The sequence below is a fragment of the Globicephala melas genome, chromosome 11 (genome assembly GCF_963455315.2).
Source record: "Globicephala melas chromosome 11, mGloMel1.2, whole genome shotgun sequence".
Classification (NCBI taxonomy): Eukaryota; Metazoa; Chordata; class Mammalia; order Artiodactyla; family Delphinidae; genus Globicephala; species Globicephala melas.
In genome coordinates this window covers 58,155,092-58,227,180 of record NC_083324.2, presented here as the reverse complement: position 1 = coordinate 58,227,180, position 72,089 = coordinate 58,155,092, and positions in this window count along the sequence as shown.

Sequence of the window (72,089 nt, the reverse complement as noted above, 5' to 3'; positions counted from 1 at the left end):
TGCTACATGTGGCTTGTTGTTACCATGTTGAACAGCTTGGGTTTGGCCAACTTTGATCAATACAACCTATAATTTTATTTTCTTTCCTGGCTTAGTCCAGTGTCAAGTGTAGTATCAAGTTTTTACTAGCCTCACAAACTAAGTTTGCTTGCTTTGTTCCTTAGCTTTACTCTGAATGTTTGTATAAATAAAGATAATATGTTACTTGAGGGAGTGATATAACCAGCTGGGCATGGTGCCTTTGGCTTGAGAGGGGGAGCGGAGGGAGGAAATTGTTATTATCAATTCAATTAAATTACAGATTGCTGATTTATTCAGACATTCTCCTTATTTAATAAAATTTGATCATTCATAATCTTATAGGGTCTATCAGTTTTTTATTTTCAATTTTTAAAAATGTCTATGAATCTATAGATTTATTCTTTTTTCCATCTGATTTTGTTTATCACTAACAATACCCTTTGCATCAACTTTATAAAGTTATAGACCATGTAAAATAAAACACACCATTTTCAGTGTATCGTTCATTAAATTTTTACAAATGTGTTTAATCAGTATAATCAATGCCATATCAGCATATAGAGCATTTTCATCGTTCCAAAACATTTTCTTACGCCTCATTGCAGTTAATTCTTTCTCCTTTCCTCAGCCTCTGGAAACCACTCTTCTGCTTTCAATCACCAAAGAATCATTTTGTAATAGAATTTCATGTAAATTGAATCAGACAATATATTACCTTTTGCATCCAACTGAGTACCTTCAGCATCACTCTTTTGAAATCTATACATTGTAATGGATGTATCAATAACTCCGTCTTTCTGCTGCAGAGTTGTATTCCATTGCATGGATATGCCACAATTTGTTTACCTATCTACTTTCAGAGTTGCAAATATTTTCATGTATTTTCTTCTATCAATTGTATAATTTTAGTTTTTTTATTTAGTATTTGGTTCATTTTAAATTGATTTTTCTGTATGGTGTATGGGTCATGTTAATTTTTCTAAATGTACATTTAGTTGTTATTTCAAACTTGATTAAAAAGATATCTTTACAGTTTGAAAAATTTGCTCTTTAGACTCACTGGATCTTTTAAAATCACATAGTGTCAGTCAAGTAAACTTGTTTTTCTCTTTCAAATTTATGTTGTCTATTTTTTTGCCCTTACCTCATGAAGTTTTATCTTCACAATGCAGGTTAGTATACGTAGAACCACACAGTGTATAATCTTTTAACACTAGCTATTTTCATTCAAAATAATATTATTGTGACCCAACCAAACTGTTGCACGTATCTATAGTTTGTTCCTTTTTATTGTTCAATAGTATTCCTTTGTATATATGTGGCATAGCTTTCTGTTTTGTTTTAAATACATTAACTTGTTGAAAGACATTTGGGTCATTTACATTTTTGGAGACTTTAATAGAGTCTCTACAAGTATTTGTGGTCAGGTTTTGTGTAAACATAATTCTTCCTTTTTCTAGAGTATATACTCATGAGTGGTTTTGCTAGGTCATATAGTAGTATATGTTTACCTTTATAAGAAACTACCAAAATACTTTTTTAGAGAGGTTATACTATTTTGCGTTGCTATCAACAATAAGCTTACTGTGTATGTATGTACATATGTATGTATGTATTGTCAGTATATGTGAGTATCATCAATATTTTTTATTTTACCTATTATAATCAATTTGCACTGATATCTTATAGTGGTTTTAATCTGCATTGTCATTTTAAAATAATGTTATGATGTTACATATTATCTCTGAGTCATATAAACGTGCTTATTTTTAAATCATTGTCAGTTCTCCTCTATTCATATGTGGATGGAATAAATTCATAATTGACTTGTACATTTTGGTAGCTGTCTTTCATTGCAGTAAATATTTTCATATGTTTTAGAATTTTGTTTTGCATTTGAAAATTGAATGAGAATTATTTTGCTTTTCTGTTTATATTATATTAGTAATTGTTACTTTTCTCTTCTTAAGTGGAAGCTTTAACCTTGGTTTCTAATAGTGAGTCTGGCTTTCTGCTTTATAGTATTTTTTGAGTCTGGGTTACTCCACAGAATTTTATTCCCTGGCTTCTGTTCCCTGTTCCCATTGGAGTACAGCCATTCCACAACCTCTGTCCATTCAGGGTTTTGCACTTTCTGCTCAGATTATAAACTTTTGACATAGTCATCTTTTTATATACCCCAATCATACCTTTTAGTTAGCTCTTTTGATTTATTTTCTCTTTTAATATATTTTTGGGCAGAAGTGTTTTTCAACTTCTTGAGCCATCTAGAATTTTTCCAAGTGGTCTTTATATTCTATGCTAGCTTTATAATTATATGTAATTATAAAGTTTAGTGAAAGCATCAACTTACTGCATGTAATATCTGTGGATATGCATCTCCTTCTATGATGCTAGAGTTCACCTGCATTCACACAATATTTAAGTTCAATAGAAATTAATTTCATATTTAATTATTTTATAATTGCTGTAATATTTCTTTTTCAGAGCAAAGAAAACATTGGTATAAAGAAGTCATAAACAGTATCCTAAATTAAGGAGGCTGAATAGGTTTTTCCATATACAGAACTGCAGCTACATACTACTCAATTTCACCTCCCTAACTGATAGGAAAGATGACAGCTTTCCAATTCCTAGAGATTCAAGTTCAAATTAAGTTTGAGGAGTTAAATTTAGGTAAATTGCTAGAGAAAGTATTTTTCTTCACATCTGAAAAAATCTGCTTAGTGTGGAGATTTGAGAAGAGAATAAAAGTACTCAGGTTGGTGCCCCAGAATGACTCCAGAAAAATTATGTGTACATAGGATCTTGTGCCCAAAGTAGTCAAGGTATGAAAGCTGAATATATCTACTTCACTGTACTTGCATTTGATACCTTGAAAATGTGTTGTCTGTGTAAAAAATGGGCTTCCAAGAAATGTATGATAAAGTAACTTCACACCATCTTTAGGAGCCTAGCCATTATAAAGGAAGTATCATGTAATAGAAGAATTACTCACCTTATCATCAGACACAAACACATTATACTGAAAGCTTATGATTCAGGTTTTCATTTAAAAAATGCTAAGACCAAATCAAACTCTTATAATAAAGAATTATCAATGAGTCCCTTAATATGATTTTTTTCTAATTGTATTTTATCATGACTTTTTAGTCCATAAAGCTCTGATTAAAGTTGGGATTTTTATTCTAAACATATTGTGATTAGCAGCAATCTTATCTGGGAGTAATCAGTATTTAAGCTCTTTCTAATTGTTAACACTTTTTTGTTGATGGGTACTAGAAAGCATACTTGGTACTTTTTCTCACTATAAAATATTCAATGCTTATGTTATATCTTAATAGTAAGGATATAGGAATCACTTTATGAAAATTTTTATCAATAGATATTACTGAATTCTTCAAAACAGCCCAGGATAAATAGAGTTATATAACTTAAGGAAAATTAAAACTGATAATATGAGCAAATATGAGCATATGTAACACTGAAGTTACAGCTAAATTTCTAAGAATCAAAGTTAATAGCTCTCTCCTATTTGAACTTTAGCACAAAAAATAATTTTCATCCTATAACCTCTTTATTGCATTCTTAGATTTCAAACACACAACTTAAGAAACTTGCAGCAATGATTTCTACTAAGGCAGTTTAGGCTAGCTTGTATATTCTTACTGATTTTCTGTCTACTTGCTTTATCAATTACTGAGAGAGGTGTTGAAGTCTTCAACTATAATGGATCTATTTTGTCCTAGTTCTATCAGTTGCTGCTTCATTTATCTTGAAGCTATTTTTATTAGAGACATAAACCTTTAGGGTTATTGTGTCTTCTTGATAAATTGAACCCTTTTATCATTAAGAAATTACTCGCTTTATCCTGGATAAAATTCTTTGCTCTGAAACTTATTTAGTCTGATATATTAATATAGCCACCACAGCTTTTTTTGACTAATGTTAACATGATTTTTTTTTCTATCCTTTTATTATAAAATGATTTGGTTGTTATTTAAAGTGCATTTCTTGTAAGCAGCATAAAATTCATTACTTTTTATTCATCCAATCTGACAATCTCTGTCTTTTAATTGGAGTGTTTAAACATTTACATTTAATGTGTTATAAATATGTTTGAGTTTCATTCTACCATCATGCTCTTTTATCCATTTGTCCTAAATTTTCTTTGCCCTTTTCCTCTCTTTTTGTTTTTTTTTTTTTTTTTTTTTTTTTTTGCTTTCTTGGGAATTAATTAGATACTATTTTATGACTTCTTTTAATTTTATTTGTTGCCTTATTAGCCATGACTCTCTTTTGTTCATTTAATGGTTGATTTGTGTTTTATATTATATGTCTTTGATATTACTTTGATTTCCCATTTTATTTTATTTGCTTTATTTCTCTCTCTCAGTATGTATGTATATATATTTGAATTTAGAAATATATTTATTTTACATTTACATATATATTTTACATAAATATATTATATTTATATATTATATATACTATTATCTGGGTTTTTATTAAGGAATATTTGATTTACAATATTATATTAGTTTCAAGTGTACAATATAGTGATTCAAAATTTTTATAGATTATACTCTGTTTCCAGTTATTACAAAATATTGAATATATTATCTGTGTTGTACAATATATCCTTGTAGCTTATTATTTTATACATAGCAGTTTGTACCACTTAATCCCCTACTCCTATTATGCCCCTCCCCACTTCTGTCTTCACACTGGTAATCCCTAGTTTATTCTTTATATCTGTGAGTCTGTTTAATTTTGTTATATTCATTAGTTTATTTTTCAGATTGCACATATAAGTGATAACATACAGTATTTGTCTTTCTCTAACTTATTTCACTAAGCATAATACCCTCCAGGTTCATCCATGTGTTTCAAGTGGCAAAATTTCATTCTTTTTTATGGCTGGATATAATCCATTTTAAAAATATACCACTCCTTCTTATCCATTCATCTGTTGATGGACTCTTGGGTTGTTTCCATATGTTGGCTATTGTAAATAATGCTGCTATGAACATTGGGGTGCATGTATCTTTTCAAATTAGTATTTTTGTGGGTTTTTTAAAATTTATACCCAGGAGTGGAATTGCTGGATCATTTGGTAGTTTTATTTTTAATTTTTTGAGAAACCCCCACACTGTTTTCCATAGTGACTGTACCAATTTACATTACCACCAACAGTGTATGACAGTTCCCTTTTCTCCACATCTTCATTGACATCTGTTATTTGTGTTCTTTTGATGATAGCTGTTCTGACATGTGTGAGGTGGTATCTCATTGTGGTTTTGACTTGCATTTCTCTGATGTTTAGTGATGGAGCATCTTTTCATGTGCCTATTGGCCATCTGTAATGTCTTCTTTGGAAAATGTCTATTCAGGTCTTCTGCCCATTTTTAATCAGGTTGTTAGTTGGGGATTTTTTTTTTTTGATGTTGAGTTATTTTCATTTTGTTGATGGCTTCCTTTTCTTTGCAGAAGATTTTAAGTTTAATTAGGTCCCACTTATTTATTTTTGCTTTTGTGTCCTTTGCCTGAGGAGACAGATTCAAAAATATATTGCTACAATTTATGTCAAAGAGTGTTCTGCCTATGTTTTCTTCTAAGAGTTTTATGGTTTCTGGTTTTACATTTAGGTTTTAATCCATTTTGAATTTGTTTTTTCTATATGGTGTGAGGAATGTTCTAATATCATTCTTTTACATGTAGCTGTCCAGTTTTTCCAGCACCACTTATTAAAAAGACTGTCTTTTCTCCATTGTATATTATTGCCTCCCTTGTCATAGACTAATTGATCATAAGTGTGTGAGTTTATTCCTGGACTCTCTATTCTCTTCCATTAATATATGTGTCTGTTTTTGTGCCAGTACCATACTGTTTTGATTTCTATAGCTCTGTAGTACTGTCTGAGGTAAGGGAGTGTGATACTTCCAGCTCTGTTCTTCTTTCTCAAGATTGTTTGGCTATTTGGGGTCTTTTGTGCTCCATACAAATTTTATTTATTCTAGTTCTATGCCATTGGTATTTTGATAGGGATTGAAGTGAATCTGTAAATTGCCTTTGGTAGCATGGTCATTTTAACCTTATTAATCCTTCCAATCTATGAACAGGATATACCTTTCATATGTTTTTGTCATCTTCAATTTCTTTCATCAGTGTCTTATAGTTTTCTGAGTATAGGTCTTTTACCTCCTTAGATAGGTTTATTCCTAGGTATTTTAATCTTTTTGAAGGAATTTTAAATAGAATTGTTTCCTTAATTTCTCTACCTGAAAATGTGTTGTTAGTGTATCAAAATGTAACAGTATTCTCCTAATTAATTTTGTATCCTGCAACTTTACTGAATTCATTGATGAGCTCTAGTAATATTTTGGTTGCATCTTTAGGATTTTCTATGTATATTATCATGTCATCTGCAGTGACAGATTTAATTTTTCCTTTCCAATTTGGATGTCTTTTATTTCTTTTTCTTGTCTGAATTCTGTGGCTAAGATTTACAACGGTATGCTGAATAAAAGTGAGGAGAAAGGGCACCCTTGTCTTATTCCTGATCTTAGAGGAAATGCTTTCAGCTTTTCACTATTGAGTATGATGCTAGCTTTGAGCCTATCATAATATGGTCTTCATTATGTTGAGATTTGTTCCCTCTATACTCACTTTCTTGAGAGGTTTTTATCATAAATTGATGTTGAAGTTTATCAAAAGCCTTTTCTGCATCTATTGAGATGATCATATGGTTTTATTCTTCAATTTGTTAATATGGTGAAGCCAGGTCCTGAGACTAATCCTGGCCCACTTGTGGGTAAAGCCAGGTCCTGGGGTCTGGCTGCAGGGTCCAGGGATCCTAGAGCTGATGCTGGACGGCTGGTGGTGTCAGTTCCTGATGTGGCTGGCTGTGGGGTCCAGGGTATTGAAGCTTGTGTTGGTCTACTGCTGGGCAGGGCTGAGGCCCTTCTAATATCAGCGCTGTGTCTGGCCTAATGGTGGGTAGGCTGGATCCTGTCATGGGAAGCTGCAGGGCTGCTGTTGTCCTGGGGCTATTGTCTGCCTTCTGGTGGGTGAGGCTGGCCTTAGGGCTAGAGCAGGATAGCTGGTGAGTAGGGTCAGGGCCCATGGGATTCTGGGGCTTGTGCCTGCCCACTGGTGGGTGAAGGTGGATCCTGGGGTCTGTGGCTACAGGGCCATGAAGGTCTCAGTTCTAGTGCCTGCACACTGGTGTGTGTGGTTGGCTCCTGATTCCTCTGTTGGGCAAGGTTGAGTCCAGGGGTGGCTGTGTGCTCAGGAGATCTTAAAGCAGCCTGTCTCTTGGTGGGTGGGGCTGTGTTCCCACTCAGTTAGTTTCTTGACCTGAGTTGTCCCAATGCTGGTGGCTTCAAGCTGGTGGACAGGGCAGGGCTGTGTCCTGAGTCTAATAAGCTAGAGGGAGGACTCCAAAGTGGTGGTTGCCAGTAGCAATGTCCATGTGGTAGGATGAGCTCCCAGAAATGGCTTTCTACAATGTCTATGTCCCCAGGGTGAGCTGCAGTTGCCTCCTGCCTCTCCAGGAAACTTTCCAGATCAGCAGGTAGGTCTGACTCAGGCTCCTTTCAAGTTGCTCCTTCTGCCCTGGGTCCCAGAGTGTGTGAGATTTTGTGTGTGCCCTTTAATAATGGAGTCTATTTCTGATAGCCCTCTGGGTCTCCTGTAAGTAAGCCCCACTGCCCTTCAAAGCCAAACACTCTGGGTGCTCATCTTTCCGGCATAGGATCCCTGGGCTGGGAACCCCAATGTGGGGTTTGGACCCATTGCTTCTTGGTGAGAAACTCTGTAGTTGTAGTTATTCTCCTGTTTTGGGTCACCCACTGAGGGCTACGGGTCTTGACTATATCGAGACTCTGCCCCTTCTACCTGTCTCTTTGTGGTTCCTTCTTTATAACTTTAATTGTAAAAGACCTTTTCCATTAGGTTCCAGTCTTTTTCATCAATAGTTGTTCTGTAAAAAAATGTAGTTTTGGTGTGCCCATGGAAGTGAGCTCAGGGTCCTTCTATTCTGCCATCTTAGGAACTTCAACTCATATATAATTATTTTTGAACCAGTTGAGATTTAGATGTAGACATGGGGTCTATTATAACTAAAAGCCAAGTATACTTTGTGCATAAATACTCCTAGTCCCATAAGTGGGCACTGCAACTAGTGTGAATGGACTTGAAGACCTAAATGTGCACATCTCTTTCCAATTCTCCATGATTTCACATTAGTAGTTTGAAATCAGCTGTTGGGAGTATTTACAACCTGGAAATCAGTAAATGTTACCAATCTGGGCTCTTTACTACAACCTCAGGAGGGTCAGTTTATCCATACACCACTGAAACAATCATTGCTTTTAGAAAATTAAAGTTTCTACAGTACTGCCATAACCCAGAGATCCCATCCAAATATTGAAATTCAGCAATATCCTTTATAGCAAAAAGCTAAATGAAACAAAAAGTGACACATTTTAGGTTCCATGTCTGTTTAATATTCTTCAATCTCGAATAGTTCCACAGATTTTCTTTGTCTTTTGTGACCCTGACATGTTTGTTGAGTATATGACAAGTAATATGTAGATTTTCTCACAGCTTGGATGTATATGATATTTCTTCATGGTTAGAAAATTCTGGTTACACATTTTTGTCAGGAACCCACAGAAGTAATACTGTGTTCTTCTCAAGAGGCTCACATGATGTTAAGTTGTCTGTAAATGGTGACAGTAACCTTGATTGCATAGTTAAGTTGTTGTACCCCAGGTTTCTAATCCTGTAGATGAAGCCTGAGCGTAGGTGACATGTGCAACTCCAGGCTGGGACTCTAACTGCTGATCTAAGACCCTCCAGAGTTCAGTCTTTCCTTCTGGCCCAGTGACTAGCAGAGTCATCCTTTTAAAAATGTAAGTCAAATTATTTTATTTTTCTATTCAAAATTTTCAGTGGTTTTTCTTCTCTTTCACAGTAAAAGCCAAAACTCTACATGAGATGTCCTTCCACTCCACTCCCCCACACTCTGCCACAGGCTTACCCCATCTTGTTCTTTTAACATGGTGAGCACAAGCACACCTCAAAAGCTTTCGAATTGTTATTCCTTCTTCTGGAGACTTTTCTCCTAGAAATCCACCCCAAAAAGTTGATCACTCATTCCTTTTAGCCTCAAATGTCATCTTTATAATAAGGCCTGCCTTCACCCCTTATATGAAAGCATCCTCACCCAACCCTCATTCTCTGGTTTCCCCACCAACCTCACCCTTACCCTGTGGTATTTATCCCCTATTGACTTACTTTATGTTATCTTTGTATATTTCCATTGTGTGTCTTTCATGGGAAACTGTGCTTGGAGCATATTCTGTGCTTAATGAACATTTGTCTAGTGGGTGAATTTCCTTTGGATATGCTGTTAAAGCCCTCTGATAAGCAAGGAAAAGAGTGCATTTTATCTGAATATATTTTCTTAAAATTCTGATACATAATTTGATATGTTAAAGTCACAGAAATGATTCTCAAAAAGCATGTTCAATTTTATCATATGTAAACAAAATCTAATTTACTTTGTAAGTGATTTAATTTTCTGAAAATTTATACTTAAAATATTTAGCACTATAATATTTTTTTAATATGATGTTTCAAAATCACTAGAAGTGTCCATTGTATCCTTTGTTTATTTGCTTACTTAATTAAGTACTCTCTCTGTGTATATTAACACAACAAAATAGTATTTGTAGAATCTGGCAAAGTAATCAATTTTGCTTGTTTTGCTTTTCCCAGTTCCCTGTATCCCTAGATTTCAAAAAAAAAAAAAAAATTAGTGTCATAAAGCTTTGCACGGGTTACTTAAACCACATGATTGATTTTAAGGCATATTATCAGAGCTCTATAACACTTATTTCCTGTTTATTAATGGACATTACTGAATGGCAAATATCAATTATGGTATGTGCATATTTATCACTTAGAGCATAAGTAAATAGAATTAATCTGATTTAAATTGTCATTTTTTCATAATTTTCCATTACCAATATCTTCTAAAACAGTTAAAACTTTTGAAAAGTCTTTCTAATCTAGCCATACTCCCTTTATCAATTTATGTTTAACCTTAAAGTCTTGGCAGCTTTACTTTCTAATTCCCCAAATTCCGATGTATTATCTCACCTGCCCCTTCCTTTTTACTAACAAATACAGTATATTGCTTATATTTCTCCTTGCTCCAGAAATGTTCATTTTTATCTCTGAAGATCACCTGTGGATGCCGATCACTTTTAGATTCTTTCTGGATGGACCAACACCACTGTCAGGAAAACGCTAGTGCTTTGAGTTGTGGCCCAGGGCTCAGTCCTTGGACCTCTCCTCTGTCCTTTGGTGATCTTGCCCAGTCTTAAAGTATTAAATATTATCTGTATGTTCAGAACTCCCAAATGATGGATCCAGCCCAGAACTCTCTCTTGAACCATCAGGAATTGTTTATCCAACTGACATTTGAATACCTCTACTTTGATAAAGTAGAAACATCACAAACTTAACATGTCTAAAGCTGAACTACTGTTTTCCCTCCAAAACCTGCTCTATAATCTTCCCCATTTCAATTGATGATAATATTTGCCTTTCATTTGTTAAAACTTGTTTCCTTTTCTCTCACTCTTTCTCTATACTCTGCATCCAAAAAATTACCACAAACTAATGACTTAAACAGCATAGTACTGGGGGTGACAAGTCTGAAATGGTTTTCACCGGACAAAAACAAAAAACATGTTGGGAGGGCTTTATTTCTTCTGGGAACTCTAGGGGCCAGACTTTTCTAGCTTCTAAAGGTCGCTTGCATTCTTTGGCTCATGGCACATAGTCAAAGTGTGTCTTCAAGTCTCTCTTTTTCTAACCTCTGCTACAATTGGCACGTCTTCATCTGGACTCTGACCCTCCTGCCTCCCTCTTATAAGAACATTTTGATTACATTGGGCCCATCAGTATAATACAGATCATCTCTCCATATCAAGATCCTTAATTAATCATATCTAGAAGGTCTCTTTGCCATATAACTAATCTTAACAGCTGTGTAGCTATTTGACTTTTTATGTTCATTCCTATTTTTAAAATTTAGGGGGTTGGGATCAAGATGGCGGAGGAGTAGGAAGCATAGTTCAACTAGAAACATTGAAAATACATCTACAGGTGGAACAATTCACACAAAACAGCTACTAAGTGCTGAAAGAAGACCTCAGATTTCCGAAAATACAAGAAAATCTCCATGTAACTGGGTAGGACAAAAGCAAAAAGAAAAAGAAGGAATCAGGATGAGGCCTGCACCCCAGGGAGGGAGCTATGAAGGAGGAAAGTTTCCCACACCTTAGGAAGTCTGCTCACCAGTGGGGAAATCAGCCTGGACAGAGGGGAAAGGGAGCTTTGGAACCTAAGAGGGGAGAACAGCAACTAGTTTATGGAAGGCAGAGCAGAGAGTAACCTGCACAGAGGGTTGGCAATGCCACCCTGCACTCCCCAACCTAAGACACTCCTCTGTCTGTGGGGGTAGGGGTCAGGTGCTGAAGCTCAGACTCCAGAGCTCAGTCCCAGGGAGAGGACCAGGGTTGGGTGCAGAAACAGCCTGAAGAGGTCAGGCTGTGGCAACTGAGGGAGGCTGGGCCCACAAGAGAAACAAGGCATCTTTGGTGGGAGGTGCACAAGGAGAGGGGTGGGACCACCATAAGAGCTTCTTTCCCTGTGAGAGCTCCCAGGACACTGCCTACAGGAGCCCTGAGTGGGAGGGCATGAGTCACCACCGTCATCTTGGGCTCCAGAGGCAGGTACTGACCACCTCTTCCAGACCAACAGGCAGACACCAGGCCCCACCTCCTCTCACCTGGAAGGGTGTGGAGAGATTCTGAAACTAGGAATTATGCTAGTGGGTCATAGGACCCACCCCAGATGACCTGGAATGGTATGGACAGATCCAGTCACTAGGAATTCTGCAAGCAGGCCCCAGGACCCACCCATGCTGCCCTGGGAGGGCACAGATAGCTTCCATGACTGGGAAATCCATCAGTGGATGCCAGAACCTGCCCTGCTGTCCCAGGAGCAAGTGGATAACTCCCCTGACTAGGAAATCCACCAGTGAGTGGTGGGACCTGCCCTGCTGTCCTGGGAGGGTGCGGAAACATCTTGATACTAGGACATCTGCCAGTGAGTACCAGAACTCACCCCACTCACCACAGCTGAGCCCCAGGTGCCATGTGACTAAGGAAAAAGAGATGAAATCTCTCCTCATAGCTGCATGAACTACGGAGTTACACATCTGCTGACAGCTTCCGAAATTCATCACCTGTGAAACGTGAAAGGACAAATGCTCTTGGGCTGGAACAGGTCTGGCTTTAGAAGCTGTGGGTTTTGTGGTCATGTACATGTGTCGGTTGGGCCAAGCCAGAGCGTGAGCTGCCTCCATAGCTCCCACAGTGGGTCCAGTTACATGACTACTACAGTCCTGGGACCTGACCTCAGTGTATCTGCACTTGTGTCTGGGTGAAAACAACACCGGAGAATCACCAGGGCCAATTGCCAGCATACCCACAGTTAATGTGAGACTGAGAGCAGTGCCAACAGCAGTATACTATGTGAGCCTGCACAACAGGTGAAAAGGGACACAACAGAGCACATTCACAGGTGAACAACTCCATAGGAAGAATTATCAGTGACTTCTCTCACAGTGGGAGTGTTCCAATCCCACCTACCTCACACTGCAAATCAGAATCACAGTAAAGAAACAGATTTGGGGACCTCTACTCCAACAACTAGGGAGCAGAACCTACACCTGACAGGGTAGTGACAAGCACAGAGCAAAGGGAAGGCCCCGTTCAATATCTAGGGCAGGTTCTGATATGTACACCAATCAAACCCCCTATCAAGAGAAAAATGAAACAAGCCTCTGGACCAACCTCATCCACCAGGGTACCAGGTAAGCAGAAGCAAGAGGAACTACGATCCTGCAGCCTGCAGAAAGGAGACCACAAATACAGTAAGTTTGACAAAATGAGATGACAAAGAAGTATGTTGCAGATGAAGGAGCAAGATAAAAACCTACAGGAACAAGTAAGTGAAGAGGAGGTAGGTAATCCATCTGAAAAAAAGAATTTAGAGTAATGATAGTGAAGATGATCCAAGATCTCAGAAAAAGAATGGAAGCACAGATTGAGAAGATACAAAAAATGTTTAACAAGAAATAGAAGAACTAAAGAAGAAACAAACAGAGATGAACAAGACAATAACTGAAATGAAAAATACACTAGAAGGAATCAATAACAGAATGACTGAGGCAGAAGAATGGATAAGTGAGTTGGAAGAGAGAGAGGTGGAAATCTCTGCCATGGAACAGAATAAAGAAAAAAGAATGAAAAGAAATGAGGACAGTCTCAGAGACCTCTGGGACAACATTAAACACACCAACATTCAAATAAAGGGGTCCCAGAAGAAGATGAAAAAGAGAAAGGGCCTGAGAAAACATTTGAAAATATTATAGTCCAAAACTTCCCTAACATGAGAAAGGAAATAGTCACCCAAGTCCAGCAAGTGCAGAGAGTCCCATACAGATAAACCCAGGAGGAAGAAGCTAAGACACATATTAATCAAACTAACAAAAATTAAATACAAAAAAATATTAAAAGCAACAAAAGAAAAACAACAAATAACATAAAAGGGAATGCTCATAAGCTTATCAGCTGATTTTTCACCAGAAACTCTGCAGGCAAGAAGGAAGTGGCACAATATATTTAAAGTGATGAAAGGGAAAAACCTACATCCAAGAATACTCTACCCAGCAAGGCTCTCATTCAGACTCAAGAGAGAAATCAAAACATTTACAGACAAGCAAAAGCTAAGAGAATTCAGCACCACAAACCAGCTTTACAACAAATACTAAAGGAACTTCTCTAAGCAAGAAACAGAAGACAAGAGAACAAAACAGGAAGGGAAGTAAAAAGACCTACAGAAACAAACCACAAAACAATTAAGAAAATGTCAACAGGAACATATATATCAATAATTAACTTAAATGTAGATGGATTAAATGCTCCAACCAAAAGACGGACTGGCTGAATAGATACAAAACCAAGACCCATATAAATGCTGTCTACAAGAGACCCACTTCAGACCTTTGGACACATATAGACTAAGAGTGAGGGGATGGGAAAAGGTATTCCATGTGAATGGAAATCAAAAGAAAGATGGGGTAGCAATACTCATATCAGACATAATAGACTTTAAAATAAAAACTGTTACAGGAGACAAGGAATGACACTACATAATGATCAAGGGATCAATCCAAGAAGAAGATAAAACAGTTGTAAATATTTATGGACTCAACACAGGAGCACATCAATACATAAGGCAAATGCTAAGAGCTGTAAAAGAGGAAATTGACAGTAACACAATAGTAGTGGGGGACTTTAATACCTCACTTACACCAATGGACAGACCATCCAAACAGAAAATCAATAAGGAAACACAAGCTTTAAATGATACAATAAAACAGATAGATTTAATTAATATTTATAGGACATTCCATCCAAAAACAGCAGATTACACTTTCTTCTCAAGTGTGCACGGAACATTCTCCAGGATAGGTCACATCTTTGGTCACAAATTAAGCCTCAGTAAATTTAAGAAAATTTGAAATCATATCAAGCATCTTTTCCAACCACAGCACTATGAGATTAGAAATCAGTTATAGGGTAAAAAATGTAAAAAACAAAAATGCAGGGAAGATAAACAATATGTTACTAATTAACCAAGAGATCACTGAAGAAATCAAAGAGGAAATCAAAAAATACCTAGAAACAAATGACAATGAAAACATGATGATCCAAAACCTATGGGATACAGCAAAAGCAGTTCTAAGAGGGAAGTTTATAGCAATACAAGCCTACCTCAAGAAACAAGAAAAATCTCAGATAAACAATCTAACCTTACACCTAAAGGAACTAGAGAAAGAAGCAGAAGAAAAACCTAAAGTTAGTAGAAGGAAAGAGATCATAAATATCAGAGCAGAAATAAACAAAATAGACAAAACAATAGCAAAGATCAATAAAAATAAAAGCAGGTTCTTTCAGAAGATAAACAAAATTGATAAACCTTTAGCCAGACTCATCAAGAAAAAGAAGGTGAGAACTCAAATCAATAAAATTAGAAATGAAAATGTGGAAGTTACAACAGACACTACAGAAATTCAAAGCATCCTAAGAGACTACTACAAGTAACTCTATGCCAATAAAATGGACCACCAGGAAGAAATGGACAAATTCTTAGAAAGGTATAACCATCCAAGACTGAACCAGGAAGAAATAGAAAATATGAACAGACCAACCACAAGTAATGAAATTGAGACTGTGATTAAAAATATTCCAACAAACAAAAGTCCAAGACCAGATGGCTTCAGAGTTGAGTTCTATGAAACATTTAGAGAAGAGCTAATACCCATTCTTCTCAAACTCTTCCAAAAAATTGCAGGGGAAGAAACACTCCCAAACTCATTCTATGAGGTCACCATCACCCTGATACCAAAACCAGACAAAGAAGTTACAAAAGAAGAATACTACAGGCCAATATCACTGCTGAATATAGCTGCAAAAATCAACAAAATACCAGCAAATAGAATCCAACAACACATTAAAAGGATCATATACCATGATCAAGTGGGATTTACTCCAGGGATGCAAGTATTCTTCAATATATGCAAATCAATCAATGTGATACACCATATGAACAAGTTGAAGAATAAAAATATGATCACCTCAATAGATGCATAAAAAGCTTTTGACAAAATTCAACACCAATTTATGATAAAAACTCTCCAGAAATTGGGCATAGAAGGAACCTACATCAACATAATAAAGGCCATATTTGACAAACCCACAGCAAACTTCCTTCTCAGTGGTGAAAAACTGAAAGCATTTTCTCTAAGATCAGGAAAAAGACAAGGATGTCCACTCTCACCACTATTATTCAACATAGTTTTGGAAGTCCTAGCCACAGCAATCAGAGAATAAAAAGAAATAAAAAGAATACAAATAGGAAAAGAAGTAAAGCTGTCAATGTTTTCAGATGACATGATACTATACATAGAGATTCCTAAAGATGCCACCAGAAAACTACTAGAGCTAATCAAGGACTTTGGTAAAGTTGCAGGATACAAAATTAATGCATAGACATTGCTTGCATTCCTAAACACTAGCAATAAAATATCAGAAAGAGAAATTAAGGAAATACTCCTATTCACCACTGCAACAAGAAGAATAAAATACCTAAAAATAAACCTACCTAAGGAGACAAAAGACCTGTATGCAGAAAACTATAAGACACTGAAGAAAGAAATCAAAGATGACACAAACAGATGGAGAGATATACCATGTTCTTGGATTGGAAGAATCAATATTGAGAAAATGACTATACTATCCAAAGCAATCTACAGATTCAATGCAATCCCTATCAAATTATGAGTGGCATTTTTTACAGAACTAGAACAAAAAATCGTAAAATTTGTGTGGAGACAAAAAAGACCCCGAATAGCCAAAGCAGTCTTGAGGGAAAAAAACGGAGCTGGAGGAATCAGACTCCCTGACTTCAGACTATGCTACAAAACTACAGTAATCAAGACAATATGGTACTGGCACAAAAACAGAAACATAGATCAATGGAATAGGATAGAAAGCCCAGAGATAAACACACACACCTATGGTCAACTAATCTATGACAAAGGTGGCAAGGATATACAATGGAGAAAAGGCAGTCTATTCAATATGTGGTGTTGGGAAAACTGGACAACTACCTGTAAAAGAATGAAATTAGAACACTCCTTAACACCATACACAAAAATAAACTCAAAACAGATTAGAGACCTAAATGTAAGACCGAACACTATAAAAGTCTTAGAGGAAAACATAGGAAGAACACTGTTTGACATAAATCATGGCAAGATGTATTTTGATCCACCTCCTAGAGTAATGGCAATAAAAACAAAAATAAACAAATGGGACCTAATGAAACTTAAAAGCTTTTGCAAGCAAAGGAAACTACAAACAAGACAAAAGGACAATCCTCAGAACGGGAGAAAATATTTGCAAATGAATCAACGGACAAAGGATTAACCTCTAAAATATCTAAACAGCTCATGCAGCTCAATATTAAAATAACAAACAGCCCAATCAAAAAATGAGCAGAAGACCTAAATAGACATTTCTCCAAAGAAGACATACAGATGAGCAAGAAGCGCATGAAAAGCTGCTCAACATCACTAATTATTAGAGAAATGCAAATCAAAAGTACAATGAGGTATCACCTCACGCCAGTTAGAATGGGCATCATCAGAAAATCTACAAACAACAAATGCTGGAGAGGGTGTGGACAAAAGGGAACCCTCTTGCACTGTTGGTGGGAATGTAAATTGATAAAGCCACTATGGAGAACAGTATGGAGGTTCCTAAAAAAACTAAAAATAGAATTACCATATGACCCAGTAATCCCACTACGGGGCATATACCCAAAGAAAACCATAATTCAAAAAGACACATGCACCCCAATATTCATTGCAACACTATTTCCAATAGCCATGTATTGAAGCGACCTAAATGCCCATCCACAGCCGAATGGATAAAGAAGATGTAGGAGGAGGTAGGGAAGATGGCGGAAGAGTAAGACGCGGAGATCACCTTCCTCCCCACAGATACACCAGAAATACATCTACACGTGGAACAACTCCTACAGAACACCTACTGAAGGCTGGCAGAAGACCTCAGACCTCCCAAAAGGCAAGAAACTCCCCACGTACCTGGGTAGGGCAAAAGAAAAAAAGAAAAAACAGAGACAAAAGAATAAGGACGGCACCTGCACCAGTGGGAGGGAGCTGTGAAGGAGGAAAAGTTTTCACACACTAGGAAGCCCCTTCCCGTTCAGAGACTGCGGGAGGCGGAGCGGGGAGCTTTGGGGCCGCGGAGGAGTGCACAGCAACAGGGGTTGCGGAGGGCAAAACGGGGAGATTCCCTAACAGAGGATCGGTGCCGACCGGCACTCACCAGCCCTAGAGGCTTGTCTGCTCACCCGCAGGGGCGGGCGGGGCTGCGAGCTGAGGCTCTGAGGCTCGGGTTTCGGTTTCGGACGGAGCGCAGGGAGAGGACTGGGGTTGGCGGCTTGAACATAGCCTGAAGGGGTTAGTGCACCACAGCTAGCCTGGAGGGAGTCCGGGGAAAAGTCTGCACCTGCCGAAGAGGCAGGAGACTTTTCCTTCCCTCTGTTTCCTGGGGCGTGAGGAGAGGGGTTTAAGAACGCTGCTTAAAGAAACTCCAGAGACGGGCGCGAGCCGCGGCTGAAAGCGCGAACCCCAGAGACGGGCGCGAGCCGCGGCTGAAAGCGCGGACCCCAGAGACGGGCACGAGCCGCGGCTGAGAGCGCGGAACCCAGAGACGGGCGCAAACCGCGGCTAAAAGCGCGGACCCCAGAGGCGGGCGGGAGACGTTAAGGCTGCTGCTGCCACCACCAAGGGGCCTGTGTGCGAGCACAGGTCACTCTCCACACCCCTCTTCCGCGGAGCCTGTGCAGCCCGCCACTGCCAGGTTCCCGGGATCCAGGGACAACTTCCCCGGGAGAACGCACAGTGCGCCTCAGGCTGGTGCAAAGTCACGCCGGCCTTCGCCACCGCAGGCCCGCCCCGCACTCCATGCCCCTCCCTCCCCGCCAGCCTGAGTGCTCCAGAGGCCCCGAATCAGCGGCTCTTTTCACCCCATCCCGTCTGAGCAAAAAACAGACGCCCTCCAGCGACCTACACGCAGTGGCAGGGCCAAATCCAAAGCTGAGCCCTGGGAGCTGTGAGAACAAAGAAGAGAAAGGGAAATCTCTCCCAGCAGCCTCAGAAGCAGAGGATTAAAGCTCCACAATCAACTTGATATACCCTGCATCTGTGGAATACCTGAATAGACAACCAATCATCCCAAATTAAGGAAGTGGACTTTAGGAGCAAGATCTATGATTTTTTTCCCTTTTCCTCTTTTTGTGAATGTGTATGTGTATGCTTCTGTGTGAGATCTTGTCTGTATAGTCTTGCTTCCACCATTTGTCCTAGGGTTCTATCCGTCCATGTTTTTTTTTTAAATTTTTTTTCTTAATAATTAATTTTAATAACGTTATTATACTTTACCTTCGTTCTTTTTTTCTTTCTTTCTTTCTTTCCTTCCTTCCTTCCCTCCTTTAGACAATGAATCATCCCAAATTGAGGAGATGGTCTCTGACAGCAAGATTTATGATTTTTCCCCATTTACCTCTTTTAAAGGGGTGTATGTGTATGCTTCTGTGTAAGATTTTGTCAGTATAGCTTTGCTTCCAACATTTGTCCTAAGGTTCTATCCGTCCCTTTTTTTTTTTCTAAATAAGAATTTTTTAATTCAATAACTTTATTATACTTTATTTTATTTTTACTGTATCTTCTTTCTTTCTGTCTTTTTTTCCTTCTTTCCCTCCTTCCTTCCTTCCTCCCTCCCTCCCTCCCTCCTTTCTTTCCTTCTTGCCTTCTTTCCTTCTTTGCTTCTTTCTTTCTTTCTTCCTTCCTTCCTACCCTCCTTTCCTTCTTTCTTTCCTCATACTTCTACTAATTCCCTCTACTTTTTCTCCCTTTATCCTGAGCCGTGTGGATGAAAAGCTCTTGGTGCTCCAGCCAGGAGGCAGGGCTCTGCCTCTGAGGTAGGAGAGCCAACTTCAGGACACTGGTCAACAAGAGACCTCCCAGCTCCACATAATATCAAACGGCGAAAATCTCCCAGAGACCTCCATCTTAACACCAGCACCCAGCTTCACTCAATGACCAGCAAGCCACAGTGCTGGAAAACCTATGCCAAACAACTAACAAAACAGGAACACAACCCCACCCATTAGCAGAGAGGCTGCCTAAAATCATAATAAGGCCACAGACACCCCAAAACACACCACCAGATGTGAACCTGCCCACTAGAGAGACAAGATCCAGCCTCATCCACCACAACACAGGCACTAGTCCCCTCCACCAGGAAGCCTACACAACCCACTGAACCAACCTTAGCCACTGGAGACAGACATCAAAAACAGGAGGAACTACGAACCTGCAGCCTGCCAAAAGGAGACCCCAAACACAGTAAGATAAGCAAAATGAGAAGACAGAAAAACACACAGCAGATAAAGGAGCAAGATAAAAATGCACCAGACCTAACAAATGAAGAGGAAATAGGCAGTCTACCTGAAAAAGAATTCAGAATAATGATCGTAAGGTTGATCCAAAATCTTGGAGATAGAATGGACAATAGAATGGACAAAATGCAAGAATCAGTTAACAAGGACCTAGAAGAACTAAAGATGAAACAAGCAATGATGAACAACACAATAAATGAAATTAAAAGTACTCTAGATGGGATCAATAGCAGAATAACTGAGGCAGAAGAACGGATAAGTGACCTGGAAGATAAAATAGTGGAAATAACTACTGCAGAGCAGAATAAAGAAAAAAGAATGAAAAGAACTGAGGACATTCTCAGAGACCTCTGGAACAACATTAAACGCACCAACATTCGAATTATAGGGGTTCCAGAAGAAGAAGAGAAAAAGAAAGGGACTGAGAAAATATTTGAAGAGATTATAGTTGAAAACTTCCCTAATATGGGAAAGGAAATAGTTAATCAAGTCCAGGAAGCACAGAGTCCCATACAGGATAAATACAATGAGAAATATGCCAAGACACATATTAATCAAACTGTCAAAAATTAAATACAAAGAAAGCATATTAAAAGCAGCAAGGGAAAAACAACAAATAACACATAAGGGAATCCCCATAAGGTTAACAGCTGATCTCTCAGCAGAAACCCTACAAGCCAGAAGGGAGTGGCAAACATACTGAAAGTGATGAAGGAGAAAAACCTGCAGCCAAGACTACTCTACCCAGCAAGGATCTCATTCAGATTTGATGGAGAAATTAAAACCTTTACAGATACGGAAAAGCTGAGAGAGTTCAGCACCACCAAACCAGCTTTACAACAAATGCTAAAGGATCTTCTCTAGGCAAGAAACACAAGAGAAGGAAAAGACCTATAATAATGAACCCAAAACAATTTAGAAAATGGGAATAGGAACATACATATCGATAATTACCTTAAATGTAAATGGACTAAATGCTCCCACCAAAAGACACAGATTAGCTGAATGGATACAAAAACAAGACCCTTATATATGCTGTCTACAAGACACCCACTTCAGACCTAGAGACACATACAGACTGAAAGTAAGGGGATGGAAAAAGATATTCCATGCAAATGGAAACCAAAAGAAAGCTGGAGTAGCAATTCTCATATCAGACAAAATAGACTTTAAAATAAGGACTATTAAAAGAGACAAAGAAGCACACTACATAATGATCAAGGGACTGATCCAAGAAGAAGATATAACAATTGTAAATATTTATGCACCCAACATAGGAGCACCTCAATACATAAGGCAAATACTAACAGACATAAAAGGGGAAATCGACAGTAACACATTCATAGTAGGGGACTTAAACACCCCACTTTCACCCATGGACAGATCATCCAAAATGAAAATAAATAAGGAAACACAAGCTTTAAATGATACATTAAACAAGATGGACTTAATTGATATTTATAGGACACTCCATCCAAAAACAACAGAATACACATTTTTCTCAAGTGCTCATGGAACATTCTCCAGGATAGATCATATCTTAGGTCACAAATCAAGCCTTGGTAAATTTAAGAAAATTGAAATTGTATCAAGTATCTTTTCTGACCATAACGCAATGAGACTAGATATCAATTACAGGAAAAGATCTGTAAAAAAGACAAACACATGGAGGCTAAACAATACACTACTTAATAATGAAGAGATCACTGAAGAAATCAAAGAGGAAATCAAAAAATACCTAGAAACAAATGACAATGGAGACACAACGACCCAAAACCTGTGAGATGCAGCAAAAGCAGTTCTAAGGGGGAAGTTTATAGCAATACAAGCCCACCTTAAGAAGCAGGAAACATCTCGAATAAACAACCTAACCTTGCACCTCAAGCAATTAGAGAAAGAAGAACAAAAAAACCCCAAAGCTAGCAGAAGGAAAGAAATCATAAAAATAAGATCAGAAATAAATGAAAAAGAAATGAAGGAAACAATAGCAAAGATCAATAAAACTAAAAGCTGCTTCTTTGAGAAGATAAACAAAATAGATAAACCACTAGCCAGACTCATCAAGAAAAAAAGGGAGAAGACTCAAATCAATAGAATTAGAAATGAAAAAGGAGAGGTAACAACTGACACTGCAGAAATAAAAGAGATCATGAGAGATTACTACAAGCAACTCTATGCCAATAAAATGGACAATCTGGAAGAAATGGACAAATTCTTAGAAATGCACAACTGCCAAGACTGAATCAGGAAGAAATAGAAAATATGAACAGACCAATCACAAGCACTGAAATGGAAACTGTGATTAAAAATCTTCCAACAAAGAAAAGCCCAGGACCAGATGGCTTCACAGGCGAATTCTATCAAACATTTAGAGAAGAGCTAACACCTATCCTTCTCAAACTCTTCCAAAATATAGCAGAAGGAGGAACACTCCCAAACTCCTTCTACGAGGCCACCATCACCTTGATACCAAAACCAGACAAGGATGTCACAAAGAAAGAAAACTACAGGCCAATATCACGGATGAACATAGATGCAAAAATCCTCAACAAAATACTAGCAAACAGAATCCAATAGCACATTAAAAGGATCATACACCATGATCAAGTGGGGTTTATTCCAGGAATGCAAGGATTCTTCAGTATACGCAAATCTATCAATGTGATAAACCATATTAACAAATTGAAGGAGAAAAACCATATGATCATCTCAATAGATGCAGAGAAAGCATTTGACAAAATTCAACACTCATTTATGATAAAAACCCTGCAGAAAGTAAGCATAGAGGGAACTTTCCTCAACATAATAAAAGCCATATATGGCAAGCCCACAGCAAACATCATCCTCAATGGTGAAAAACTGAAAGCATTTCCACTAAGATCAGGAACAAGACAAGGTTGCCCACTCTCACCACTCTTATTCAACATAGTTTTGGAAGTTTTAGCCACAGCAATCAGAGAAGAAAAGGAAATAAAAGGAATCCAAATCAGAAAAGAAGAAGTAAAGCTGTCACTGTTTGCAGATGACATGATCCTATACATAGAGAACCCTAAAGATGCTACCAGAAAACTATTAGAGCTAATCAATGAATTTGGTAAAGTGGCAGGATACAAAATTAATGCACAGAAATCTCTGGCATTCCTATATACTAATGATGAAAAACCGGAAAGTGAAATCAAGAAAACACTCCCATTTACCATTGCAACAAAAAGAATAAAATATCTAGGAATAAACCTACCTAAGGAGACAAAAGACCTGTATGCAGAAAATTATAAGACACTGATGAAAGAAATTAAAGATGATACAAATAGATGGAGAGATATACCATGTTCTTGGATTGGAAGAATCAACATTGTGAAAATGACTCTACTACCCAAAGCAATCTATAGATTCAATGCAATCCCTATCAAACTACCACTGGCATTTTTCACAGAACTAGAACAAAAAATTTTGCAATTTGTATGGAAACACAAAAGACCCCGAATAGTCAAAGCAATCTTGAGAACGAAAGAAGGAACTGGAGGAATCAGGCTCCCTTACTTCAGACTATACTACAAAGCTACAGTCATCAAGACGGTATGGTACTGGCACAAAAACAGAAAGATAGATCAATGGAACAGGATAGAAAGCCCAGAGATAAACCCATGCACATATGGACACCTTATCTTTGATAAAGGTGGCAGTAATGTACAATGGAGAAAGGACAGCCTCTTCAATAAGTGGTGCTGGGAAAACTGGACAGGTACATGTAAAAGTATGAGATTAGATCACTCCCTAACACCATATACAAAAATAAGCTCAAAATGGATTAAAGACCTAAATGTAAGGCCAGAAACTGTCAAACTCTTAGAGGAAAACATAGGCAGAACACTCTATGACATAAATCACAGCAAGATCCTTTCTGACCCACCTCCTAGAGTAATGGAAATAAAAACAAAAATAAACAAATGGGACCTAATGAAACTTCAAAGCTTTTGCACAGCAAAGGAAACCATAAACAAGACCAAAAGACAACCCTCAGAATGGGAGAAAATATTTGCAAATGAAGCAACCGACAAAGGATTAATCTCCAAAATTTACAAGCAGCTCATGTAGCTCAATAACAAGAAAACAAACAACCCAATCCAAAAATGGGCAGAAGACCTAAATAGACCTTTCTCCAAAGAAGATATACAGACTGCCAACAAACACATGAAAGAATGCTCAACATCATTATTCATTAGAGAAATGCAAATCAAAACTACAATGAGCTATCATCTCACACCAGTCAGAATGGCCATCATCAAAAAATCTAGAAACAATAAATGCTGGAGAGGGTGTGGAGAAAAGGGAACACTCTTGCACTGCTGGTGGGAATGTGAATTGGTTCAGCCACTATGGAGAACAGTATGGAGGTTCCTTAAAAAACTACAAATAGAACTACCATATGACCCAGCAATCCCACTACTGGGCATATACCCTGAGAAAACCAAAATTCAAAAAGAGTCATGTACCAAAATGTTCATTGCAGCTCTATTTACAATAGCCCGGAGATGGAAACAACCTAAGTGCCCATCATCGGATGAATGGATAAAGAAGATGTGGCACATATATACAATGGAATATTACTCAGCCATAAAAAGAAACGAAATTGAGCTATTTGTAATGAGGTGGATAGACCTAGAGTCTGTCATACAGAGTGAAGTAAGTCAGAAAGAAAAAGACAAATACCGTATGCTAACACATATATATGGAATTTAAGGGAAAAAATGTCATGAAGAACCTAGGGGTAAAGCAGGAATAAAGATGCAGACCTCCTAGAGAACGGACTTGAGGTTATGGGGAGGGGGAAGGGTGAGCTGTGACAGGGCGAGAGAGAGTCATGGGCATATACATACTAACAAACGTAGTAAGGTAGATAGCTACTGGGAAGCAGCCGCATGGCACAGGGATATTGGCTCGGTGCTTTGTGACGGCCTGGAGGGGTGGGATAGGGAGGGTGGGAGGGAGGGAGACGCAAGAGGGAGGACATATGGGAACATGTGTTTATGTGTGACTGATTCACTTTGTTGTGAAGCAGAGACTGACACACCATTGTAGAGCAATTGTGCCCCAATAAAGATGTTAAAAAAAAAAAAGATATATAACAAGTGTTGGTGAGGATGTGGAGAAATTGGGACTCTCATACATTGTTGATATGTATGTAGAATGGCACAACCTTATGAAAAATGTTTTGACAATGTCTCAAAAATTTAAACATAGTTTAACCATAGGATCCAGAAATTCCACTCCTACTTAGCTACTCAAGGGAAATGAAAACATGTGCACACAAAAACTTGCACGTGACTATTTATAGCAGTATTATTTATAATAGCCAAGAAATGGAAAGAAGCCAAGTGTCCATCAACTGATGAATGGATAAACAAAATGTGGTATATCAATGCAATGGAATATTATTTAGTCATAAATGGAATAACTTACTGATGAAAAAATGTACTAAAATTAGATTGTGGTGATGGTTGCACAACTCTCTAAATATACCAAAAAACATGGAATTGTAAAAAAAAAAAAAAGAAGAAGATGTAGTACATATACACAATGGAATATTACTCAGCCATAAAAAGGAATGCAATTGGGTCATTTGTAGAGACGTGGGTGGATCTAGAGGCTGTCATACAGAGTGAAGTAAGTCAGAAAGAGAAAAACAAATATCGTATATAACGCATATATGTGGAACCTAGAAAAATGGTACAGGTGAGCAAGTTTGCTGGGCAGAAATAGAGACACAGATGTAGAGAAAAAAGCTATGGTCACCAAGAGGGGAAAGTGGTGGTGGGGGGCGGTGGGCTGAATTGGGAGATTGCGTTTGACATATATATAGTAATACGTATAAAATAGGCAACTAAAAGAACCTGCTGTATAAAAAACAAATATAAAAATTTAAAAAATAAAGAAGAATAAAACCAAAAGAAAACAAACAAACAAAGAAAACCCCAAAACTGTGTTTTCTCCATTTAATTCATTTTTGGCTCTGTCAAAAATTAATTGGTCATAAAAGTGTTGAGGCAAGTTGTTTTTTAAAATATTGTGCTGGCCAAACAAAAAGGCTACATTTGACTTAAAGCCACCAGTATGCAAATTTTACTTAAGAATAATGAAAAGGTAACTTGCTTTTTCAGTGTTTTTATTTTCTGTTAAACATGATGCTAGTCAATTTATAAAATGTATCTCAGTAGATAAGAAATATTTTCAACTGTTTTTAATTATATTAATTAAATTTTTGTATAAGTTTTGCTGGTGATATCTTTTTAAAATATTATTTGAATATTATTGAATTGAAATTATATTTGAAATATAATTGGTATATAAAAAATCCACCACTTTTAGGTGTAATTCTGAATTTTGACTAATGTTAGCAGTCATGTAACAAACACCACTGTGATAGTAAATTTCTATTATCCCTGCAAAGTCTCCTGATGTCCATTTTCAGTCACCCACCTTCCCCTGTAAACACACATACACATACACAAATATACACATTGTCAGCCTTTGGCAACCACTGTTCTGTTTTCTGTCAATATGTTCTGCCTTTTATACAATGTCATACAGGAGCCATACAGCATGTAGTATTTTGTGGTTATTTTTTTTTCATTTAGCATAAAGCTTTAGAGAGTCATTCATGTTGTATGTAGCCATAGCTTATTCTTTTAAGTTACTGAGTACTGTTCCATAGTATGGATATACCATAATTATTCCATCAGTGGTCAGTTCTTTAGCCTGAGATAGTATTGGAACACACAATTTTCAATGTATCAATTTAATTTGGTGATTTTATATCTCCCTTATTTGTAATAAATTAGCTTTCAGTTATAGTAGTAAACTATGAATTCTGTTCCATAAGAATGTGAGACCAGATAATTAAAAGTTTCAAACATCTATGCTGAGAATTTTAATAATGTGACAGCTTAAAGAAGTATTGCTAGCATGAAGGAATTGATTAAGATGATGCACCTGCAGATAAACTGGCAGTTAATGGGAAAAGTTTGTAACTAAACATTTTAGTTTATGTTAAATTCTTCCTATTATTATTCATTCTTTTTATTAGTTCCTCTAGAAAAAGCTCTGATATGTGACAGTAGTTTTCTAAGTAGCTAGAAACTGAATCATTCATGATTACCAGAATTTGAAATACGAAGTAAATATTGTGGGGGATATCAAAACTCATAAAAAAATCAATAGGATACCTGAGCAAGAGTAGAACCTGAGTTGACTTTAAAAAAAAAAAGAAGAAAGTAAGAAAGAGAAAACAATAAAGAAAATAATGAATACATAAATAAGTAAATAAATGAAGAGAGAACAAGAACAAAGGAAAATACTAATAAGACATCAATTGTTCTTAGAAAATAAATTTCAGAACTCTACATAAAGTTCTGATCCAGAAAAGAAACCTGGTGTTACATAGTTAGAAGTTACTATTTCAGTATCTGGGTATTAGGAAGTAAAGAAATATACAAAATGCCAATGGGAAACATTCTACTACTTCAGGCAGTAGTGTTCAGGAAGAAGTTTAAGATCAATTACATCCCCCAAATTTATAGTTGTTTTGTAAAATTATCTAAAAATATGCAAAAGAATGAAATTGGATCCTTATCATACATTATATGCAAAAATTAACTGAAAATCATTTAAAGACTTAATCATGCTGCAATAATTAAGTGTATCAAATCAACTTCTTAATCTTAAACCTATACAATGTTATATGTCAATTATGTATCAAACCTGTAAAAAAAGTTGTCATCCTGAAACTCTGTGAAGGAAATCCATAGCATCCATCAAAGGGAATTTCACTTCCTTTGATCTCTCTTGGTAGTTAAAAAGGTAATGATGTATGTGTGTGTGTGTGTGTGTGTGTGTGTGTGTGTGTACAGCTGTTAGATCCTTCATTCCACTTCTTGAAAGTTAGGTGGTTGAAAAGGGATATATGGGCCTATGATGTAGTGGCAATTATTTCTCTTTCTTCAAATAAAATTCATTTTGCCACCTTTCCAAAAAACAATCGTGTTCATGAAGTCATTTGTACTATACGTGGAGGAGATGTTAACAAGGGCTATGGTGGGATAGAACAAGGATGGTTAAGTCCAGGAACACTGATAAAACAGATAGTTATTCTATGCATAAAAATGGGTTAGGAGCCTTGTAAAACTCAACAAATCTCCCTGAATCTTCCCACTCCTAATCCAACAACATAAATTATCCAATTCATTTTATCCTCTGATCTGGGTATTAAACAATGCAACAACTAAACCAGGAATGAAGGTAGAAGAAAGAAAACAAGCCAGGTCTTAATTTTCTATTAGTATGCTTTCTCATGCTTTAATTTTCAGTCTGAGTTAGCAAATATAATTTAGTTCATGGTAACTAAAAATAAATATTCAGAATACAGTTTTGTTTTTCTTTCTAACTCCAGAAGGAATGGCTACTGATGTCTTACTGTGCACAGGATAGAACTAATGTATCCCATTGTTGCTCTCTTGTGATAAGCCACCCAGTGTGAGTTATTCTTTGGTTTAAAAAAGTAAGAAGGACTCTGTCAAAAAATGTCATCTTCTTAATGTTGCATTTAGAAAACTATTTTTAAAATTTTGTTCAACTAGAGAATAAAATATAATTAACTCATGTACTCTGCACAGTGTATGCATAATATCCAAAAAATCAGTAAGCAAAAAGACTCAATTTTGCAGTGAGAATGTCTATTTTTTTCTTAATTGTGGTAAAATACACATAATATGAAATTTACTATTTTATCCATTTTTAACTGTACGATTCAGTGGTGTTAACTATATTCACATTTTTGTGCCACAACTGGCATAAAACTGAAGCTCTGAACTCCTTAAGCAGTTCCATACCTCCACTTCCTGCCATTCCTGGCAACCACTATTCTACTTTCTGCCTCTGTGAGGAATATCTAGATTCCTCATGTAAGTGGAATCATACAGTATGTGTCTTTTTGTGATTGGTTTATTTCACACAGCATAATGTCCTCAAGGTTAATCCATGTTGTTGCATGTGTCAGAATTTCCTTTCTTTTTAAAGGCTGAATAATATTCCATTGTGTGCATATACCAGATTTTGGTTATCCATTCATCTGTCCATGGACACTTGGGTTGTTTCCATTTTTTGGCTATTGTGAATAAGCTGCTATGAACATGGGTGTACATGCATTCCATTTTTAAATTAACCTAAGAGATGTGACAGCAATTTCACAAATTCTTAAATAAATTTTCAAGTTGAAATAGTGAAGCTGGGATTTCTTTTATCTTTCACCCTCTCTAATCTGGAACATTTCAATTGTCATGGCCTGGAAAAAGACTTCCATTTCAGAAAAGCCCAACATTCCAAAAGATAATAAGAGCTTCAGTGTCATCACAAAAGCTTTACATTCTAAAATAAGGCTTATGCAAGAGGGAAGAGATACGGAGACATATGTATATGCATATCTGATTCACTTTGTTACAAAGCAGAAACTGACATACCATTGTAAAGCAATTATACTCTAATAAAGATGTTAAAAAATAATAATAAAATAAAATAAGGCTGGATCCTTTTTTGTCCTCATTATCTAAGACCAAATTTTCTGCTTTTTATCCAGATTTATCCATCCTTTATCTCATCAGAATTGTCTACTGTCATATAATGATTTAAACAACAGATAGAACCTTTTAAATATTATTCTGAAATGGCAGTTATTCTGAAAATTGAACTCCTTTGCATTTTGTTTTATTATTGTGAGTAAAACTATACTCAGTTTTTTAAAATATTTTCTATTGTATTTCTATATATGTCATACACATATGCACACATACACACACACAAAGCACCGTTTACATGGGGGAGTCCCAGTGCAATATCCACAGATAACTGTCAACATAGTTAAATGAATTGTGTTACCCAAGAAGTAAATTTCACTGATCCCTTGTGCCAGTCTTGCCTTCCTTTGTTCCAAGTGTGATGAGGGTTATTTTCTCTAGGCAGCAACAGAATTTTTATCCCCTTTGAGCCTGATTCATGGTCATCTTGTTGTCTAGGGTAGATCTGGTTTAAGACCAATCTGTATTATTTCTGTCTTAATGGCTGCCGGGTCCTCTTCAATAATGGCAAGTGCGGAGAAGCTGGTGCCTTCCTCTACTCTGTGTTGGGTGTTTACAAGACTCCTGGGTATCTCCTGTCATTGAAACACTTGCCTATTCAAACTGCATTATGGAAACAGACATTTTATAAAAATCATGGGCCAGTCTCAAATGCACAAGTGAAAAAGTTGCCCCACGTCATGTCCAATGTCACTGATGTTATTTGTATTTGGCTGTGGAAGTAATTCTCAACATGTCTGCCTTCCCTGCTGAAGTTGTTTGCATATGTGTTTGTGAATGTATTAACTTTTGACTCATAGCTGAATTGCCAAATGATACCAGATCTCTGTGTGCCATTCTGTAAGAAAAGCTTCTTCTTTCGCTTTAGAAAAGAAACATCATTAACTACAAGGAATGATGTATTTGGGTTTTTTTTTCATTGTGATCAATTTATTATGAATCAAATAATAAACATTTGATTTGACTGGGTATGTGGATACAGGTTGTAATTAACATAAAAAATAAGCAAGGAATGATTTATTTGTAATCATTGTCCCTTTGAATCTCTGAACAGTTTTCCTAGAGAATCTCTCTTAGGGATGTATCTGGCATACAAATCTATCTATATATACTATAGGGATATGTAATTCAAAATAATTAATTAAAAATATATGGAATTTAAGAAAAAAGATGTCATGAAGAACCAAGGGGTAAGACAGGAATAAAGACACAGACCTACTAGAGAATGGACTTGAGGATATGGGGAGGGGGAAGGGTAAGCTGTGACAAAGCGAGAGAGTGGCATGGACATATATACACTACCAAACATAAAATAGATAGCTAGTGGGAAGCAGCCGCATAGCACAGGGAGATCAGCTCAGTGCTTTGTGACCACCTAGAGGGGTGGGATAAGGAGGGTGGGAGGGAGGGAGATGCAAGAGGGAAGAGATATAGGAACATATGTATATGTATAACTGATTCACTTTGTTATAAAGCAGAAACTAACACACCATTGTAAACCAATTATACTCCAATAAAGATGTAAAAATAAATAAATAAATAAATGTCATATGGGAGTTAAAAGAAAGAAAATAGACGGATGCCCTATCAAAAGAAAGAAATACATGCAAATATTTAAAGATTTAAACCTGGGTTTTCAGGACTTGAAGATGAGAGATTTCTGATATCAGAAATGATGATATCATATCATCATCAAAGCCAGCAATGCCCAGCTTGCGTAGCACATGCATGAATGAGTCTTAAGGCATGTTATCAATTTTGAATACAGATGCCAGGCAGGAATCTTCTCCAGCAACTTCCTGACCTCCCATTATTGAGGTTAAGATCTAAGAAACATTCTGAGTGGGTGCTTCTTTCTCTTTTTCTTTCATACAAAGTAGGTAAGTTCCCCGAAAGTACACAAATAAGTGAAGTCAAGATGTGAGAAAAAGCTTTATGTTTTGATAGCAAAGTGTTACATGTTATATTTGAACATTTAGCTTGGCCCTCAATCTGAACGGATAAGGACTGCAGAAAACAGCACACAGGAAACAGAAAGAAGGATGCCTTGGCCATGAACTCCATTTTCTGGACACTTATGTGGACTGATTCATTCCCAGAGCTCAGCCCTTGGGAAAAGGACTTTTTCTACAGAAAAGACTGCGACTCTCCTGCTAAAGTTTGAAAATATTCCTCTGTTACATAATATTAAATATTTCCTGAGAGATTTATACACAGCTGCTTATCTCTAGAATAGATTAATATATTAAATAACATAATCATTTATATTTAAAAGAGCTATCATAATGAAACTGGTGCATGTGGATGACTAGCACTAGTGGGTATTGCTAAATTGTCCTCCAAAATGGTTATTCTTGCATATATGCTTATTAGCAAGGTAGGTGAGGTTCTGCTTCTTCAAGTCTATGCCTATTTGGTATTATCTCAAATATAGGCTCTTTTATATATCTACACCATATGTACTTATATTTTTACCATTTGATAGATGTGAAATTATATCTCATTGCTTTAATAAATATTTACTTAATTTCTAGTAATACTAAGCTTGTGAAATTTTCATTGACAATTCAAATTTTTCATCTGTAATTTACCTGTTCAAATCCTTGGCTCATTTTAGTTATTCTTTGTTTTTATCTTTAGAAAATTTAATGCATTCAGACACTAAATCTTGGCTAGTTATAGGCAAGGTGAATATAATTTTGCAGTTCACAGCTTTATCTTTTTTAATCATACAGAAATTCTAAATTTCAGGGTAGTGAAATGAATTATGCTGTTCATTTGCTGTTTTGCGTAAATGTGCAGATGTGTGTTTGTGTCTGTGTGGGCGTACATAATTATTTTTAAAATCTTACCCTGAGGTCATATATTCTTTTAACTTACATGTTTATTCCATCTAGATTATATTTTTACATAATATAAAGTAAATACTCTTTTATAGTTTGTTCTTCCATTTGGACATCCAATGTTTCCAACATCATGTATTGAATAATTCATCCTCTGACCTAGAGGGGTAGGATAGGGCAGGTGGGAGGGAGGCTCAAGAGGAAGGGGATATGGGGATATACATATAGCAGATTCACTTTGTACAGCAGAAACTAACACAACATTGTAAAGCAATTATACTCCAATAAAGATATTAAAAACAAAATCTGTCCTCTCTATAATGATGTGGTTGTAAAACCACTAGCTCTGGTATATTCTGAATGCACATATTTGTATGGATTTGCTTCTGGGCCACCTCTCATTCCCATTTCTCTATTTGTCTATTCTCATGCCAAAATTATAATGTCTTAATTTCAACCTATTTTGCCATATATTAAGTCAAGTGTTCCCTTTTTACTTTTCTATATAGGCAGTATAATGTATTGGCTTACCATGTAATATTTGGAGCTAGCATATCAAGGTTCAAACCTCAATTTTATCCTTGCTTAACAGCATGACATTAGCAAGTTACTTAGACTTTCTGTGTCTCAGTTTCTCATCTGCAAAGTAAAGTTATTAATGTTTCCTATATAGTAGTGTTCTTTCAAAAGTTAAATGTACGTATTCATGTAAAGCATCCGAATTGTTCCTAGAAAATAGTAAATACTCAATAATTTGTTATTCAAAATTGTCTTGACTTCTCTTGATCTCTTACTCTTTGTAAATTTTAAAGTCAGTATTTCAAATAGTTTAATAAACTGTATCCAGATTTTTAACTGAAATTTCACTGAATTTATAGAGTAATTTTTGTTTTCTAGCTGACTCTGTGAAATAGTTTTGCTTGGACAGCATTAATTTCTAACACCAAGCTGTGATAGAGCAATATTAGTCCTGATAGACAATAATTTATAAAGTTGTTTTGCAAAACTTCATGATTATAATTTTAGAAACTGGAGGGTTTTTTTAAGGATAGAAGTGTAACTTAACAATCATGTAAATTAGTCCCTTCTGCTAGAAATGAGGCTTACACTTGCTCAATGTGTCACAGGGGCCTGAAGCACAACTGAAGTGTTATCTTTTATCCAAAACAGATTTGTTATAAGGACCTACTGTATAGCACAGGAAACTATACTCAATATTTTATAATAAACTATATGGGAAAAGAATCTGAAAAAGAATATATATATATTCAAATATATATACATATATTTGAATCACTTTGCTCTACACCTGAAACTAACATGACATTGTAAATCAACTATACTTCAGAAGAAAAAGCAGTCTGTTATTATCAGTAATTAAAAAATAATAAATCATATTAATGTTAAAACTCTACTGAACATTATTTAGTGTGCTTTTGATAACTCTAATAACACTTAAATATTTTAAAGTGCCCCAGGTCAACAGGAATATAAACTGATGTTTTGGAGGATATTTAATAGAGATTCTCATCTGAGATACATGGCATAAAAAATTGGCTTTTACTGTGTTTTGATATTTACCTCAAAAAGAACTCTGGATTTCTTCTCAAGTCATATTCCCTTTTTTTCCTCCAAGGTCTATGAACAACTTACCCACTCTGTAAATAGTTGGAGGTTGGTGCAACCTGATCAGCTCTGGTTTGGGACTGATGTGGTACCAGGCATGCACAGGCTCAGCAAGTCCTTTTGGTGATGGTCTGGGGAGCAGAGTGAGTGTTATTACTATTAGGTCATTACTGAAAACATCTATTTCCTCAGTCATACCCACCTTACAGTACAAACTGTATTTGACAGCAATTCATCTTTCAAAATCCTGCTTTGTTGTCATCTCTTCTGTGAAGCCATTTCTGACACCCACCAGAGGAAAAGGAGAATTTTTTTTTTGTAAATAACTTCATCTTTAAAGAAAAAAAAAAAAAGAAATGCATCGTAATTGAATAAAAGTTTACCAGATGACTTTTTAAAAATTTACTACAACAGCCATGCATTTGATATTATTGCTTGCAAACCACAAATAAAAATCCTAGTGATTAGGTTAAAGGAGGAAAATTTCTACTTATTTCCTCAGGTGGTTCTACTGCTTTTTTAAGCAGGCATTTCTTACTTCACTTTCTTGTTGAAAAAGACTTTATAGAAAAATACATTCTGCATTTGTTGTCTACTCACTGCTCTACTTTGCGGCAATTCACACCAGGATTTCTGATTTTCAGTTCTTTTCAGAATGTATCTACTCATACAGGTATGATTGAAGTCCCTTCTGCTTCACAGCCTCTATTTTCAGTAGCTTGTAACCAAACTAATCAACTGAAATGAAATGAGTCATGTTTGTTGTCAGCTGAAAAGTAAATTTAGTGATATGGAAACAAAATCCGTGAAGTTACTTTAGAGCACTAGATTAAAACAATTACATATTTTGATAAAAATTCTTTAGTTGTGTGAGTCTGCCTTGACTCAGCCTTGACTCAGGGTCACTTATGTCCAAACAAGTAACGACTGTCCCAAAACACTGTATTCTGCCTGTTTTGGACTTTTCTCATCAAGAAAACAGGTGTGATCTCACCATGCTAAAAAAAGAAATTTCATATCTTAAAAACAAAACAAAACAAGACTTCCTGCATGTCCTATGCCTCCTTGCTATTCATTTCTACAATTATATGGGCAAAAACAGTAATGGGTATAAATATATGATTCACAACCAGTCACATATGAATTTGTTTCTTCATCCTTACTAGTTAAATAACATTGAATATGTTACTTAAATATCCAGTGCTATAACACAGAGAAACAATACCTAATTCATGATCTTGTTATAAAAACTAAATGTGATATGGCAAGAAGTATAAACATTGAGACCATTTAGATATAGAAGCAATTTTGTTTCCTTTGCTTTTTTTTTTCCTTCTCTTTGCTACTCAGGAAGAATAGAATGCAATCCTGGGAAGGCGATTTAAGTCCTTTCTGCCCTTATATAAAGGGGAGCTTGGAGACAAGGAACCAGCCAATCCTAAGGAAGTTGGGCCACCGTGGACAAGACTACACCCTCTTAGAACCCCTGAGTGAGCAGATTATGGAGGGATCACCAGAGGTCTTCAGAGCTGAGTCATATAATGTCGACCATCCAACCATTCATGGGAGCAAGATTGGTCCATTGCTAATGCTCAAGGTACTATAATGTCAGATGTCCGGTTGGCATCCAGAGGATTTTCCTGGTCCAGCTCCAGCACCTCATCTGTTAATCGCCAGTGAGAGTGGGATGAGTGAGATGCAGCACACTTCCCTGCATCCCACGAGCCCAGCACACAGTCTCAGCATGCCAGGCCACACAGGAACTCAACTCTGATCATAACCCTAACATGGAGATGAGCATGTGAGAGAAACTTGGAATTAAACCTTCAGATTTCACTTAGAGGTTAGAAAGAGAAATAAGACTGAAAAAAAGAGATAAGAATTAGATAGTAGAATCTGGGAAGCAGAGTGTCATGGAAACCAGGTAAATCCATTTCCTAAAGGTGATTTAAAATATTAAATGCTCTTAAAATCAAGTAGAATGAGAACCAGCTTTCAGATTTGACAAGGACACCGGTATCATTAAAACACAGTATAGGCTCTGAATGTACAAATCACAGAATATTGCCTAAGAAACTCCTAGGTTAAATGAAAGCATCTAAAACTCAATTTGTCCAAAGGAAAATTGACTTCTTTTCTATAACACGTACTCTTCCTAAGTTAGAATGGTCTCTTGGTCTGTGTCCTTTTTACCCATCCTATTTCACGATATGGACCGTACTCTCTTTAGCCATCCTATCTCTCCAGACGGATAGGTGATAAGCAGAGATGGATATGCCTAAAGGGAAGATCTAACTATATATCTCTTGCTTATCTCTTCAAGATCACTCTTTACTCACAGTGTAAACTCCGATATTCTTAGCACAGTATATAAGAACCTAGGCATATTCTATTCTAAATATTTAAATAACAATTAATCTTCTATCTTTTAAACTAATCTTTTAAAAATGCATTCTTCTGGTCAGTCATCTTAAGAAGAACATGACACAATTATTTTTCCCTCCTCTCATATCATGTGAGAGATTATATGGGATTGTGTTAAGAGATCTGTTTAAGATCCATCCTTCCAATACAGTTGAAGAATCAGACCACCCCAACTGTGCTCTCAAGTAACCTGAATATTTGTGTAAGGCCCTGAGAAAATGAATAAAGGGATATTACAGGTCCAATAGGCATTCAAAGTGGTACAGTCTATACTTGTGGAAAGATCTTCTGCAAGAGTTTCCTAAACTGTTAAAGAAGATAAATCAGAGCTTCCTCTGCTCAGTAGTTATATTTCTTGAATGAATATAAATAAAATAGCAATTTAGTTTTATGCAACCGTTTCTGTGAACTTAATGTGTGCCAGCTCACAAGAGGAGAGTACACTCAGTGGGCTATCAAATCAGCTTTAAATTAAAGACCAGATGTCAGATGGAGGTGAATTTACCAAGAGACCGCCAGTGTGTGAAACTGGTCCAGGGACCCAGCTAGATTTCTTTGTGAGATGTTACTTTAGATTATATTATGATCAAAATTTTTAAAATGTCTACTGCAAAGGAATCTGCTGAGAAATTCAAATTAACTTTGAATAAATAAATCTGCAAAAATGATTATAGTGCTGCACTTTTTGTAATAAAGTACTTTGTCCATTATCTCCTAAATAACTAACATTAATTCTAATAATTAAGTTTCTTATAAATAACTTCTTCAATAAAATTTAAGTCAATGTTGATGGTTTATTTATACTATTTTAAGGAAGCCAATGATATCTCATTTTTATTTTGATTGCTTTAGAGTTTTATCATTATTTTATGACATATACTAGCTAAGTTTTGGGCCCAGTAGGTATACTTTTAAACTAGAAAAGTTCTTAAGCTGAATCATAATAGCAATAAATAATTCATTCATATAAGATAGCAATTTTTATTATAGAATGTATAAGAAAACATCCTAGTTTTGTGATAAGTGGTGACAGTTTACATTCTTTCTTGTTTGTTTCTCTTTAGAGGAACTGTTAGAATTTCAGTTTTAATCATATAATGTTGATATATTTATTAAATATATAATGATTATTTCAACCAAATCAACTGTTTAAGTCAGATAAATAGAAATTGCAGTAAATAAGAACATAGAATATTGATTTCAAATTTCAAATTAGAAATCTAAAGCATAAGTTAGAGAACTATTCATGTAAATATCCAGATAGTGAATATTTTAGGCTTCACAGACTGTATGGTCTCTGCTGCAGTGGCTCAACTTTGTTGTAGTAAAATAGCGGAAGACAATGTGTAAACTGATAGAGTGGTCATGTTCCATGAAACTTACAAGGCAGGAAGCAGGCTGGATTTGACCCATGGGCCATAGTTTGCTGACCTCTGAACTTCAGTGTTCAGAATGTGACTGAAATGTCACTGAAATGTCAGTGTTGTTTTGTTTTGTTTTGTTTTTTAATTTTTTTTATTGAAGTACAGTTGATTTACAATGTTGTTTTAATTTCTACTCTACAACAAAGTGATTCAGTTATATATATATATATATATATATATATATATATATATACACATTCTTTTTTTATATTCTTTTTCATTATGGTTTATCCAATGATATTGAATATAGTTCCCTGTGCTATACAGTAGGACCTTGTTTATCCATCCTTATGTAATAGTTTGCATCTGCTAACCCCAGTGTTGTTTTGGAACACAGAGTTTGGCATCTCAACTTGGGTTTGATTCCTAGATCAAACCCTTTCCCAGCTGTATGACTTTTGACAAGTTACTTCTCTGTGCTTCAAATTCTTAAGTTTCTAATGGGAATAGCTATTTTGTATAAAGATTTGAGATAATTACTCCAGATGACTCATGTAAAGTGCTTAGCAGAGGGCATCTTGAGGCATGAAAGGCAGTTAATAAACCTTAGCAGTGTTATCACTTTTCTCTAAGATTATATATTATATATGTTATATAATATAATATATATACATTATATAGTTATCATTTTTCTCTCACTAAGATTTATATATTACATAATTCATAAGGTATGTCATTTATGCAATTCAACTTAACACAGATATATTTATTTAGGAACAATTTTGTTCTTGAAATTTTTGTCACCCAATAACTATGGTGATTTCCACCCCCTTAGTTTTGTATGCATGTTACTTAAAATGTTTGAAAGAACTCTGTATTGCTTTAACTGAACTTCCATTTAGTCAGTCAATTCTATGTATAAATTTAGGGATAGGCAAAATAGGTAATGCTAAAATCTAGATACTTTAGGATTAAACAAAGTCAGACCATCTGCTGAACTTAACTGAGCCAGATTCACATTAAAACAAGTGATTCCAAAGGTTTTCACATTTTAATCACAAGTAATATGTAACTGCAACACTATGAAGAAATAGTTTTGGTCTTGAAAGTAAGGCAAATGAAATACATGCCTTTGATATTTCAACTAGCACAAATTGGCAAAATCTAGACTTCATAAAATAAAAATATGGTCAACATTTTCTTGAATTATAAAAATATCTTTTACTGAAATTTTCCTTTACACCATGTATACATATACATTTTCATATAAATGTATATATGGCTATAAAATTGTTTGAATATATTGCACAATTTTCTGCCTCAATATGGTTTAATAAACAGATGTGTTGGTCATAATTAAACTTTCCCTGATGATTCGTCATGCTACAAAATGAACATGGCTATTGAACTTGCACTTAAGGGCCCTGGGATATTCTGATTACTTATTTCCTTTCATCTGATATTTATAATTTTTTATCTTGTGTAATCTGGTACAAATCAATTAAAATCATGCTGTTTCATTTTTAATTTACCTATAGTTTGAATGCAATAGCAGACTCTCTTTGCAATTAGAGCTTTGTGATACTCCATGCTCAAGATGTTTATTTCTGTTTACTCCTTTTTCAGAGAGATGTAACTTCTGAACTTAATATGTACACCCAGAAACCAATGAATTATCCTGTTTCTGCTAAAAATGTACTGAGTTTAAAGTATTGGAAGAAAATCACACTGTTTGCTGAACTCCATAGATGACTTGTAGACATCAACAATTACAAACACATTGTTACTAAAGTGCATATTTTGACTATTGAAAGTTTTACATATTTCAAGATTGTAAAGAATAATTTTTGACGGTATGGGTAGTGAAGACATCCACAAATGTCTGTCTGAAATCTCTTTTCTTCCTTGTATGTTAATGACTATTGTGTTTTAAAGTAATCACAAGACTTTATCACTAATAAAATATTTTAGAATTTTTCCATTTAGCCCATATGTTAAAAGAAAAATCCAGTGAATCACCAGCAGTCAGGTTATGGATTGAGTAGCTCTCATTACTCTTGGTTTCTTTCAAAGCCTCAGTTGGTTTTGAATTGCTGAGAAGTCTTTTCTCATTTGATTCTAACAACTATGAGCCAGAAACCAAGATACCTAAAATACATAAATACATAAACATGTGGTTTACCGCAAATGTTTAAAGCTCTGGAGTTTTACTAGCAGAGACAAACTAAGCTTAAATTAATTGAGAAATGAGGAAGAAAGTAGTTATAAAACAACACAGAATTTTTTTTTTTAGAGATAATGGTCTACTTTTTCTTTCCCCTGAAAGGATAAAATTATTAACTATAATGCAGGCTTCCCTAACACAAATCAAAATAAACTCCAGAAGTATTCATCTCATACTTTTATATGAGTTTTAAAATATGCTTCCTGAGAAAAGTACATGTAATTTTTCTTGTGGTTTATTGGTGATCTTAAGGATTGTATTTAAAGATAACATTTTTAAGAACCTGGCAGACTACTGCTCTCATGTTGATTTATTACCTCTTCGCATTGAAGTCAGTCCTTGAAAAGAATGACTGAAAACTTGTAGAAGAAGGCAATTCAGCAAAGCTAGTTGAAGTGAGTAACACAGGACAGGGTGTAGAAGCAGCCAGTGAAGTCCTGGAGGCTTATTCACCACTCGGGAGAGCCAATGGTTCACCTTCCTTCCCATCTGTGCATTGGTGACATGTTGGTAACTTGAAGTTGGCCATTGTAGGTCAGAAATGCTATAAATCAAGCTTGCCTTTCTTTCTTTCTTTCTTTCTTTCTTTCTTTCTTTCTTTCTTTCTTTCTTTCTTTCTTTCTTTCTTTCTTTCTTCCTTCCTTCCTTCTTTCCTTCCTTCCTTCCTCCCTCCCTCCCTTCCTTCCCTCCTTTTTTCTCTTTCTCTTTCTTTTCTTTCCTTCCTTTGTTTCTCTCCCTCTTCCTTCCTTCCTTCCTCCCTTCCTTCCTTCCTTCCTTCCTTCCTTCCTTTTTCCCCCTCTAGAGCTCACTCTTAAAGATTTACAAGCACACTACTGGATACAGTCATGATAAAAGAGTTTCTGATAAAGATTCAAATATGTTTTTTAGGATTATAAAATATTACAGTGATATTCTCACTTGGAATTGTGATAAGTGGAATGAATAAAGACATAAGAAGAATGAGTCAAAATCAACAGTAATAATACCACTTTTACTTTATATGGTAGACTATAGTTTATTTATTAATTCATTCACTTAATCACTTCTTGTTTGGTTCTATATATCCTGCATGCCAAATACTATGACCAGGTATAAGAGTTTTGAAGATGAATAAGACCTTGCAATCAAAGAACTCATATCTAAAGGAAAAATCGCATAGAAAATATGTATTAAATGCAAATGTAGAGACGTGCATGGGATATTGTAGGAATACCAAAGAAGACAGCCCATTACAGTAAAGCAAGTTCATGACTGACTCCTAGAGGATGTAGCACTTAATTTTTTAATAAAACTTCTTGGAATGTAGGTACTACAATATATACAGTTTATTAAATCAGTAACAAAGAAATGAATCCTGCCACCTAAAATCCTAAATTTAATAGTACATATTTAAGATTCCTAAATCTATCAAAACAAAAACATCTGTCCAATCTAAAACAGACCTCTCCACTCTTTGGATATAGCTATACATCCATTGTGATATCATCACATTCTCTGTGTTAAATTGTCAAAGAGGATTTGGTATGTTCTCAGACTATGCAACAATAGATACATGTAATGGACAGAAAAGCAGCATTTTTAATGTAGGGTATTTTTAAGGGCTCTGATAGTTATATCCATAGGTATACTTGCTTAAATTATGTTTTTGCATATGCCAAAGTAAATATATTTTGTACTTGGCATATCAGAGGGATTTATAAGACCTTGGCTGAATAAATGATAATTTCTTTAAAAAGTTGCAAAAAATTAAATCAAATACTTGAATGCATAGGGTATGTCCAGGTTGCATTTGATGAGTTTTGAAGATCTCCAGAGATACTATTACTATCTTTGCAAACAACAGTAATTAATAATAGAATGCCATAACTATAAGTTTCATTAAGTCATTAGCAACAGCAGTGATAAACTCCATTTTGGAAATTTGGACATTGAGTACTGACATCAGAGAAATCATCCAAAAATCTGAAGTCTAAGTAATGAAATCTATCCAACTTGGCTAAATATGAACATGATACTGTGGCCCCCAAAGCCGTTGCGATAAGGCAAGGGTTTCCAATTATGACATGCCACTAAATGCTTATTTTCCTCAATTTGGTTTGTGTTGAGCACCTGTCACTGAGGTGTCATTAGTAAATTAACAAGAATGTTCCCCACAGTATTTTCCAATGATGATGCATAAAACATAGGGAAGGTACCAAAAAATTGGTTCTTAAAATAAAATTGAATTAAATTTTAAAAAATCTTAAAAATAAATCTGTCAGAGGGCAATACTTAGTCAACCCCAAACAGGAAAAACTTAGCTCCGTGGTTATGGAGCTATTTATATGGAGAAACATTATCAGGACTGATGTATGGAAAATTAAAACAGTGATCTTATCACTATGTAATAGTGAAAAAATGCTAATAGGGTCCAATAGGATGGCTTAAAGCAGTGGTCCCCAACCTTTTTGGCAGGGTCCAGTTTTGTGGAAGACAATTTTTCCACGGATGGCAGGGCGGGGGTGGGGGGGAGGGGGATGGTTCAGGTGGTAATGAGAGTGATGGGGAGCGGCAGATGAAGCTTCTCTCCTTCTCCCACTGCTCTCCTCCTGCTGTGTGGCCCAGTTCCTAACAGGCCATGGACCAGTACCGGTTGGGGACTGGGGTTGGGGACCCTTGGCTTAGAGGGATAAATGGGAAGATCATACAAAAGAGCAAATTTTAAAATGGAAATAATAAACAATAGTCGAGTAGTGCATTATATTTTTAAAATACTTTCAGGAGCATCCTGTCATTTAATCATAACAAATTCTCTGTCAAAAAGGAATTATTTTTATGACCATGTTGCATATGAAGTTCAGAAACATTATTTAACTTGCTTGAAGACACAGGGCTAAAAAGAGCTAAAGCTGAAATTTGATCGGCAATGTTTATACTCCAAAGTCTACTTGCCTGCTAGTCTGAGATGGTTTTTGAAGAGAATTCCTTCAGCTAACCTGATCTGAGTCACTCAATGATGGGAGTGGACACAACGAAATGTATCTCTGATCACCTGAGAAATGTTCTGTAAAGCATGGCAATGGTGGTGGGGTGTTCTGGTCCACTCAGAGTATGCCCTAAGTCCCTAAGGCAGGAAATGTGTCCCTTATTGATTCTCTATCACAAATTCCCTACCTCTCTTTTGAAATACAAAAATGTGATAAATTTCTTCCCAAATTCTTTGCAGGAAAAAGGCAAGTAGGCTTCTAAAGTGAAAATGTTTAAGCGAGTGATTTTATAGACATTAAACTTCCTTCTCTTTCAGGATGGGTATTCTGAATAATTTAGGAATGTAAAGGAGAAAATCTTTCTGTGAGAAGGAAAATTTACTGCCTCGTAATAGGGGAATTTCTTTGAGAGTATCTAAGAATATCAATGTTGTGTAATGTAATTACTGTTTCCTGGTAGTTTTAAGTGAGGTCTGGCTTTTGAAAAATGTAAGCTAAGTGACAAAGAGTGCATGAAACTTACATTTAGTTCAATTTATTGAGTGGTGCTTAGTCCAAAGGTCCAAATGTTACAGGCTAAACAGAGATGAACACAATCAGGTATCTGCCATCTAAGCATTTATAATTTATTTGGTGAAATGACACAAAGATCTTTAAAATAATATTGCAGTAAATACTACAGAAAAGGTAACAATACAGTGAAAGACCAAGAGAAAGAAAGGATATTTTCATTGAGAAGGAGAAGTGGAAGAAGTGGTATAGAATTAAGGTAGGGAATGGACAACTGGAAAAGTCAGGAAGGAGTAACTCCAGGAAAGACATGCTCAGAGAGAGTTTTAGGATGAGCTGATGAGATCAGCCCAGGAGAATCCCATCAAGCAGACTGAGACCTGAGGACCTAAAGAGCACAGCAGAGACACAGAAGCCCAGGGAGAGGAGAGAGTGGATTTTTACATGTCCACTGGCTGTGAAGCTCACTTCCAGACCTGTGCCCAGGGAGTGGAATGTGGAGGACAAAGAAGATAATCTCAGTGGATGAATAAAGAATAAATGAAAAATAAAGGAGTGAAGATGGAGGTGAGGTGGGTGGGTAATATTTCTTTATGAAATTTTGCTCTTTTGGGATGGAGATGCTTAGGTGAATATCAAAGAGTCTCAAAAGGGCAAGATCATAGGCTGAGGGGAAAGAGTCAATAGGGAGGGCTGGGAGAGGAGAAATACCTAATGGGGTAAGTGCTTTGCCTTGGAGGAGACGGAGTCTCCCTACCCTGGGACAATGGGGGACTAGCTCTGAGTAGAAAGAGGGATTCTTCTGCAGCTGAGTCTAGAAGAAAGAAGGAAAATATGGATGGATAAGGATACATTGATAAAAAAAGTAACAGGAAATTGGGAATATCCAACCTTAATTGCTTCAGTTTTCCAGTCGAGGTAGAGTTAAGTTACCAAAAGATTGTGGGACAGGATAAGCTTGAAAATGGGATAGTCAGTGAGGGGAATGGAAGGTGGTACTGAAAACAAATAAATGTGTTATTAAGTAGATTCCAGGGTCCAGCTCTGTATGAAAATCATTATCTTTTTGTTCTGATCTACATGGTTTCTTGGTTTTACAGCAGAGCTTAGTAAACTTAGTAAACTTAGTAAGCTTAGTAAACTTCCTTAGGTAGAAAGGAAAGGACTTCCTTAGGTAGAAAGGAAAGGACTGACATTGAGTCACAATTACAATTTTTGCCAGACAGTCACTGGAAAAAGGCAGGAGGACAAGATTATTGAAAGTGTTAGTGACCAACATCTCAGAAGAGTAGAAGGACAAAAAAGGTGGTCAGAACCATTTTATGTATGAGGGTAATACAGAAGGATGGAAGGTCTGAATTATGGGATTGGAAAGGAATCCTAACAGGAGCTGATATCCAGGTGGTTGTCAGATAGTGAGATAAAACTGAGATGTCTAATTGGAGCAATTCAAAGTGATGCGAAAGGGCAGGGGTGTGTGTGCATGTGTGTATGTGTGTATATACCCACACATGCTCATGTGCACACTAGCTTCTTTTAAGGGTTCCATTTATCTCAGTTCTGAATCTTACTTCTTTGTGTCATAATTCTAATTGTTGCCCAAATACCTAACTTATAGATTCAGAGGCCTGTCCCTATACAAATCCCATCACAGAACAGTGCTCCCTTCTAAGAACTGATTTGGGGAGGCCTGTTTGACAAACAGAAGTTTCCTCTCTAGCTAATTCAGCACAGGAGGTAAGGGTCGACTCTCATACACAGAGAAACCGATGAAGAAGAAACGAGCTTAACAGCTAAATTGTAGACAATTCGATATTCTCAGCAGGTGAGTTTGTTAAGTTTGGGCCCACAGATTTCTAACTTCTGGAGGCTGCTTTGTAGTCACTACTGCTCTAATTGGAGTTGATTTATTATTGCACCAGCTACTGTAAATGTTTAAAGCACTGATTCTTCTAACTGCTATACTGAGGTCACTGTGCACAATTTAAGGGCTTTTGCTAGATAATAATGTTCCTAAGTGGAGCAAAATGTTTAACACAAACAAAATGTAAGTTTGCATACAATTAAAGTGTAATACCCACAGGTTCTGAAACTATTAAGGGACTATTTTAATTTAATACTGCATGAAGTTATTTTCATTCTTGGTGGAATATTGACAAAAATTTTGTTAAAGAATGTGCAAAGCTCCCCTCAGCCATTCCTCAGTTTTCTGTTGACTTTCTTACCTTTGTCTTCTTTGCGTTGTACAATGTTCTGAGTTATCCAGACTCAGTGTTTAAATAGAGATAGAGCATTACTGAGGAGAGACAGTAATAAATTGAAATTGGTTCTTAGATTCTTCATTTCAACCAGAAATACATTTCCCAGAACTTCCCATAGTCAAACAGTGAGCTTGCCCTACTTTTGGAAAATTTACATTCTTTTTTCACTTCGATTCTTTTTTCACTTACAAGACCTTAAAAATCAAAACCTATATATGTATGTTGAATTTTTCCCATATGATCAGCACTGTTCTAGATACTTTAGGAGCATAAAAAGATGAAACCTAGGCCATGACCTCTAACTCTCAAAATCTAACTGGGGCTGATTAGCATCATGTGGGGAATAACAAGGGCCAGGCAAACAAGGTAGACTGTGAGGGTAAATCACCTTCGTGATATGTCTTCGCCCAGCAAACATCAATGGGATCCCTTGTTTTAGGTGCTCTTCTAGGGCTGAGCATTGAACAAAGCTGGTGAAATACCTGTTCTCGCATGGCCCACAGTGCAGTAGAGGAGACAATAAGCAAGATAAATAAGTAAACAAATTAAATAGTAAAGAAAGCTAAATAGAAGTGATGAGGAGGAGAGAGGCCCAGGACATGTCAGGATCCAGTGAGGAATTTAGGTAGAATATCCAGTGAAGGATTCACTCTCTAGAAATCTGAAGGAAGTGAAGGAGCTGCACTGGACATGCAGATAACTGGGAAAGCACATTCTAGGCAGAGGGGAGCTCAAGTGCAAAGGCCCTGTGGCAGGAGTATTTTCAAAGAGGCAGAATAGTGGAGTGAGGCAAATAAAGAGGGACATTGGATAATGGGGAACCAGATATACAATGCAGGTCATTGTAAAAACTTTGGCTTTCACCTGGAATGATAAGAAGGGACAGAAATAAAAATGCAGGTAGAGAGTGTAAAAAAATGATAAACAAAACCCCCAATTAGATAGTCTGGAGACCAGCAGGGGGAGCTCTCACACCCTGTGATGATAGCAGAGCCCAACAGGAAGAAGGGAGGCTCCTCTTCTTTCCTGGCAAGGGCTCAGCCAATGAAAAGCCAGGGACTCTTTGTTTACTCCCACCCTCCTTTCCCCTCTATAAGAGTGGCTCCCTCCCATCTGATGTGGGGACTTGCACTTGGCTCCCCATGGCTGCAGACCTTGAGTTGCAATTCTCTACTGATCCTGAAAAACCCATAGTCACTGGAGAAATATCCGGCCATCTGTTTGTTTCAGGATAAGCAAAAGAATAACCCCTGGGTTTGTAATTTGAACTGGGTTTGGATGGGTGGATAGAATGATAGCTCAATACAAGCAAAGACATAGTAGGAATTATCAATACTTTAGAGACTGTGAAGATAAGGAGCCCATTGTGACTGGAGTAGAGAAACATCCTGGGACTGAATAATGATAATGATGGTGGGACTAAACTACTGATGGCCTTGGAAGACATGAAGAGAAGCTTATATGTGATAAAAGAGAAAAATTGGGAATCTTGGAAATTTTTCACCACCAGAGCTTGAATAAATTGGAGAAAGACCAGAGCAGGACAAGAGATAAATAAAAACAGAGAGAAAAAGAAAACTAATTTCTACAGCAGTTTAAAAAATCAAAATCAAACTCCTATTCCTAGCCCTCAGCAGACTTTGAATTTCCCCCCGTGATTTGTAAACTTGGGTGGTTTTGTATGAAAAGGACGCTTGATAATGATAATGTAAGTGTCTAGTTTGAGCTGGAATAGGAGAGTAGTAAGTGAAGGAGGACGATAAGGAGGGGTAGAAATAGGAGAGGAGTGAATAAATATTTAGGTAAGCTAGAAAAGCTGGAGTTCTGTTAATGATTTCTAGTAATCTGATATTAATAATGTTTTAATGTGCTAACATTTATTGCAGCAGAGTCAACTGCTTTAGACTACCTCCCACTTGTTCTTCAGCTGGTAACATTTTGAGAATAGACAGTGTTTTGAAGCCTATTTTTCTAACAGTAAAATAAAAAAGTGCTTTAATGTTTGCCTCCTACAGCCTCTCTGACATGGATAGATTTTCACACAGGTTGATACAGGAGGTAAAAATAGAAATTGCTTTTACTGAGCCATTGGACTATGATATGCAGTAAATTTCCAAATGGCAGCACTAGAATGGTGTTTATGACTGTGCCGGATTTGCTTACTACAGGGTATACTTTTACGTGGGTGGGGAATTTGGGAAATTCTATTTTCCATATGTGACCTTTAGCAAGTATAGAAGATGAGAGAAAAACTCTTTACAACCTTGACTGGTTTACAAAGTCATCTCCAGTAATTCTGTTGTCACTGTCAGTGTGTGGTTAAACTAACTGAAATCCAGATCAGCCTAAATATGTGAGCTGGAAACTTTCATGTTTCTGAGACAAAATCAAAAAGGAGTAAGGGAGAGTTCAGAGAAGAGTGATAAAGAACAACAGAATTTCAAATATGTTTAATGAATTTTTAGTGATCAATTCATATCATTTGTTGCTATCATTGCCTTAGATGAGTCCATTCTGGCAAGGAAACACACAATGGCCTAATTACTTCACACATGGACTTACTGATGGGGAGAGAATAGGAAGCAAGTTTCTAAGCCTGGGGTCCTTGAACTATGGTTCATGGGCCAAATATGCACCCCTCCAGCCTCTTTTTGTCAATAAAGTTTTATTGAAACACAACCATACACACTAATTTATGGATGCTTATGGCTGTTTTTACAAGTACAATGGCACAGTTGAGTAGTTGTTGTAGAGACTGTCTGGCCTCCAAAGCTGAATATATTTACTATATGGCCTTTCATAGAAAAAGTCTGTCCTACCTGTTTTAAGGGCACCGCTGTGCATGGGAATCATGGACCTGGAAGATAACACATGTTCTGTGAATTGAGGGCAAAAGAGTCTGGGAAGGAGGAAGAAGTGGCAGAGATGCAGCAGAACAAGACCTCATAGGCCTCATGAAACAAACGGATTGTGAAAGCTACTGTCTACAGACAGCTTTTTTGAACACTGACTATCATTCAATGTTGTATTTATTTTTAAAATTAAAAACAGATTTTTTCCCCCAAATTCTATAGCAGTAATTGTTCTTGTTGCCTTAGGAAGAGGTATTTCTTTTTATGTACCAAACTAATACAAATACAACTAGTAAGCAATACAACAAACAATTGCTAACAACTGGATTTTTACCAAGGCAGTAAGAAATAAGCTGTTGTCATCTTCTCATCCTCAACACCTTTTATTGTAATAGTGTTGTTTTGAAGGTCTATGAAAGAAAATTGCTACTTGCTGAGATCACAATGTAAAGGCAAACTAGATAAGAAATTCAGGTCTGTTACATGCCACATGTACTACTATTTAAATATAAACACTGAAATTTGTGGTGTTTATTGAAGGGAATATCCATTTTCTCTCTTTTGGAGAACTTTCTGTCTCATCCATGAAGACTCAGTGGGCATCGCACTTTATAAACACAGGAGAAACACTTGAGTTGTGCAGTGGGATGATGGCCACACTCACTCTGGGTGCTAGCATCCCAGCTATTTTTGTTGCTGCCATCACAGCTGCTGCAGCCTTGTTTACAAAGCTGAATTGATCAGTTAAAAAAAAGTCAATTTTCATTTGTTAAATTATTCATTTGTTAAATTATTGTGAAATTTTTTGAAGGAACTGGGCCTCCATCCATTTTTGCAATAGATTTTAGTTCTAATTTAATAGCTAACACAGCAGGGGTGTTGAGAGCAGCATTTCTCAGATTTGTGGTCTCAGGATACAGTCCAACTCAAAACTTACTGAGGGCTTCAAGGAGTGTTCTGTTTATGTGGATTATATCTATTATTGATGTTCATACTACTAGAAATTAAAACTGTCACTTTAAAATACTTATTATTCATTTTTAATTTCTAATTGTGGTAAAATACACAACATAAAACATAGTCTTAACCACTTTTGAGCGTGAAGTTTACTATTGTTAATTATATTCACATTGTTTTGTAACATTAATTCATTTTTAGATGACAATAATAAATACTATACATGGTGATATAAACAATATATTTTTAATGCAAAATGACTATTCATTTATTTTTTTAAATAAAGAAAAAAATTTCCCCAAATTCTATCAAGGTAAAAGTGGCATTGTTTTACATTTTTGTAGACTTTCTTTAATGTCTAGCTTAAAAGAAGATGTTGGATTCTCATGTCTCCTTTACATTCATTGTAGTATAATATGTTGTTTGGTGGAAGTATATGAAGAAATTCTGGCTTTGTATACACATGTAATTGAAAAAAAGAAAAATATTTTAATAGCCTTTCCAAATAGTTATGGATTTGTCATGTGGCCTGCACTGTGTACATGAAACAGAATAAAAATATGTAAAAGGCAAATAACATCTTAGTATACTCAAAAATAATTTTGACCTCACACATGGTCTGAAAAGGACCCCCATGGGTCTTATAAAATTATCTGTCTAGAGAACAGCATTGTGCAAATTATATGGCTTCCTAGAGGCAAAGGTGAACAGCAAATATTGTAGTTAAAAAACATGTTTTTAATTTTTTAACAAATTGTGGTGAAAAACATCACATAAAATTTACCACCTTAACTATTTTAAATTGTACAGTTCAGTACAGTTTAGTGATATTAACTATAATCACATAACAATGCAACAGATCTCTAGAACTTTTTCATCTTGCAAACAGTTGCTTACAGCTGGATATCCAACATGCACAAGGATGAAGCTGGACACTTACCTTACACCACAGAAAAATTAACATTGATTAAAGACCTAAACATAAGACCTAAAACTATAAAAGTCCTAGAAGAAAATGTGGGTAAAACTCTTCAGGACATTGGTTTTGACAATGATTCCTTGGATATAAAACATAAGGCACAGGCAAGAAAAGCAAAAATAGACAGGACTACATGAAACTTCTGTGCATCACAGAAAACAGTCAACAAAGTGGAAAGGAAAAGGCAATCTACAGACTGGGAGAAAATATTTGAAAATCATTTATCTGATAAGGAGTTAATATATATATAATATATAAATAACTCCTACAACTCAACAACCAAAAACCAAATAATCCTATTTAAAAATGGGCAAAGGACTTGAATAGAGATTTCTCCAAAGAAGTTGTACAATTTTCCAGAAAGCATATAAAAAGATGCTAAACTTTACTAATTATTAGATAAATGCAAGTTAAAACTACAGCGAGGTATTACTTTACACCCATTAGGAACATGGCTACTACCAAAAATACACAAAATAACAAGTGTTGGGAGGAGGTGGGGAAATTAGAAGTCTGTGTACTCTAGGTGGGAATGTAAAATGGTATAGCCACTTTAGAAAACAGCATAGAGGTTCCCCAAAATCTTAAAATAGAATCACCTTATGATCCAGCAATCCCAGTTAGTTTCTGTTTTACGTATGTAGCTTTTTTTTGTTCTTTTCCTCTCTTTCTGAAAGTTTTTTGCATTTCATTGATTTTTTGTTGATATGCATTGATTCCTTTCCCATTTCCTTTTGTGTATGTTCTACAGGTGTTTTCTTTGTGTTTACCATGAAGATTACATAGAATATCTTAAGGTTATATAATCTATTTTAAATTGATACCAACTTAACTTCAATTGCGTAAAAAACTTTATTCCTTTTTATGCCTCTGCCCTCCACTTTATTTACTGATTTCACAAATTACATCCATTTATATTGTGTAACATTAACATGGATCTATAGCTACTTTTATGCTTTTAAACTATATACAGAATAAAATGTGATTTAACTACCAACATTACAATACTACAGGATTATTGACCTGTCTATATATTTATCTTTACCAGATGGCCTTATAATTTCATATGTTTTCATGTTGCTGTCTAGTATCTTTTTGTTCCCACTTGAAGGAATCCCGTTAGCATTTCTTATGTGGTGATAAATACCCTCAGCTTTTGTTTATCTGGGAAAGTATTAATGTCTCCATTTTTTCCAGCTTTATGAAGGTATAGTTGACAAATAAAAATTGTATATATTTAAGGTGTACAACTTGATATGAATACATTGTGAGATCACCACCACACTCAAGTTAATGAATATATCCATCATGTCACATAGTTACCATTTTAGTATGTGTGTGGTGAGAATACCTAAGATTTACTTTCTTATCAAATTTCAGGTATAAAATATTGTTAACTATAGGTACATTGCTGTATATTAGATGCTCAGAAATTATTCATCCTGCATAACTAAAACTTTATATCCTTTGATCAACATCTCCCTAGTCTCTCCTTTTCCTGGTCCTTGGTATTTATTTTCTATATAAATAAAATGTGAATACATATCTCCATCAACACATATTAAAGGTGTTTGTCCATTAACACATATTTGTTTATCAACATTTCTTTGTCCATTGGAATATATTTAGGTTGTTTCCAGATCTTGGCTATTGTGAATAATGCTGCAATGAATATGGGAGTGCAAATATCTCTTTAGGATCATAATTTCATTTAAAAAAATTATAACCAAAAGTGGATTGCTGGATTATAAAGTAGCTCTATATTTAATTTCTTGAAGAACTTCCATAGTGTTTTTGTAATGGTTATACCAACTTACTTTCCTACCAACAGGGTACAAAGATTCCCTTTTCTCTGTATCCTAACACTTGTTACCTTTTGTCTTTTTGATAATAGTCATTAACAAGGTTGCCAAGAGCATACAATGGAAAAAGCATAGTCTTTTCAATAAATGGTGTTGGCAAAACTATATGCAGAATTAAATTGGATCCTTATCTCATGCCATTTACAAAAATCAACTCAAAATGGATTAACAATTTGAATGTAAGATGTGAAACTGTAAAACTACCAGAATAAAACGTTGGGTAAAGTCTTCTTGACATTGGTCTAGGCAATGTTTTTTTTTTTTTTTTTTGGATATGACTCCATAAACACATGAAACAAAAGCAAAATAAACAAGTGGGATTGTATCAAATTTAAAATCTGCACAGTAAAAGAAATATCAGCAGCATGAAAAAAATTGAAGAAAATATTTGCAAATATGTACCTGATAAGATGTTACTATCCAAATATATAAGCAACTCTTACAACTCAATAACAAAAAAATAAATAACCTGATTTAACAATGCACAAAGGACCTGAACAGACATTTCTCCAAAGAAGACATACAAATGGCTAACAGGTATAGAAAAGGGGTTCAACATCACTAATCAACAGAGAAATGCAAATGTCCTTCATTTTTGAAGGACGGTTTTCTGGATACAGTATTCTTGTGTGGTGTTTTTTGTTTCTGTTTACCTTTCAGCATTTTGTATATATCTACCCATTCCCTTCTGTTCTGCAAGATTTCTGCTTTGATAATCTTATAGAAGCTCCTTTGTATGTAATGAATCACTTTTCTCTTGCTGCTTTCAAGATCTTCTATTTATCTGTGATTTGACAATTTGATTATAATGCGTTGGTGTGAGTCTCTTTGGAATTATGTTAGTTGGAATTCATAGAGCTTCTTGAATTTGCATGTCCATTTCCTTCCTCAAATCTGGGAAGTTTTTGATCATTATTTCTTCAAATAGGCTCTCTGCTCCTTACTAATTCTCTTCTCCTTCTGAGACTTGCATAAGGCATATATTGGTTTTCCTGATGATGTCTCATAATACTTATGCTCTTTTGACTTCATGTTTTTTTAGCATCTCTGATTCAATAATATCAAGTGACCTATCTCTAAGTTTTCTGATTCTTTTTTCTGCTTGATAAGATCTGCTGCAGAATCTCTCTAGTGAATATGTCAATTAAGTTATTGTATTCCTTAGCACCAGAATTTCTATTTGGTTCTTTTTTACAGTTTCTATCTCTCCTGATATTCCCATTTTTTTCACTGTTATCCTGATTGTATTTAGTCATCTATGTTCTATTTAGCTTATTGAGCATCTTTAAGACTTTATTTGAATTCGTTGTGAAATATTCATAGATCTCTGTTTCTTCATGGTCAGTTTCTAGAGATTTATTTTGTAAGTTTGAATGGGCCACTTTCCCCAGTTTCTTTGTATAGCTTGTGATCTTTTATTGAGATTTGGGCATTTGCAAAAACAGATGTGATTATAGCAAAGTTGCAGGATACAAAGTTGACATACAAAAGTCAACTGAATTTGGATTGGGAGTTTAGGATTGACATGTACACAGTACTATATATAAAATAGATAACCAACAAGGACCATAGCACAGGTAACTCTGCTCAATATTATGTAACAACCTAAATGAGAAAAGAATTTGAAAAATAATAGATACATGTATATGTATAACTGAATCACTTAGCTGTACACCTGAAACTAACAACATTGTTAATCAACTAAACTCCAATATAAAATAAAAAGTTAAAAAAATAAATTAAGATTCATAATGGAAAAACATCAATTGCTTTCCTATATATCAGCAGTGAACAAGTGTAACTTGAAATTAAAAACACAATACATTTACATTTGCAACCAAAAAAGTGAAATACTTAGGTGTAAATCTAACAAAATATGTACAAGATCTATATGAGAAAAACTATAAAACACTGATAAAATAAATAAAAGAAGACCTAAATAAATGGATAGGAAGACAGTATTGTCAAGATGTTAGTTCTTTCCCCCAGTCTTTCCCCCAAATCTCAGCAAGCTATTTTAAGAATATATACAAATTGATTCTAAAGTTTATATGGTGAGGCATAAAATCCAGAATAGCCAACATAATATTGAAGAAAAATGAAGCTGGGAGACTGATGTTATTTGACTTCAAGACTTACTATAAAGTTAGGGTAATCAAGGCAGTGTGGTATTGGCAGAGTAAAAGACAAATCAATGGCACACAATAGAGAGCCCAGAAATAGACCCACATAAATATAGGCAAATGATCTTCAATAAGAAGCAAAAGCAATGGAGGAAAGCTAATCTTTTCAACAAATGGTGCTGGAATAGATGGACATCCACATTTTAAAAAATGAATCTAGACATTGACCTTATAGCCTACACAGAAAATAACTCAAAATGGATCACAGGCCTAAATGTAAAATAACAGACCTAATATGTAGATGCAAAATAAAAGTCCTAGAAGATAAGAGATGAGAAAACCTAAATGACCTTGGGTATGGTAACACAATGTCCATGGCATTATCCGTAAAAAAAAAAAAAATAACTGGTAAGTTGGATTTTATTAAAATTTAAAACTTCTGCTCTGTGAAAGGTAATGTCAAGAGAATGAGAAGATAAGCCATATACCAGGAGAAAATATTTGTAGAGAAACATCTGATAAAAGACTGTTATCTAAAATGTTCAAAGAACTCAAAACTCAATAAGAACACAAACAACCCAATTAAAAAATGGGCCAAGAGACTTATCAGACACCTCTCCAAAGAAGATATACATATGGCAAATAAGCATATGAAAAGGTGCTGTATGTCATATGTCATCAGGGAAATGCAAATCAAAACGAAATACCATTATGCACCTATTAGAATGGCCAAATACCAGAACACTGACAACACCAAATGCCGGCAAGGATGTGGAGCAATAGGAACTCTCATTCATCATTGGTAGGAATGCAAAATGGTGCAGCCACTTTGGAGGCAGTTTGACAGTTTTTTACAAAAATAAACATATTTTTACCATATTATCCAGCAATCACACTTCTTGGTATTTACCCAAAGATCTGAAAACTTATGTCCACACAAAAACCCGCACAATGATATTTATAGCATATTTACTCATAATTGCCAAAACTTGGAAGCAACCAAGATGTCCCTGAATGGCAAATAAACTGTTGTATACCCAGACAATGGAATATTATTCAGCACTAAAAAGAAATGAGCTACCAAGCCATAAAAAGACATGGAGGAACTTTAAATGCATATTCCTAAGTGAAAGAAGCCAATCTGAAAAGGCTATGTACTATAATATTCCTATATGACATTCTGGAAAAAGCAAACTACAGAGACAGTAAAAAAAAAATTAGTGGTTGTCACAGTTTGGGGGAGAGGATGGATAGAGCACAGATAATTTTTAGGGTAGTGAAAATATCTGTAGGATACTGTAGTTATTAATACTTGTCATTATACATTTGTCCAAACCCACAGAATGTACAACAGCAAGAGTGAACCATAATGTAAATAATGGACTTTAGGTGACTATGATGTCTCATTGTAGGTTCATCAATTTTAATAAATGTACCACTCTGGTGGGGGATGTGGATAAGCGGGGAGACTGCATTTGCAGGGGCAGGGATATATGGGAAATCTCTCTACCTTCCCTCAATTTTGCTGTGAACCTAAACCTACTCTAAAAGAAATAAAGTCTTCAAAAAATTTTTTTAATTAGAAACAAACAAACAGCCACACCTCTCTGACTTTACTGTCTTCATACGGGGTAAGACCTTCACTAATAAGCCTGGCTGGGGATTTGGGGAGTGTCTAAAACCTTTTCTGAAGCGTGTCTTTTCTGGGCTTGTGCAGGTAATTTCCCAGTTAAAGTTTAACCCCTTCTTCTCTGGATCCTGTAAGCTCTTGCTCCCCCTGGTGTCTATCTGTAGTAAGACAGTGTTTCTGATGGTGTCACAGAGGCCCTCAGTCTGGCACCGAACTATCAATCATGTCGGTGTTTGGAGTTAGGCATGACGAGACCCTTCCCTTGGGCAGCCCTCTGAAAACCAGAACAGTAGACTCACAGTCCACTCTTCTTTTTCTCTCCTGAGTGGAGGGAGGATCCTGGGATGTGGGAGTTTTCTCCAAATCAGGCTGTGTTGTGCAGGCAGCGGGATGGGCCATAGTGTGCAAATGCAAGGAACTTTCTTACTGGCTTCTATCCAGTTCTTTCTGGCTTTGCATTCACCTGGGGTGCTGCGACCTCTTATCTGGTTTCTGGAGTTCTCACAAAGGCAATTTGGGCCATATGTTGTTGTTAAGTCGGTATTTCTGCAGGGGAATGTGAGCCTGAAGCTTCTTACACCACTATCCTGCTGATATCCCTCACTCTTTTGAAATATAAATTTATATTGAAATTAAATCTGATATTGTATGTAATGAGGAAAATTTTTAGAAGACTTTTTGAAATTTTTTAAAACTTTCTAAAATACCTTTTCCTTTAAAAATATTTTGGCTCATTTATCTTTTTTTAAACCCTTAGTGTACTCAACTAATTTTACAAACCAACAAAGACATATTTTTATGAAATTTCACATAAGTTATTGTGAGCACAACATTATAAATATCTCTTTTCAGTGGCCATGATTGGCTTCTTGCTCTTCCTTACCTGCTTAATTGCTAATATATCATCACGAAGGGAAGGAGTTTTCAAAACCTAATAAATTTTGTTTAAGCTTTAAGTGCTAAAATTGAAAAATTAAAAACATTTTCTAGCATGACTTACTTTCAGGTGTGCAGGTAAAAAGGGGGGATAATATACTAAAGCACTCAATTAATGTTAATTCTTAATAGAATTTTACTCATGGTAACTTGTCTTGCTTTTCTGCATAAGGAGGTAATATAAACAAAATTAAGAAATGATGTGTTTTTAAAAGAATTACAAGCAGAATTGAAAAACTGCCTTTTTTAAAAAGAAGTATAGCTTTTTGAGGAAACCATAGCTTTGATAATAGTTGATTGAAATTGTGTTTCTCTACCAATTATAAAACTATTAACACTAAAATAGTTATTGAGAACTCTTTATGGAAAAGATCCTTAGGCCTGCTGTAGGCTGTTTTCCTACCAACTTTATTGGAGTGACCAAAGAACATTAAACTGTTGAAAACACAAAATTTTTCTGATTAATAAAGTACATGAAATTATTACTTCTGAGCATGACACAGTATGCAAATATTTTATATTTAGAGTAAAATATTTCAAGAAAACGATACCTACGTTTTAATAGTAACATTTATTTTGTGACCAAAGAATGATTCTCTCAAATGCATCCACATTAAACACACTTGAGTGCACTGTCTTTAGGAATGAATCAATTGGTTAAGTGCCTCTAAAGCTATAAATAACAAATCAAGATCTACTCTTGGCTAATGACATGTAAGGAAAAGTATATTTGGAAATCTGACTTACAGGGAGTTTTGTATGTTTTTAGAAAACATAATTTTCAAACTCAAGATGATTTATCTACAAGTATCACAATAATGGGTATAAATTGCAGATTTTTAAAATTTTCACTCTTCCAAGGTATTATATGCTTTATACTTCTGTGCTTTATCTATTTATCTGTATATCAGTATGTCTGTTTGTTTTCATATAAATTTATGTCTATCAATTATTTATTACTCTACTTCAAAAATACTTTTGAGACCACCCAAAACAAATATTTCAGTCAAGAGCTGGGCAGTGCAGGATATTTACCAGGTTGGGAGCCCTGATGGAAATAACTTTTTAAGTTCTCGTGAAAAGAATGTTTACAATCTCCTTATTTATTTTCTGAAAAGCTAGTGCATTTCTGACATATACTAGATGGAAACATTAATATTTGGTCTCCATAACTGGGGGTAGATGAACAATGAGAGATTTGTTTGGTATTTAATCTTAAATTTGTTCTACTCCTTTTGTCAAGGATTAAAGCAGAATTGCAAGTAGTTTGGACTCTTCTTTTTAATATTTGAAGGTATTTTGTATATCTAGTATTATATGAATTAATCAAATGTTAAAATTAAATAATAAATTAAAAATTCAGAAATAACTAGAAAATGATTCATTTCTGCAAACTGTTCCTCCTCTTGGGTGGTGAGTTAATGTACATTATCAGCAAGGTCAGCCTGATAACCATCCCCCTAAAATTATTGGCTTAGCTCTTGGAGTTTGCCCTGTTTGATTTTCCCTCTTCCTGACCAGAAATTACTTCACTGATCTCCACATTTCAAGCTATGTCTTTTTGGCTCATCTTAGGCCAAGTGAAATATCACAGGACCATCATCAGGGTGAAATGTCATAATAACAGTTACACTGCAGGATGACAGTACAAAACTTCCTTCAGTGCTTGAGATAGGTATCAAAGCAATGGAAACTTTGTTTGAATAGGATTGCTACAAGTTTTGAGGTCTTCATGAATACCTTACTGGCTCATACTCTTTTAGCTTATTATGATATATCACCTAACTCTTTATGTTACAGTGATTTTGCCAGGTAGAACAATGAGCCACACATTATGACATATCTGTACACTTCTTGTGGATGTACTTCTTTCTGAAATTTCTACATTTAAAAAATGCAGAAATAGTTACCATAGCAGTCTTGAGCTCATGCTTATTTGTTATATAACTAGACACATGCTGTGGAAACTGGCAAATCTCTGAATTTCCTTATGTTAAAGTAGAACAAAAATAAACCTGTCTTTGAAAAAATATGGCTCCTTGAATGTAAATGAGTTTGCTTTAATGATGGAATAATCCACATTTCTTGTCCAGGAAACTTTTTAGGTTAAATCTTTCTTCTTTTGGTGGTCTGCGTCTGGGGAAAGACTAAGCCCTATCATAAACTGTCTGAGCCATAAATACCAAGGCAGATGCAGTCGGAGGTAACTTGCAAGAAGTTATTGTAACTGAAAGAGTAAATCATCAGCCCTTTGGGCTCTAACATATAGTTATTTCTACTCCTTAGTTTACAAAATTTTCTGTTATATAGTTAAGAGAATCATGGATCAATGCTACAAAGAAAAAAACTAAAAACAAGACACTTATAATTACCTTGTTTTCTTGAATACTGGCAAAAGTCCAATATATACAAGCTTATATGAAATATAGATACTGGCATATATAACTGAAAACACACTATGGATTCAGAAAGAGCATTTTTTTACCGTACAACTTTACTATGGACTAGTTGTGTTCCTTTCCTCCATAGCTTCTTTTTGATGAAATGAAAAGTTCAAATTAATAAATAAGATGTTAAAATTTTTACAGCTGGAGTAGTGTGCAAATTAAAAGGCAGTGTTGGGCTTCCCTGGTGGCACACTGGTTGAGAGTCCGCCTGCCGATGCAGGGGACACGGGTTCGTGCCCTGGTCCGGGAAGATCCCACATGCCGCGGAGCAGCTGGGCCCATGCGCCATGGCCGCTGGGCCTGCGCATCCGGAGCCTGTGCTCAGCAACGGGAGAGACCACAACAGTGAGAGGCCTGTGCACCGCAAAAAAACAAAAACAAAAAAAATGCAGTGTTTTACATTCTGAATCTGATAGAGTATCACTTAATCTAATTATCAGCAGTGACATTTTTGTCCATCTATTACAGCATTGCTGAAAAATAATAAAGAGGTTTCAACTAAATATGAAGAGCATGCTTGTGGTAGTTTGACTTAATAAAAAAGACAATATAGTACATGTGAAACTCACTTTCGCCATCCTTGGGGGACATTAAAAAATACAGTCATTCTACAGAAAAGAAGAAACTAAGCATGAATTTCCTAGCTTCAGAGGTTATGATTATGTAGTCTGATAATATATAGGCTAAGTGGCACTTAAAATGTATCCACTTATATGCTCGATAATAGAATGTATGTGATATTCATATGTTTGAATGCCTGTAATAAAATAGGATATATAAAAATAATATATACATTATTATATTAATATCTATTTAATATCTATTTATATGACATGTATGTATATATATAAATGAATATGTATATATGTACATAAACAGTAGTATAATTATAACAGTAGTAAAATAATAATTTAAACGACCATAAATAGCAATATATATTGTTTTACTACTATTATTATTTACATGTATATTGTTCTAGTCTATTCATAGAATAATATACATGTAAGTAATAATAATAATAGTTTTATAACATGGGATATATATACTACATATGTCATATTATATTATTATATGTTATATAATATATATCTCACTGTATGCATTTGTATATTATGTTCAGTGAAAATAGCCAAAATACAAGGTTGATACGTAGAATGATCAAACTTTTGTGAAATGGCATTTATCAGGATAGGATTGCCCATTTTGCAGGCAAAGATAGAGCTTGAAATCTTGTATTACTCATACACATAGAGGCTGATGCAGGGCAGGTAGCCCTCTTTCATCTTGAAGACATATTCAGTGGCGTCTGTGGTCTCCAAGGTCATCATGGCTAAGAATGGAGAAGTGAAGGAGCTGCACCAGCTCTTAGTTGGCTTGACCAGAAGGTGAGACATGTTCTTTGTCATCACATCCATCATCCAGAACTAGACCCACAACCTACACATACGTGCAAGAGATCCTAAGAAATTACTCTGCCACAGATGTACTATTTTTAGAAAATGAAATATCCTTTGTAAAGGATGCTATTAACATCAAAATATTAATTGCAGCGTTCTAAGTGTTTGATTATGGTTAATTTCAATTCTCTTCTTTGTGTTTTTTCTACCCTTTCCCAAATACTCCATAATATGTACTATTTTCATAAAATAAGTTTTAAAGTACTAAAAGTAAAAAGTAGCCATTGACCCCATGTCATATTACTTTAGCTTTTTATTATTTTTAGAAACTATTAATCTACCTTTTAAAAAACTACTTTGACCCTCAGTCAAACATAACTGTATTCTGTGAGCATTCACTTTGTGCCTAGGTAAAACATAAAATGTAAGGTCATAGGTACTTAATTAGATTTTAAGATTGAACGACTTAAACATAGTTAAATGTGTTCTGTCAACTTTGTAGCATTATATTTGTAAGTTTATGCTAAAACCATAAAAATAGGAATTAAGAGATGATAAACTTTATGTGGCAGGAAAGAGGATGTGCTGGGAGAAAGTGGAAGAATATGCTGAGATATAATTTCAAGGGAAAATCATTGGCAAATATCCGAATATCAAACACTTGTATCTCCGATATAAGCAGCTGTACCCACTGTGGGGTATGAATATTGTCAAATCATTTTTGTTTTTCAAATTAATTGCTCTAGCATCTATCTCTCAGATTATGTCAAAACATCCAGATCTCTCATGAAGCCCTCTTTGGACTTGAATTATCCAAAGAACTCAGAGCTGTTCAGTCAAAAAGCATCAATCATGTTGCCCCTGGTACTTCATCAAATACCAGCTGAAGAGGAAATTGGAGGGTTTGTTTCACTGTTTTTGCCTCTGCCAAAGCTTCGTTGCAGCATTGCTGAAAACTCTCCCTGAAAAGTCAAGTTCCTGAGGTTACAGCTTTTTCATCAAAAGGGACCTGCACAGCCATTGTTTCTAAGTCATGCCAACTATAATAAGGTACTTCAAAAAAAGAGGCAATTTCCTACACTTCCTTAAGCCTTTGCCATTTGATGTGTGGCTTTGCAGTTCCTCCCAGCAAGAAGTGAGTTTATTTTCCTACCCCTTGATCTGGGATGGTCTTGTCTCTTGATTTAACCAACAGAAGATGGCGGAAGTGATACTACAGCAGCTCGAAACCTAAGCCTCTGAGGACCTTGCAGCCTTCTTCTCATTCTCTTAGGATCCTGCTGCTGCCATTTGAACAAACCCAGGGCAGCCAGCTGAATGAAGAGCAGGATGGCACCCCCATCACCAAACTTGATAGTGAGTTGAGGTCTCCAGGATGAGTTAGTCCCTAGCCAACCCATCAGAGAAGCCCAAGGTAAGATCACCACGCCTGGCCCAGATCAGCAGAACCACATGACTAACCACAGACTCATAAGCAGTAACAAGTGATTGCTGTCTTTTGTGTGTTCGTTTGAAATTTTATTCTTATTTATGTTATGTAATCAATGTCTGTCTCCCAACCCCCTCCCCATTAGATTGTAAACTCCATGAGCGTGCAGTCATGTCTGGACCATTCAACACCGAGTCCCCAGCACCCAGCACAATGTCTGGCACTTAGCACACTCTCAATAAATACAGGGTGGATGAGACTGTTCAAATAGCCGGGATGATGGTGGCTTAATCAGTAGCAGAAAAACTGAGGAAAGGAGACTAACATCACACAAAATGGACAGAACAGGTTTGAGACAAGAATCAGAATCAGTTCCGATTTTACGGCCTTCTGACTACACTACTAGCTATATAGTCTAGGCAGGTCAACGACCTTTATCCACCACACCCTCAGTTTTCCCCTCTGTAAAATGAGAATAATACCCCTGCAGCTGGGGACAACGAATATCCTCCAAGGCAGAAACAGTAATAAGTCTAGAGGAGGGTCATAGTGGCCCAAATGAGGGCCAGCCATCCACTGAGAAAAGCTGGAAGACCAAATGATTGCTGCCTTAAGCCTCTAAGCTTTGGCAGGGTTTGTTATACAGAAAACTCATCCCCACAGATAGCTGTAGACAGCTGCTCTGGAGCTCAGGACCCCAGTCCAGATTAACACACTTTCCTTCATGTTGAGTTTTTCTGGTTCCATTTCCTGTCAGTGGAAATAATTTATCAAAGAAGTTTTGCTAATATAGAACTACAAAGGGAAGAAGTCTGATCCTCTCCATCCCAGCAGGCTTTCTCGCTATGAAAATTTATGACCTCCTCAACAACCCTTGTGGCTGCAGCCAACAAGTGTCACACAAAAGGACCCAAGGAAAGTTCTGGAAGTGATGGGTATGTTTAATACCTTGATTGTAGTGAGGGTATCATAGATGTGTATATATGTCTAAACACATAAAAATGTATACATTAAATATTTGTATATTAATTAAATATCAATAAAGATTTTAAAAATGAGTCATCATAACCTTCCCTGAGGGAAATAAAAACCACAAAAGTTACATTCAGCTGGATATGTTTCAGAGTAACTTTCTGTATATACTTGGATTTAGAAGTTACAGATATCTTCTCTAGTAAACTGTTAAACCCAAATTGTTCTACCCAAAGTGAGAGAGAATGGGGGTGAGACAGGCTGGGACCTGGGCCCCTTTGCTGCAGTGCTTGCACCTGGACAAATGTCTCCAAAGAAACTGTAGGGACTAAAAATAGCTGCATGCATGAGCAACAAGATACAAAGAAAGTATAGGGACTAAAAAGGACTGCGTGCATGCGCAGTTGGGCAAAAACTGGACAAAAGATACAAAAAGACCAAAAAAACCCAACTGCCACTTCTGAGGTGCTGGGAGCAAAAGCAGGGTACATGCTCCCTGCACTCAACACCACCTAAAGGGTGGGAAGACCACCTAAGCCACCCCTCTGGCCTGCCCCCTAGACACACCCCTACCCTCACCCCGTATAAGGAACAAGCTTGTCCCCTCGGGAAGCGAGCAAGGGAAATTGTTATTTGTTTTCACCCCCTCCTGCAGCCACAGGGGTCCCAATAAAGCCTTGCCTGAATTTCTTGTCTGGCCTCTAGTCAATTTCTATTGATTAAGGAGGGCAAGTACCCTGGTGGGTATCAGGGGTATCCTGGTAGGTCGCTGGGAGTACAGTGACTTCAGTTCCTGGGTTTATCCTGCCTTAGTCTGACTTAGCCACATCACTCACCCTCACTGAGCCTCAGGCCTCTTACCTGTAAATGGAGAAGGAAATATGACTGGCTTCACCAGGGGACTCAATCAGTAGCCAGCACTGATGTCGTGTGTCTGTAACCTCTCTGCCTGCAGTCTGCTGTCACCATATTAGAATCCACCAGTACTGCGATCTTTGTCATGCACCAGAGAGGGAGGACAGGGACCTGCATGCTCTCTGCGTGTCCCTCACTGTGCAGTAGGGAGAACTGGATGTAATGATGTGAGTACACTGTGTGCACACAACTCCTCCCAAGTAGTAGGATTCCAGAAATGCTTGAGATGACTATGATGAGGAAGAGAGCAAAGACAGATATTTGTAAGAATTTGGGAATCGCTAAAAGTAAAACCCAGATAGCAAAGGACCAAAGTACTTGAACTTACACAAAGTGTATGGTGCAAAAATCTTACAACATAGAGGCAGAATAAATGTTCTTAGAAATCAGTCTCTTCAATTTGCTGTGTTGCTCTAGAGAGCAGAGGCTCATCTCTGCTGGGAACATGGTGTCCTGTGGGCCTTGGTAAATACACATGGTGTGGTGGTGAAGAGCACTGCACAGAGCAGCCTGCCCAGCTTTTACTCTGATGTTATCACTTTGTAGCTATAAGACAAACCAGGAACTGCCCTACTAGTGCTTAAGTGAGGCCTCTGGAGCCAGCTGATCTGTGGTTTACAAAGTATGTGATTTCAAGCAAATTGTATACTCTTCTGGGCCACATCTGTGAAATGGAAATACTAATAGTGCTTACTTCATAGTGCTGTGGTGAGAACTGAATTTATATATATATATATATATAATATAGTGTTCAAAATAGTCTCTAGGGTATAAATTCTCAATAAGTGTTGACTATTAATACCATTGTACATCCCTATATAAATTACTTAATCTCTTTCTTCATCTCTAAAATGAGGATTATAATAATTTACATTTATACATAGAGTTGTTCCAGGATGTAAAGAAATGAATGTGTATAAAACAATTATAACAGTGACTGAAAAAGTAAGAATTCCATAAATATTAGTAATTATTACTATTTTAGTTTGTAAATTTATAATTAAACTATCAGTGATTCTTAGAAGTGTTTAAAGGGGACACTATAATTTATTTTATGCATTTTATTCTTAACTCTTTTAAAAATCCATCCCACTAAAAGTTCCTTTTGTTTCATATTGGCTGTTTTATTAATTTTTTTTTAATTTCAAAAGTTACCAATTATCCTATTGCCTTCAAATTACTTATACAGGGACACATGAACCTAAGCCATATTTGGATATAAAAGGATTACAGAAAGTCATTTCTGCTTTTATTTCAATAGCATCTAAGCTAAACATCAGCTCAATTTTTTCTAGGTAATAAATGATCACAAGGGTATTTTTTTCATTTCAGGATACTTTATAGCTTCTAAAGTACTTTCACCTGCATTATCTCATTTTAGAAATACCATTTTTCACAATTTCAATAAAGAGAAAACTAAGTCATAGAAATGAAATAATTTACCTAATACATTGAGTAAATGTCAGATTCAGGATTTGATCCATGGTCTTTAGACCCCAGGCTCCATGTTCTTTTCACAGTATAATATTTCCCTTCAAAATCCACAAAATTAACATTTTGAAAGAACGTTGATATTTCAAGTTCTACATTCACTGGCAATTTAACAACCTAAAAATGTCATTAAAAGTAATATGAGAAATTATACTTGTAATAAGTAGAGCAAACTAATAAATCCAACTTAAATCTAGTGTAGTGTGCTAGTAATTAATGAATAAGTTTTGACTAGTATCACATCAATTTAAATTGTATTTATACATAAAAGAGATGACACTTTTTTCTTTGCTGACTACTTTCTTTCCTGTTTTCTCATCAGATGAGTTGGAAGTGATTTGCATAATTATATGTTTATATCGCCAGGATGGTAAGGCATACTTCCTTAATTTTACTAAGTACCAAAGGCTGGAAGTAAAAATCTACTTATCCATCCATCTATCCATCCATCCATGTGTGTGATTTAATATGAAATTTCCAATGGGCCATATATGAATGTGGCACAGACTTGGATCTAGAGAATATTACATCTTTTTGTGAATTTGCCTAGTTAGAAGTTAAGTCTTGAGTTTAAAATATTTGGGTTCCCAGGTATAGTTAGGAATAGTTAGCACAATATAGTGGAAAGAGACTTTAGCATCAGGCAATTTTTTTGTGAAGTGTGTATTTATACTATGTCAGAAATATCTCCCATAAGCTCTGATTGTATTTCTTTACTGGTGAAAAAATACACAGTTCTGGATAGCACCAGACAAACTTAAATATAAACCCTAGGTCTGCACGCAAGCGGACGGTCTTGGACAAGTCACTTAAATTTATTAGCCATATTTTGCCCATGTGTAAAGTGAGAGAATTAGTTCATACACTCCAGATTTGCAGATAAGTGTAGGCAGGGTATGTGTGTAGAATCTGTTATATAATTTAGGCACTTTATATATGTTGTCATCATGGTCAGTCAACACAATCATGATTATCATCTGTTAAGACTAGATCTCTCTCTTCCATTGTCATGGAAGAAAGAATTGAATTGCATTTTCATTTTCATTTAAAGAATGTTTCAAGTTTCATAAGAAAGATTTTCTTATAAGTATACTAACCAATAATTTTGAGTACTTACTATGTGTCAGGCATAATGTCAAGAGCTCCACGCTTACTATGCCATTTAGGAGTAATGTTGCTGCGAAGTTAAATAGTAGCTAGTGCAATCTTTATCATTTTTTCTAATGTAATAATACTCAGGCTAATTTGTTGAAAGTTTTAAACCTAGTAAAAGATAGATCCAGTACTCGGATTCAAGGTTAATTGACTCTTTTATTATTTTCTGACTGTACTTTATATTTAAGTATCTATGAGGTGGTATCTATATGAAATAAAAATGCAGAAAAAATAAAATATTTAATAAAGACTTGAAATAATTTGTTGATAATTTTATACAATATAAGAAACAAAAATGAAAAGAGTTCAAAATTCATGTTTACTAAGAATGAAGTATGGATTTATAGGAATAATGGTTACCCACAGAAAAAAGAAGAATGCCATCCTAATATTTGTGAAACAAAAGAAAGAAATATTGGGCTGTAGTCCCATAAGGGCCATAGACTTTAGGAATGAGTATCTCAAGAGAAGGAAGTCATGACCTAAAGGCAAATGTGAGAAGGACTGTGACCAAATTGTCATACAAATTTCACAAAAAAAAGAAATCCCTCAAATCTAACTATATAATTCTGAATAATCTCAGTGGGAAAGAAAAAATGGAAAATGGAAAGTGTCCAAAGAAATGACATTTTTGAACAATTAGCATCATGAAGAACTCAGATTGTAAAAAAGACAACAAGATATACATTTGAAATGAACATCAAATAACAAAGACATTGATAAAAAACAAATGGTCTGACAATATACTGAAAATTTCAGTGATACAAAACCTTAAATTTTATAGAATTATGTGTTTAGGAACTAAAGATAATTACTAAAGAGTAGGAACTAAAGATAATTACGAAATAGTCTTTAGTTTGCTCTTGGTTCCTTTAAGAACCTTCCAGCTGGAAAATGAAGGAAATAAAAGCCTTTCGTGAGTATACTCTGTGGGGTTTGGTGACTCCTTTTCAAATATCAAATACCAGAGAAATCTTTGCCCAACACTTTAAAAATGTAAGATATCATTATTATCTCATGGGCTGTAAATGTTCTCATGTCATGCTAAGAGATGACAAAGATGGAAATTTTTTATACTGTCAGTTTGCAATTCAGTAATTGTGCTACCTCAGATAAGTTATTTAACTTTTTTGTACCTTTGTTTTCTCACCTTTAAAATGAGGATCAAAATAATCCTTAGCTCACAGATTCATTGTGAGATTTAAGTAGGTTAACATATTTAAAGCATGAGGATCAAATGGTACATAGTAGCATTTAATACTTCCTATTACCCTACTCCTTGGTGTGCTGATGAACAATTCCTAAGCAGGTGCATGGGAAGGAACCTGGGCTTGAAGTGTTGACCAGTGTCTATGGTGTAAATACTCCCATCATGACTGATCTCATCTCGCCCAAGTCGCTGAATGAGAGTTGGGAAGAGATGCATCCCACTACAGAGTGTTTCCATGATGCAGATACCAATAACCTCAGGAGAAGAGGTGACAGTAAAATGCAGTAAAATAATTAGAAATAATGAGTTTTGAGTATTTGTTATTTTGTTTTTAGGAAAAAAGAAGAAAAAAAGGATTACTTGACTAAGGAATTACAAAAATATACAGATCTTCCTTGACTTACTGTGGGGTTATGTCCCGATAAACCCATCAAAAGTTGAAAGTATTGTAGATTGAAAATACATTGAATTCACCTAACCTACTGAATGAACATCATAGCTTAGCCCAGTTTACCTTAAATGTGCTCAGAACACTTATAGTAACCTACGGTTGGGCAAAATCACCTAACACAAAGGCCATATTATAATAATATATTGAATAGCTCCTGGAATTGATTGAGTGCTGTACTGAAAGTGACAAATAGCATGGTTATAAGTGGACCTGTTGTTTGCACTCATGATCACATGGCTGACGTGGTCCCCTGACCCTGACGCTCCCAGCATCCTGAGAATATCATATGGTATATCACCAGCCTAGGGAAAGGTCAGGTTCAAAATCCGAAGTAGAGTTTCTACTGACTGCGAACTGCTTTTGAACCTTCGTGAAGTTGGAAAATCATACGTAATTCTTTGTTGTGTGCAAAGCTCACCCAGAATTTTAGGTTCTAGAAGCTCAGAACTACACCACTGACAGTGTCCACTCATCTGACAACCATCTGACTCCCCACAGAGTAAAGTCCATAAATAAAATTTACTTGTTTACACGGGCTTGTTGGGATTAAAAGTAATATTTTAAAGATATATCTATATCTATAATATTGTATTATATATCTGTATATATAAGTTTTACTTTTCCATGCTTTGTAATTTTTTACAATGAAGATATATTACTCTTACTATTAATTATTAACAACAAAAAAATAAAGACATATAACATCCAACTCAAAGTGGTTCATATGAAAACAGGATTAATTCACTAACATTACAAGGATGTTAGGGCACAATTGTGCCTTAGTTATAGTTGGAGCCAAAGGTTCACACCAGTTGTCACAGCCCTCTTTCTCCCCACAACTGCTGGTGACTATGAATTTGTTCTATACCCTCCTAATGTCAACAGGTTTCCAGCTTTATTCTAAGTAGATGATCACATTCTCCCAGTTAATATGATCTCAATACCAAGGAAGTGTGTTTTACATTTGATTTAGTGTGAAACTCTTGAAGAGGATTCTGACTGGTCTTGTGCAGGTTTTGTACCCCATCACAACCCATCACTGTAGCCTTGGAAATAGAGTATTCAAATTGACCCACGTAGATCATATTTTATCTGATGGAGGACAAGCGGTTTGCTAAAGATTACAGTGCTATAGAAGAGAAAAAAATGATTCCTTAAAGAAAGGTACATGGAGTGGTAAATGATATATGCCTTACTGTAATTGTGAAGTGAAAGTGAAAGGTGAATTGGTAGCCAGAGGAAAATGGAAGACTGACGGCGAGCTCATGAAATAAAACTCTATGATGAGATTTTGAGTTCCTTAAAGCTAAGAGGAACTATAAATATGGTAGATGGAAAGATCGGATTCAAAATGATCTCAATAGGCAGAAATGAGATGCACAAGACAAGACGTAACTTCACAGGAGCAAATATAAATTCCTACATTTAGTTCAAACAATTGGTTTTGTATAAATAAAAAGTGGAAAAACAGGATTTATAGCGGTTCTACTGAAAAAGCAAAATGTGAAGTTTTATTTAGCTTCAAGTTCAATAAGAACTGACAACATGACACTGTTGCTAAAAACGGTAATTTAATCTCAGGCTGCTGTCTGATTCAAACAAAGGAGATTACAGCCTCCCTGTACTCTGTGCCAGACATGTTAAATCCAAATTTTTTCCGGTTTGGGATTCCATACTTTACAAGTGACAGTAAAAAACTCAAGGGAATCCTGAGTGAGATGAATAGGGTAGAATAATATTATCCCCAAAATGACACAATAAACTGGGTATATTTTTATCTTAGAAGGGATGGCTTCAGGGGTGTATAATATCCTCCTTCAATTCAGATGCATCAATGGAAAAGGAAAATAATTAATTCTGGGCTCTAGAGGGACAGAAATGCACTAACTGTCAGAAGTCAAATCAAAAGATTCTGGCTCATGAAGGATGGCATTTCTAACAGCAAAAAGACCACATATCAAACTAGTGTGTGTCTTTCATTGGAGGTGTTAAACTATAAATTAGCACAGTGGAGTGAGAAAGAAAAAAAAATAGTAATAAAAGAAGGGATGAATGAATAAGAGTAGGAAGTTCTACACATTTGTTCCTGATAAAACACTATAAAATATCATTTAAAGTATATGTATCAAGGGCAGACAGCAGAAGCAAGAAGAATTACAATCCTTCATCCTGTGGAATAAAAACCACATTCACAGAAAGACAGACAAGAGGAAAAGGCAGAAGGCTGTGTACCCGATGAAGGAACAAGATAAAACCCAAGAAAAACAACTAAATGAAGTGGAGATAGGCAACCTTGCAGAAAAAGAATTCTGAATAATGATAGTGAAGATGATCCAGGACCTCAGAAAAACAATGGAGGCACAGATTGAGAAGATGCAAGAAATGTTTAACAAAGACCTAGAAGAATTAAAGAACAAACAAACAGAGATGAACAATACAATAACTGAAATGAAAACTACACTACAAGGAATCAATAGCAGAATAATTGAGGCAGAAGAACAGATAAGTGACCTGGAAGACAGAATGGTAGAATTCACTGCTGCAGAACAGAATAAAGAAAAAAGAACGAAAAGAAATGACAACAGCAAAAGAGACCTCTGGGACAATAATAAACACAACAAAATTTGCATTATAGGGTTCCCAGAAGGAGAAGAGAGAGAGAAAGGACCAGAGAAAATATTTGAAGAGATTATAGTGGAAAAATTCCCTAACTTGGGACAGGAAATAGCCACCCAAGTCCAGAAAGCACAGACAGTCCCATACACAATAAACCCAAGGAGAAACACACCAAGACATATAATAATCAAATTGGCAAAAATTAAAGACAAAGAAAAACTATTGAAAGCAGCAAGGGAAAAATGACAAATAACATACAAGGGAACTCTCATGAGGTTAACAGCTGATTTCTCAGCAGAAACTCTACAGGCCAGAAGGGAGTGGCAGGACATATTTAAAGTGATGAAAGGGAAGAACCTACAACCAAGATTATTCTACCCAGCAAGGATCTCATTCAGATTCAATGGAGAAATCAAAAGCTTTACAGAAAAGCAAAAGTTAAGAGAATTCATTACCACAAAACCAGCTCTACAACAAATGCTAAAGGAACTTCTCTAAGTGGGAAACACAAGAGAAGAAAAGGACCTACAAAAACAAATCCAAAACAATTAAGAAAATGGTCATAGGAACATACATATCAATAATTACTTTAAAGGTGAA